Source organism: Hevea brasiliensis, chromosome 3 (genome assembly GCF_030052815.1).
Source record: "Hevea brasiliensis isolate MT/VB/25A 57/8 chromosome 3, ASM3005281v1, whole genome shotgun sequence".
NCBI classification, from domain to species: Eukaryota; Viridiplantae; Streptophyta; class Magnoliopsida; order Malpighiales; family Euphorbiaceae; genus Hevea; species Hevea brasiliensis.
In genome coordinates, this window is record NC_079495.1 from 86,192,239 (window position 1) to 86,264,327 (window position 72,089).

The 72,089-nt window shown below is 33.4% G+C and overlaps 1 protein-coding gene across 2 annotated transcripts; it reads left to right on the forward strand.

The window, feature by feature from the left end:
• Positions 1-21,565: 21,565 nt before the first annotated feature.
• Positions 21,566-44,336, forward strand: LOC110636579 (uncharacterized). Of its 2 annotated transcripts, none has more exons than XM_021786349.2 (19): positions 21,566-21,736; positions 22,372-22,530; positions 23,122-23,194; positions 24,759-24,802; positions 26,737-26,779; positions 26,930-27,151; positions 27,265-27,381; positions 28,296-28,367; positions 32,340-32,384; positions 32,473-32,552; positions 32,696-32,760; positions 32,844-32,910; positions 33,028-33,141; positions 33,842-33,915; positions 41,257-41,354; positions 41,437-41,493; positions 41,590-41,658; positions 41,750-41,803; positions 43,930-44,336. In XM_021786349.2, the coding sequence occupies exons 2-19, from the start codon at positions 22,412-22,414 to the stop codon at positions 43,999-44,001; spliced, it is 1,485 nt and encodes a 494-aa protein (XP_021642041.1). In that variant the 5' UTR covers positions 21,566-21,736; positions 22,372-22,411; the 3' UTR covers positions 44,002-44,336. The 2 variants fall into 2 exon arrangements, with proteins under 2 accessions (XP_021642041.1, XP_021642042.1); XM_021786350.2 differs by having other exon boundaries at positions 22,377-22,530.
• The last annotated feature ends 27,753 nt before the right edge of the window (positions 44,337-72,089 follow it).

Here is a 72,089-nt window from a genome sequence, read left to right on the forward strand (position 1 = left end):
AAGTCATTCGACACCAATGGCCTATACCCACTCATTCTATCATCATTGACCGTGCATTTATTTCTCCCTTATCACATTAGAGCATTCAGCATCTTTCTCAACCATCCTTCATCACCTCAATAAGCAATCACCTATACGACGCTCACCTCTACCCAACCTAACTCTATTCTTATGAAGACTCAACCTCACTCGCCATTAATATCCCCTCTCAATAACTTAACCAGACCCACCTTGACAGGCCCAAAATAAGACCTATTAATTTATCAATTATGGTTTATTTTATATTAAATTGAGTCTAATTAGTTTTAATTTAGGGGATTAGATGTAATACCCCTCTCCTTGGTCTAGTTAGAAGAAGAGTGTGAAAACACCTAAGGATGGTATAAATGGAGTAACACGAACTCACTAGACTTAAATAACTTAAATTAGGGAACAAATTGAACTTTCAGCTACCTAATTTTTTAACTTTGCCATTGAATGATTGAGAACCTATATAAAGAAGGAAAGCGAGGTTAGTTGGGAGATTTTTTTCCAAACCACCCATTCTAAAGCCTTCTTCCCTTTCTTCCCTTTTCTCTCCCTCTCCCTCCACCCAACTTAACCATCCTAAAACACTTTCCTCTTTCCTTCTTATTCTCACTACCCATTTTATGAACCCACTTAATAGTAATAACCATAACACTAACAAAGGATGATATAATAATAATAATAATAATAATAATAATAATAATAATAATAATAATAATAATAATAATAATAATAATAATAATAATAATAATAATAATAATAATAATAATAAGGAGATGTTAGGAAATCCAATGGTTTCAAGATTTTACAGCAAGCAAGTATCCATTCTCTAAGCTCATAAATCTATTAGAGTATATAATATATAGTTTGGGTAAAGTAATACATAAACTTGTAAAATGAGAGATAAGATAGGAAAAGTGATAAATTTGGCAATTGATTAAATACTAGAAACACATAAGCATGGTTATGCTAGGAATAAACTTAGATTTTAGAGTAATATGACACATCATAAAAGGGTTTAGGGAGCCAAAATTATTAAATTATAATAAGACATATGTTTAGGGCTGTAGACCACTATTTTTGGTACACTGAATGACTTACATATTTGAGGCAGTGCGGAAAGCAATGATGAAAGCTTTGAAAGGATTCAATGACTTTGAAGATACTAGAAAAATGAAATGAGATATTCTACTTGTAAAAGGAAAATTAAAATAGATTAATAGAAGATAAAATAGAAAAAAAGAAAAGAATTAAAAAAATAAAAATATATTAGAGATTATAGTAAACTTTTAAGCAAGGCATGGATCTCTTATGCTTTAGTTGGAACCAATCTAAACCATCACTGGACTAAGCTAGACTAGAGAGGGCTCCAAGGAAAAGTCAACTAAAGCAAGGCCCATTAGAACCTTGCTTAAGGCCCAATACAGTCAAGGGAGGTAGATTAAGGGTGCACATAGACTTAACCTTGTACCAAAGGATAAAATAAACATCTTTAAGAAGAAATAAATAAAAAAAATAAAATAAGAAACAAATATTCTCCTAACCAAATGGGAAATAGAGAATAAGGAAAAGAATTGCACTAAATAGGAAGTCAATAATACTAGTTAGGAAGCTTGGTCAAAAGTCAAGCTTTTCCCTAATTAGTAAAGAATTGATCTTCCTAATTAGTGAAAACCTCCATAACTACCTCTCTAAAAGCCCTAAAGAGGACAACAAAGATTTACTACAATCAAGAGACACCAACCCTAGCCTCCCACATGCCACTCTCTCTTACACACTTAAGCCACACGCCACTTTTTCTTTTTCTCCTTTTTCTCTTTTATTCTTTTTCTTTTAGTTTTCAAAGGTAAGAATAGATAGAAGACATGAAATAAACATGCAAAACATCTCATTCACATCTCTTTTATGTGCTTATAAGTTTCTTTAAGTCATATATGTCATTAACATTGAACATAATTTGAGGGCAAACTCAAAAACTTTGTGTAAGATTCTAAGATGAATTACTACTGCCTGGCTTAAAAGTCATAGTTAGGAAACTTTTCTCATCGTAAAAATAATTTTTCTAGATTTTACAGGAAAAACCACGGAACTTTCATATTTGGCTCACCTTGATCTGATTTAAAGTTTGTGGGTTATGATTTTTCAAACTTTTAGATCTATTGTACATGATTCTACTCATAACTGAATTTTGCAAGGGTATAAGTCAATGAAGATTTTACCTTTTTAGGTGATTCTTGCACTTAAAATTGAGTTAAAGATGTCCTTTATCTTTTCTATTTTTTGAGTTTCTCCTAATTCTATATGTTTTAGTATTCAAATATTTTACAAAATAAGTGAATAGTATCTAGATACATTTGACAAACATTTACTTTAAAATTCAATTTTATTATTTTAGTTGTTCTTTATGTTTAGTGCTTTTTTATAAATTGTTATATGATGTTTTAGGAATGCTCCCATAAAATTTTATCATTTTTATGCATGTGTACTACTTTTTGTGTATTTTTTTTATTGCTACCACTGTATAAAGAAAAGGTAAACTTTAAAAAGGAATGAAAAGTAACCACTTCACTCAATTCACTTCCAATCAACCAAAACTACTACAGTTGTTGTCGAACATGTGATGTGTGTCACCCATGCTCTTCATGCTCTTCACTTTATGAAGATCTCTCTGTACAAAACTATCTAGATGGAATCTCATGTTCCCAAAAAAAGACCCAACTATGATGGATTACATATTATCAAGGGTCTCTTGATTGTCTATCTACCACAATTCACTTTTAAGACCAACCAAATGAAAACCCAACTAAAATTAGCCACAATGAATATTCAAGCTATCTTCGCGTCAAAAAATAAAAGGGGGCAAGCAATTTCACACTTTATCGATCAAAATATCAAAACCCTTAAGGAGAGAGAGAGAGAGAGAGAGAGAGAGAGAGAGAGAGAGAGAGATAGAGAGACATGCCATGTTACTTTTGCTTTTTGAAAAACCCATCATCCAAACACTCCAAATCCAGCTTTTTGTTACTTCAATTTGATATGGGTTTATGTAGTTTTTGATGCCTCATGGTGGAGATCTACATTGGCTTTCTTTCGATAGATTCATTTCATATACTTCGTTATTGACAACGTAATTGAGGTAATAACATATTTAAGTATTGTCGATGTGTTTCGTTCAAAATTCTTCAATCTAACACTAGGAAAAAGTTTAGACTCGAGATTTTGTATCAAATCTACCACTATTAAAGGACATGGATTGCAAGTATATTTCTAGTTCATCATTACCATATTATAATAAGTTACATAAGTCCATTGATTTAGTCAATAAATTCAATAAATCCACTGATTTAGTTATATAAGTCCATTGACTCGGTTAATAAACATTTTCTATTGATTTTGTTAATAGACCATTCTTATTCAACTTTGGATTTTTTTTTTTTTTTTGCTTCCCCTAATCCTTAGCTGTCCATTATGCATAATTATTATAATAATCATTTTAAAAAGTAACCATTTATATAAATAACTAATTAAATATAAAATATATTTTTATAATAATATTTGTAAGGTTTTTTATTATATTTCAAATAAATAGAACTTAAATATTTTTTAGAATTATCAAATTGTTAAAATATAAATTATTAATGAAAAACATATTTTATATATATTATTAATTAAAATATATAAAAATAAATAAATTTGACTATTATTCAAATACTGCTAATCAAGTTTGGGATGAATTTAGGTAATTTATGATAAATTTTAATTGAGTTTAGATTTGAATATTGTTTTCCCATCATAATTGTTTCCTTATTTGCATTTCATATCTGATAGAATGTCTCCTTTCAAGTAAGGATACTAGAGACTTTGTTTTATTTTTAGATAGGACTCAAGATATTAGGGACATAAATTTGCAGAGTTGTCTCCTTACCTTGTTCCTTTATGTAGAATTATATTTTATACTAATTATTGTTTGTGAACTAAATTGTAATTTTTAAATTTTAGGTTGAGACCTAATAATAAGATAACATTTATATGTTAACTAATTTATCAAATATTGCACATAATTTTAAATTAGAAATTTAGTCTCTTATTTTTTAGTTTTATAGAAATAGATACAACAAGTTATTTTGTCTCTTATTATACTTAATATTATTTATTTAAGATTGATAATTGAAGTTGCCCCCAACTCCTAAGAATTTAAGTAATGTATGATTGTAAACTTAACTTATTAAGGATGGTTTAAATATTTGTTCCTGATTTTTTTAATTTTATAATTTTACAGATAATAATTTTTTACTCCTTAAATTTTTAGTGTTAAAGATAATTTTTCTTAATTATTCATACTAATTAAATGAAACTTACACTATAACTACAAACCTTATAAAATATTTGTTTTGGATTGTACCACTCAACAATTAGATTGAGTGCTTACTTGAATGCTCATGAGAACGTATAAAAATATAAACTCATGTATATTTCTTTCTTACCAATTTTATTTTCTTTTTTATTAATTACTATCCTTTATATATAAAAAAAAGCTAGTGACTCAAATTCTACATATAAAAAAGCTAGTGACTTAAATTCTACATGTGGTTAAATTTTAGTTTAAAAATTGTTAGGAAACGAAAATATGTATATATCCCTAATTAGCTAAAATTTTAATATCGTGGACCATAATATTTTTTTAGCTAATTTATTAAATATTACTTATCCTTTTAAATTAGAAATTTGGTCCCTATTTTAAAGTTTTGTAGAAATAGAGATAATAATATATTTTGTTTCCCAATATATTTAATAGGGACAACAAAAAAAATTGTCCTCTATGGTTAGTTTTTATAGCGTTTAGGATTGACATGTACATTGGTCCCTTTTCTATATTAGATTTATACTATTGGGGACAAATTTTAAGTGGTCCTCTTTTATTGTTCCCATAAAAATTTTTGGGTACCATATAGTTTTTGTTGTCCTTAAATATTATTAATAGTTGTCCCCATTTATTTAAGAAAAAATTTTTTTGGGGACCATAAGTTTTAACTTGTCTCCTAATATGGTCCCCTATCCTAACAAATTTTGTAATGGTGAAAGCTGGCTCTTGTTCTGAGGTAAGTCTAGGCAGAAAGGGTGCCTAATGCTTTCCTTTATCAGTATTCACTATCTTGAATCTAGGCCATTGAGCTTATGAAAATAAAAGGGTAGTGGACCTCTATGAAGGATAAATTCGTTGCCTACGTCCCTTTTGATTTTTGTGTTGGTTATCATCTTTGCCTTTTAGGCATTAATATCCAAGATCTATGGTAGTGTTATAGAAATATGGAGCTAAACCAGTTTAAGGAGAAAAATCTGGTAGCCCATAAGGGCATTTGGCAAGAATGCAGGATTGACGACTGAAGGGATAACTTCGGTAGCCAACTAATAAAGAAAGCCACAATAGAGGGAGGCTTGCTTGCTTCAGCTACCAAACATTTAATATTTGGCCGTGCAAAGAAGGTGCTGGCCCATAAGCTAAAATTTTATTAAATGTCCAAAGTACCTATGCTCTTCTTTTAGGCTAAGATAATGAACTAAGGGGAGAAGGAAGGTCAAGGGAATACCAAATTAAAAGTAAGTTTCAAGTAGAAAAATTAGCAACAGTCAAGATGAGTAGTAATTACAAAATGTTTTCTTAAATTTTGTTTTACTTTGCATATGCACTCATGCATTATTTAACTATTTTGATTAGATATATTGCATATAGGATTTGCATATATACTTATATAGTGTTTGAACTTACAAAAATGTTGCATATTATTTACTTGTGTTGTGTTGGTAGCTATGGATAACCCAATGGTTTCCAATGGGAAAGATAAAGAAAAGTAAAGGAAACAGTATGCATGCATTATGAGATCACATGTGAAAGAAAGGAAAGAATGTTCAAGTAAGATAATTCTATGTCTTTGGCATACAAGGTAACCGAGTAAAGTAATTTTATGTCTTTGGACCCACTATTTGAAGTGATATGTTGAGAGGAAGTCTTAATGAGCTCTTACAATGAGTCAGACACTTTGGATGTATGATATGAAAGTAAAGGAATGGGGGAACTTTTTATGATATAGTTACCTTGTTATAACTTATTTGTGTTATGGAATCATTTATTTGAATGGTGCATTTATGTGCTTAAAATGTATTTATTTAATATATTCTCCTTCCTTATGTTATTCCCTACTCATTGACCCCTTCTTTTGTCTACCCCCTTCAGGGACATGATTAAAGGCAATGGTCAGCAAATTTTGGATAATTAAGCTTTAAGGCTCGATATAATTAAGTTTATGTATATTGTACCACTTTGTGAAGTTACTTTTTGACATTTATAATTTTGGTTTTATTTTAGCACTGTGCTTGTTACTATATATTTTTTGTAATAAAAAGTATATGTTATCTAAGGTAGCCAATAAAGGTATAAAAGAATGTAAAGTCCCATTTGCACATATTCCAACTTTAAAAAGAAAGAATGCAAAAATGAAAGTGATGATAAGTCATCCCTAGTCCCTATGTAATTTTCCTTAGAATGAAAGTGGAATGTGGGACTTACCCAAAATATTTATAAAGTTATAATAGAAAAAAATTAAAAGAAAGGTCAAAGTCAAGCTTGCTACTAAATTGGCTAATGATAAAGGAAAAGTTGTTTTTATAAATATAGTATATTGGGACTCACCCAAAATATTTATAAAGTTATAATATAAAATAGTGGAATGAAAGGTCAAAGTCAGGCTTACTACAAGCTCTATTGGCCTTATGCATTTCAACAGGCTTATGCATTCTACTACTCTATCGTCTTTGGTTTGTTGCATTAGAAGTGCTAACCTGACACTTCTATTAGCATTTAACAAAATAATTAATAATGAGGTTCAATTATAATTAATTTCAAAGTTCAGGGTATATTTGCTAAAAATAAATTAGGTATAATTGTAAAAAAGGTAAAAATTGGGATTTTTTTGGACATTTTCTGTAACTATCATCTAATAATATATGTACACATCTGCCAATATGTTGATTATCTATATTTATATTATATATAAATGTATGAAGGGGAGGGGGGAGACATTAGCTTTGCCCAAATTACCATTTATTTTTAAAACTAATTAAATTAATAAATAAAAATAAAAAAATATTATTAATCTATCTATTATTTACAAAAATATAAAAAAAACATTTATAGTAATAGATAAATAATTCATCGCCAATAATGCATATTAAAGATGATAACATGCAATTAATTCATATAAATTTGCCATTAAAACTATTTAGCAATAACACGATACATCGCTAATAATTTTAGCAATTAGTACATTTCAAATATTATCATGACTATTCTTTTAGCAATAGAAAATTTGTCGTTAAATCATTTATGATACTAATTCTACAGCACACTATATTGTCACTAGCAACTTTCAGTAATGAAATATTTGTCACTAAATACCTAATCATTTCATTTTCTAATATTATAATAATAAATATAAATTGAAAATTTAACATTATTTTAATAATAATTGTGGAAAAAAATTAATTATAATTTTTAATATAATAATTCTATAATTATAATCCTATAAGTATCATTAATTAATTAAAAATTTATAAATATAGATGAAAAGGAGGGGAATAATAGGAGGAATAAAAATATCCTTCACATTATTATAAATTTATTATTATAAAATTATCTATTTAATTTACATAATTACAAAAAAATGATTAAAAAATAAAATATCAAATTAAATAAAAATTTAGCGTTAGCTACATATTAAAATCAAGAATTTAAATTTTTAATCTTGTTCAAGCAGATGAACCATATTATGGGTCATAAATTTATCGTTTTTTTTTAATTATTTATATTGATAAAAGTATAGCTTTAATCAAACTTAAAATTTATTTTTATATAAATAAATTTATTTATTTCATTTTTATTAAAAATAAAAATAAATAATTTTATATTCTTAGATTATTGTTCAATATAATAAATTAATTTATTGAAAATTTTAATGAATTATTATAATTGCATTTCAATTTTGACTAATTTACGTAAATAGAATAAAACTAACACTAATTTTATAATTTTAATAAAATCAACTAAAATTTTAAATAATATTAAAAAAGTTCTTAGAATTTTTTTTTCATTACTACTATTTTCAAATTAATTTTATTCTTTACATTAATAAAATATTATAATTTATAAATATATTAAATTTTTTAAAAAAATACTATTCATAAAATTATTTAGATTTTATTTGGATAAAATAAAAATTAATTTTAATTTTATATTAAAATATAATAAAAAATCATAATATGAAATTTAGATTCTTATTCATTTCAATTTTTATTTTATATTATTGTTTAATAACTAAATGACTAAAAAAATAAAAATCCTTATAAATTTTTTAAATTTTAGCAAAATTTTTAATGTTATCAATTTAATATTAAATTTTGACATTAGTTTTAATTTTAGCAATTAACATAATTGGATTATTTAATTGATAAAAATAATTAAAATATTTGCATACATTATTAATATTAGTCAATATTTTTATTTTTATATCAATTTTAGTAGCTATTCTTAAATTGATAAAAAAATATTATTTTAATTAATATATCTATCATTTTAAAATTTGAATTACATTTATTTTGATTTTACTATTTGTTCAAATTTTATTTTTAAATATTTAATTTTTTTTCTTCTTTTTTTTTTTGCCTTAAATTTGAAATAAAAATATAGGAATGATGTTAATTAAAAGTGTAAATAGAAAGAAAGAGAGAAAAAAATTATATAATAATATTATATAAATTATTTTTTTATCAATATGAAGTTTGTTAAAATTAATAAAATGACTAAATTTATTAAATATATTAATAAAACTAAAAGGAGAAGCTAAAATTGATGATAAATGAAAAAATTTGAATTATTTTTGTTAACTGATGAGTTAATTATTTTTAATTAAATTTATTATTAAAGTTAAAAAATATTTAGAAAAATTTATAATTAAATTGATATAATTAAAAATTTTTACTAAAATTGATAATTGATATAAATGTTTTGATTTTTTTATTATCTTTTAACCTTATTTAATTATATAAGTATATGATTATTTAGAGTTATATTACAGAATAAAATTAATATATGATATATAATTTGAATAATATATTTTTAAACTACATAATTTAACTTTTTAACAATATATTTACCATATATATTTTTTCTTTCAAATACTTTAATTTTTTTAATTTTTAATTTACATTACATAGAATTATATATAGAAATTAATAAATAATAAAAATTCATTCAATCATTAACCTAATTTTTTATTTTTAGTGTTGTATTCTTTTCTAATAATTAATTATTAAATATAAATATATAAATGAAAGAATTTACGAAATGATCAAATTCTTTTATAATTTTTTAATTTATAATAAATAATAATTATATATTAAAATCTTAATTTTATTATAAATCTTATTTAAAAATATTTATATGAATAAAAATCCTAACTCATAAATAATTTTATTAACAGTAAATGATAATATGTAATTTAAAAGCTTAATATTAATTTTTTAAAAATTTTTATAATTATAGCTAATTTTTTTAATAATTTTAGCATGATTTTTAAAATTTTTTTAATTAATAGTTGAAATTTGATTATATCAGTTAATATAATGTAATTTTACTTGTTAATTTCTCTTTTAGTCATGTCAATTTATTTTAATTTTTAGTACTTATTAAAAATAATAAATATTTAAAATCAAACTAAAATTTTTAAAAATTAAAAAACTGACTATAATTACAAAAAGTTGAAAAAAAATCTAAAAAGTGCGAAAGAGAGAATATTAGGATTTCCAAAAACAATATTCATTATTTTTATCATTTATAAAATACAAAAAATATTTTATAAAAAATTGTTAGTTTTGATATTCTTATTGCAACGAGATAGAGTTAAGCAATAAAATACATATTTTTTTTATCTTATAATCTCTATTTTAAATTGATTATAATAAATTTATTAAAAAAATATTTTAAAAATAACTTTTAGTAAATAATAAATTTAATTTGTAAAATTAAAATATTCATATTCTCATACTACATTTACAATATATTATTTATAATATTTTAATCACTAAAGTAATATATGTTAAAAATTTTATTTCATATATTTTATTTATAATATTTTAATTGACTAAAATAATATAACTTATTAATTTTATTTTTTTTATACTCAACTCAACTGAACTAAGTCTTTATCCCAAAAATTTGGGGTCGGCTATATGGATTCGCTTTCTCCACTCTAAACGATTTTGAGTTAAATCCTTAGAAATGTGTAATGCTTTTAGGTCATGTTGTACTACCCTCCTCCCAGTCAATTTAGGTCTACCCTTTTTTTTTCTTTCTATCCTCTAACATAATGTGCTCTATTTGTCTAACTGGAGCTTCCATATGTCTACGCTTCACATGACCAAACCACCTCAATCTCCCTTCTCTCAACTTATTCTCAATTGGCACCACTTCTACTTTTTCTCTAATACTCCCATTAAGGACTTTATCTAGTCTAGTATGGCCACTCATCCACCTTAACATTCTCATCTCTACAACTCTTATCTTAGACTCATATGACTCTTTCAGTACTCAATACTCACTACAATATAACATAGTCGGTCGTATGACTATGCGGTAAAATTTTTCTTTCAACTTATTTGGAATCTTACGATCACATAAAACTCCCGTGGCACGTGTCCACTTCAACCATCCGGTTTTAATCCTATTACTAACATCCTCCTCACATCCCCCATCGACTTGAAGGACTGAGCCGAGATATTTAAAATGATTACTTTGAGACAATACCACTCCATCCATGTAACACTCTTCCTGTAACAACTCCGTACATTCTACTGTTCTGGTGACCAGTGTTGGTCCGGACAGCTAGAACATCTGGAAAAATATTTAAACTAAAGTGAAGAACCATAATTAACTAAAATATTAATAAGAAAAATTTAGGAAAAATTTTAGAAATAAAATACAACCAAGTTAAATGAGCCGGTGCTCTAGCGATGGGTAATCCAGTGGGAAGTTGCGGTCCTCGCAACTAGAAGCCCTAAACCCGGGAGAAAATTCATAAAATAATTTTTGGGACTCCAGAGAAGAGTCATTGAGGATTCTATGGCATTAGAATGCCAAGAAAAGACTTAGAAAAAATTTTCAATCGGTACACACAATTTTAGCTCGTTAAGCCAAACGGAGGGCATTTTGGTCATTTCGTCTTCAGAGATAATTTTTGACTAACTTGTCCATTTAATTAAGTAAATTACATGACATAAAATATGAACTAATATTGATGAGAAATTATTTAAAAATGAATAGGAAAAGAAAGAAAAGAAATTGTAAATAAATGAGATTTATTACTTCATGCTTATGTAAGCATGAGGTAATTAAAAAGCTTGGCCAATCAAAAATCACTAAACATATTAAAATACATTAAAAATAGGAAGGAGAAGTCAAATTTGCCAAAAAGCCATCTGCCCTTATCTCCTTCTCCAAGCCGAACCAGCTCCCATAGCTTTCCCCCATTGTTGTTCACCCAAAAGCTTCATTTCCTCTTCAACTCCACCATAAAACCCCTTAGTGATCCCATTAAAAACTGGTTTTACACCTTGGGCAAGCTAAAGATAACAAAAAGAAGAAGAAAGGAGGAGCTCTTGCAAGGTTGAAATTCACTCCATTAGAGGTTAATGACTAAACTTGATCTTTCTCTTTCCATTCATGTTGGAGGAGTGAAAATGAGTGTAAATTTACAAAGAAACTTAATAAACATCATGTGTATGCCCATCCCAAATTTTCGGTAGCCTTGAACTTGATAGGGTTTTAAAGATTTCTTAGAATTAAAATGATATTGTGGCTGCCTTTAATACCAATATACTGCTTAGGATAATGGAAGGTAAGTGAATGCATGATTGGAGATAGTAAGGGTTAGGGTTGGGCATGAATTTGAGACCTTGATCATGTAATGTTGAAAATAAATTTTAATGGTCAATTAATGACCATTTGGTTATATGTGAATAACAAATGAAGTGGTTTGTTTAGTGGGAATTGAAGTTAGTGTGGCTGCCCATGGTGACCTGCAGGACTAGGCATGAGTCCAGTAGGTTTGGGCAGTAATAACTAGAGCTGTAGAGGTTCAATTAGTGCAAGGCTAATTGAACATGAAATTAGACACAAAATGGCACAACTTTGGTGAAGAAACCATGCCTAGAAAACCAAACCAAGTTGACCTAAAGATTGCCCTAATCCGGGTGACCGGCATTCTGTCTAGGCAAAATGACTAAATAAACAGTGTTTATTCATTTAGTCATAACTCAGTGTAGAAAGGTCTAATTGACCTGAAATTTTACCAAAAAATATCTGAAACATAGACCTACAACTTTCATGAAGAAACCTAACCCAAATTTTGACCATAACATATTCAAAAGGTGACCTGCATTCACTGTACAAAACACTGTAGATTTGGTCAATCCAAAAAATCTGGAAAGGTAGCAATCTGGCCAGTTATGGTATTTAGGCCATAACTTGAGCTATAAAACTCTAAATGGAGTGATTCGAAAAAAAAAAATGTAACTAGACACAATAAGGAATAACTTTCATGTTGACAACTTTGCCAAATTCCCACTGCAAAAATGATTATAGAACAGTAAATACAATGTTTAAAATCTGAAAAATTTTGAACAACTAACATTAAGCTTAGAAATGGTATTGGCAACCAATACCAACAATTTTAGAATGCAAAATGTGGTATGTTGGGAGTATTAAAACCAATGTACCTATTTCCTATGCAAAAGTCAATATTTTTATTGACTAATGAAATGAATAATAACACCTAAACTTAAATTTCAAGAATTGTACAATTTAAGAGTGTAACATACCCTAGTACACCTAGCAAGATTGGTTTGGATAGGTTGGCATGTCAATAGGGTTCTGTTAGCAGTACTGCATATGGCTTCATGCCATTCTGTGTTTTATGGCCTCACGTGCCATTCTGTGTTATAATAGCCCTTGGCAATGTTGATTGAGTTGTTATACTTGGGTTTTATCCCTGATAATTATTACAGCTTATTAGCTGTTCTGTTGCACACCGGGAGACACAATGTGACAAATGGTGTGATGGTCCGAGGTACTTAGTACTCAGTGCCAATTTACCCGTTTATCTAGTCCAGTTGACTAGTATAGGTTACTTGGGTAGTCAAATAAATCTTACCAAATCTTAATCGATTAATACTGCAATAAATGCCAAATTGAGTCTACATAAAATGTAAACATACATTCTGCATATTTATTTTATTTTAGTTATTTATTTTATATTGTCACCACGAAGCAGAATTGCTTAGCGCGTCGTTTTTGCCATGCGCAGGTACTGAAGACATAGTTGGGGAGTCCAGCAGACCTTAGACCGGGTGAGCTTTCAGATCTGCATACAGAGTCCAGAGTCACCTCATATTTGCAGTGCATTGGTAGGACATTAGGCTACTTTTGATATTTTGTATTTTGTAAACTTTTGTAATGTATATTATAAACTCATGTAATTATACTTTTGATGTAATTATCTATGAACCATGTTGGGTAATAAATTTGAGCACTTTTTATTGAATTGAGTATGATTTGAAACAAATTGAATTTTGAGATATTGAAGTCATTTGAGAAATTATTTAAAATATATTGGTGGTTGACTGAGATTGAAATTATGATTATATAGGAAGTGTTTTTAACATATTCAGAAGAACTGTTTTTCCAATTTACAGCTGGCACTTTGTCGGATTTTCTATAAAAATTACGGAAAATTCAGATTAATAAAAAATTGTAAATATATGAAATAAAAAATTGTAAATAGATGAAATAAAAAAAAAGGGTAAATTATAATGGAAATATGATTTAGTGCTCCGGCACACTGTGTGGCATATCTTGCTTGGCTACATTATAGACGGGTAAGGGGTGTCACATTTAGCCAACTTCTCAAATTTTTTGGACTGACCAAATCTACAGTGTTTTGTGCCCCTGCGCAAGGATGACACGCACAAATTGAGAAATGGTCCAAATTTAAAAAAAAAAACTCTTCCCCTCTAATTTAAATTTCGTCCTCGAAATTTACCTGATGCAAACAGTTGAGGGAACTGTTGCCTCATCGTCTCTTCACTTTTCCAAGTTGCCTCCTAGGTATTATGGTGCCTCCAAAGTACTTTTACCAGTGGAATTTGTTTATTTCTCAGTTCCTTCACTTCCCAAACCAGGATCAGCATAGGTTCTTCTGTATATGTCAAATTCGGTTGGATTTCAATCTCTTCCATGGAGATGACATGTGAAGGGTTTGAGCGGTATCTTCTTAGCATAGACACATGGAATACATTATGGATTTTATCCAGTTCTAGTCTGATAGGCCACTGGTCCCACACGGAACCTAGGACTTAACTTACCATTTCTTCCAAACCTCAATACTTTCTTCCACGGTAAGACTTTGAGAAATACTTTATCGCCAACTGCATACTCTATCTCTTTTCTCTTCAAGTTGGCATAAGATTTCTTTCTATCTGAGGCAACCTTCAAATTTGCTTTGATTATTTTCACTTTCTCCTCAGTCTGTTTCACTAGGTCTGGTCCCATCAGCTTATCTTTGCTCAATTCAGTCCAACATACTGGGGTTTTACACTTTCTCCCATACAGTGCTTCATACGGGGCCATTTGAATGCTAGCTTGGTAGCTATTATTATATGCAAATTATGCCAATGGGAGGTATCTATCCCAACTCCCCTCAAACTCAATAACACAACTCCTTAGCATATCCTCCAGGATCTATTACATAATTCACATTGTTACTATCATTTCAATTTATTAATTGTGAAAATTCAATTAGTTTTTAGGTTTACCTGGATTACTAGTTCCGACTGTCCATCCGTCTGAGGATGAAAAGTCGTGCTAAAGCGGAGTTGTGTGCCCAAGGCTTCTTACAACTTTTTCCAGAATCTCGATGTAAACCTTAGGTCTCGATCAGATATGATGGAAAGTGGGATTCCATGCAATCTAACAATCTCACTGATATACAATTCTGTTAGTTTCTCCAGTGAGTAGTCGGTCATAACTGGCAGAAAATGTGCTGACTTCATCAATCTATCCACTATCACCTATACTGCATCATGCTTCTTCTGGGTGAGAGGTAGACCACTAACAAAATCCATAGTGACCTGGTCCCATTTCCATTCAGGTATGCTTATAGGCTGTAGCAATCCTGATGGAACTTGATGTTCTGCTTTAACTTGCTGACATGTCAAGCACTTAGTAATATAGTCAGCTATATCCTTCTTCATACCAGGCCACCAATAATGAGGCTTTAAATCATTATACATTTTTGTGCTTCCCGGGTGCATAGCATAAACACTAGTGTGTGCTTGTTTCAGAATACTAGTCTTCAGTTCCCCATCATTTGGTACACACACTCTTCCTCTGTAGTATAGACACTCATCTGCTTTCACCTCATAATCAGTTTCCTTTCCCTCTGGATTTTTACCCATAATAGCCATTAATTTTTCATCTACCTTCTGCCCATCTTGTATCTGCTGTAGCAGGCATGGCCTCACTTATAACTCAGCCAAAATAGCTCCATCTTGAGCTAAGGACAGACGGGCATTTAGTAATCTTAAAGCTGTGATGGACTTCCTGCTCAAGGCATTAGCAACTACATTTGCCTTCCCAGGATGGTAATCTATCACACAATCATAGCCCTTTAGGAATTCAATCCATCACCTCTGTCTAAGATTGAGCTCCTTTTGAGTTGGCAGATATTTTAGACTTTTGTGGTCTGTATAGATATAGCATTTTTCACCATACAAATAATGCCTCCATATTTTTAATGCGAAGATAATTGCTGCTAACTCCAAGTCATGAGTAGAGTAGTTCTGTTCATGTGGCCTTAACTGCCTGGAAGCATAGGCGACCACTTTCCCCTCTTGCATCTATACATACCTTAACCCATTATGCGAGGCATCACTGTAGATCACAAAGTCCTTTCCTGATACTGGCTGTGTTAACACTGATGCTTCTGTTAACATAGCCTTCAGCCTCTCAAAACTAGCTTGGCACTTGTCGTTTCAACCAAATTTCACATTCTTGTGTAACAACTTGGTCATTGGAGCAGCTATAAGAGAAAACCCATTCACAAATCTTCTGTAATACCCAGCTAGTCCCAAAAAACTTCTGACCTCAGTTGTATTTCTGGGAGGCTTATATTCCATCACTGCTTCTATCTTTTTGGGATCCACTCTAATCCCCTTTGCTGATACTATGTGTCTAAGAAAGGAGGTTTCACTCATCCAGAAGTCACACTTGGATAGTTTAGCATACAGCTTCTTTTCTTGCAGGGCTTGCAGAACAATCCTCAAATGTTCATCATGTTCTTCCCTGGTTTTGGAATACACCAGAATATCATCAATAAAGACCACTACAAACCGATCTAAATATGGATAGAAGATACGGTTCATAAGGTCCATAAATACTGCTGGTGCATTTGTTAACCTGAACAGCATCACCAGGAATTCATAATGCCCATACCGAGTTCTGAATACAGTTTTTGACACATCTGCATCTTTTACCCTTAACTGATGATACCCTGATCTGATATCAATTTTTTTGAAAATATACAGGCTCCCTTTAACTGATCAAACAGATTGTCAATTCTGGGCAACGGATATTTATTCTTCACTGTTACTTTGTTTTAAATGTGACACCCCTTACCCGTTTACAGTTTAGCCAAGCAAGATATGCCACACAGTGTGCCGGAGCACCAAATCATATTTCCATTATAATTTATCCTTTTTTTTATTTCATCTACTTACAATTTTTTATTAATCTGAATTTTCGGCAAATTTTATAAAAAATCCGACAGAATGCCAGCTGTAAATTGGAAAAACAATTCTTCTAAATCTGTTAAAAACACTTCCTATATAATTATAATTTCAATCTCAGTCAATCACCAACATATTTTCAACAATTTCTCAAATGACTTTAATATCTCAAAATTCAATTCGTTTCAAATCATACTCAATTCAATAAGAAGTGCTCAAATTTATTACCGAATATGGTTCATAGATAATTACATCAAAAGCATAATTACATGAGTTTATAATATACATTACAAAAGTTTACAAAATACAAAATATCAAAAGTAGCCTAATGTCCTACCAATGCATTGCAATGTGAGGTGACTCTAGACTGTGTGTGCAGATCTAAAATCTCACCTGGTCTGAGGTCTGCTGGACTCCTCAGCTATGTCTCCAGTACCTGCGCGTGGCAAAAGCGACACGCTAAGCAATTCTGCTTAGTGGTGACAATATAAAATAAAATAACTAAAATAAAATAAATATGCAGAATGTATGTTTACATTTTATGTAGACTCAATTTGGCATTTATTGTAGTATTATTGGATTAAGATTTGGTAAGATTTATTTGACTGCCCGAGTAACCTATACTAGTCAAATGGATTGGATAAATGGGTAAACTGACACTGGGCACCAAGTACCTTGGACCATCACACCATCGGTCACATTGTGTCTCTAGATGTACAACAGAGCAGCTAATAAGCTGTAATAATTATCAGGGATAAAACCCAAGTATAACAACTCAATCAACATAGCCAAGGGCTATTATAACACAGAATGGCACGTGAGGCCATAAAACACAGAATGACATAAAACTGTATGCAGTACTGCTAACAAAACCCTATTGGCATGCCAACCTATCCAAACTAATCTTGCTAGGTGTACTAGGGTATGTTATACTCTTAAATTGTACAATTCTTGAAATTTAAGTTTAGGTGTTACTATTCATTTTATTAGTCAACAAAAATAATGACTTTTGTATAGGGAATAGGTACATTGGTTTTAATACTCCCAACATACCACATTTTGCATTCTAAAATTGTTGGTATTGGTTGCCAATACCATTTCTAAGCTTAATGTTAGTTGTTTAAAATTTTCAGATTTCAAGCCTTGTATTTACTGTTCCATTAGTCATTTTTGCAATGGGAATTTAGCAAAGTTGTCAACATGAAAGTTGTTCCTTATTGTGTCTAGTTACATTTCTTTTTTTGAATCACTTCATTTGAAGTTTTATAGCTCAAGTTATGGCCTAAATACCATAACTGGCTGGATTGCCAACTTCCCAAATTTTTTGAACTGACCAAATCTATAGTGTTTTGTGCAGTGACTACAGGTCACCTTTTGAATATGTTATGGTTAAAATTTGGGTTAGGTTTCTTCATGAAAGTTGTAGGTCTATGTTTCAGCTATTTGCTGGTAAAATTTTAGGTCAATTAGACCTTTCTACACTGAGTTAAGACCAAATGAATAAATACTGTTCATTTAGTCATTTTGCCCAGGTAGAATGCAGGTCACCCGGATTAGGACAATCTTGAGGTCAACTTGGTTTGGTTTTCTGGGCATAGTTTCTTCACCAAAGTTGTGACATTTTGTGTCTAGTTTCATGTCCAATTGGCCTTGCACCAATTGAACCTCTACAGCTCCAGTTATTGCTGCCCAAACCTACTGGACTCATACTCAGTCCTGCAGGTCACCAAGAGCAGCCATACTAACTTCAATTCCCACGAAACAAACCACTTCATTTGTTATTCAGACATAACCAAATGGTCATTAATTAACCATTAAAACTTATTTTCACCATTACATGATCAAGGTCTCAAATTCATGCCCAACCCTTACCCTACTATCTCCAATCATGCATTCACTTACCTTCCATTATCCTAAGCAATATATTGATGTTAAAGGCAGCCACAATATCATTTTAATTTTAAGAAGTCTTCAAAACCCTATCAAGTTTAAGGCTGCCGAAAATTTGGGATGGGCATACACATGATGTTTATTAAGTTTCTTTGTAAATTTACACTCATTTTCACTCCTCCAACATGAATGAAAAGAGAAAGATCAAGCTTAGTCACTAACCTCTAATGGAGTGAATTTCAACCTTGCAAGAGCTCCTCCTTTCTTCTTCTTTTTGTTATCTTTAGCTTGCCCAAGGTGTAAAACTAGTTTTTAATGGGATCACTAAGGGGTTTTATGGTGGAGTTGAAGAGGAAATGAAGCTTTTGGGTGAACAACAATGGGGGAAAGCTATGGGAGCTGGTTCGGCTTGGAGAAGGAGATAAGGGCAGATGGCTTTTTGCCAAATTTGACTTCTCCTTCCTCTTTTTAATGTGTTTTAATATGTTTAGTAATTTTTGATTGGCCAAGCTTTTTAATTACCTCATGCTTACATAAGCATGAAGTAATAAATCTCATTTATTTACAATTTCTTTTCTTTCTTTTCCTATTCATTTTTAAATAATTTCTCATCAATATTTGTTCATATTTTATGTCATATAATTCACTTACATAAATGGACAAATTGGTAAAAAATCATCTATGAAGACGAAATGACCAAGATACCCTCCGTTTGGCTTAACGAGCTAAAATTGTGTGTACCGATTGAAAAATTTTTCTAAGTCTTTTTTTGGCATTCTAATGCCATAGAATCCTCAATGACTCTTCTCTGGAGTCCTAAAAATTATTTTATGAAATTTTTCTCTGGTTTAGGATTTCTAGTTGCGAGGACCGCAACTTCTCACTTAGTTACCCATCGCTAGGACACCGGCTCATTTAACTTGGTTGTATTTTATTTCTAAAATTTTTCCTAAATTTTTCTTATTAATATTTGAGTTAATTATGGTTCCTCACTTTAGTTTAAATATTTTTTCGAACATTCTAGCTGTTCGAACCGACACTGGTCACCGAAACAGTAGAATGTACGGAGTTGTTACAGGGAGAGTGTTACAATCCAAACTAACTCCTTCTCTATCACCAGTTTGGCCTTCACTGAACTTGCAATGTATGTATTCTGTCTTCATTCTACTTAACTTAAAGCTCTTTGACTCTAGAGTACTTATTCAAAGCTCTAGCTTTCTATTGACTCTTCTCGTGTCTCATCTATCAGAACAATATCATCCACAAACATCATGCACCAAGGAATATTCTCTTCTATATGTTTCGTCAAATCATCTAAAACTAATGTAAAAATGTAAGGGCTTATAGCTGATCCTCAGTGTAATGCAATTGAGATTGGAAAATCTCGTGTCCCCTCCCACTGTGCGCACAATAGTACTTACTCCTTCATACATATCTTTCAACACTTGTATGTACCTAATAGATACCCTCTTTTGTTCTAACACACTCCATAAGACATTTCTTGGAACACTATCATAAGCTTTCTCCAAATCAATAAAAACCATGTGTAGATCTTTATTCACATCTCTATATTTCTCCATCAAGCTTCTAATGAGAAAGATCGCTTCTATAGTTGAACGACCGAGCATAAAGCCAAATTGATTGAGAGAGACAGAAGTATCATGACATAGTCGATGTTCCACAACTCTCTCCCACAACTCTCTCCCACAACTTCATAGTGTGACTCATGAGTTTAATTCCCCTATAGTTTAAACAAGTCTGTATGTCTCCCTTATTTTTAAAAATATTTACTAAAATACTCCTCCTCCATTCATCAGGCATTTTCTTTGAGTTTAGAATTTTATTAAATAATTTAGTTAATCATGCCACTCCCATATCTATCCAACACTTCCGCACTTCAATTGGTATTCAATTGGGTTCACAAGCTTTACCCACTTTCATTCTCTTAAGTGATTTCTTTACTTCTAAAGATCTAATCCTTCTAGTATAATTCACATTCTTTTCTATTGTTCTATAGTCTATATTTACGCTATTACCATTTTGATTATTATTAAAAAGATCATTAAAATAATTTCTCCATCTTTCTTTAATGTCCTCATCTTTCACCAATACTTTTCCTTCTTTATACTTAATGCACCTAACTTGATTGAGATCTTGACATTTCCTTTCTCTCCTTCTTGCTAATCTATAAATATCTTTCTTCCCTTTTTTAGTTTCAAGTTTCTCATATAACTTTTCAAAGGCCTATGCTCTTACTTGACTGACTATCTTTTTTGCCTCTTTCTTTACTATTTTATACTGTTCATATGCCTCATTATTATCACATTTAGTTAATTTCTTATATCATTTCCTTTTTCTCTTCACTGCCTTTTATACTTCCTCATTCCAAGTGACCCATGTCCTTTAGACTCTCCAAATACTTTTCTAACTACTTATTCACTTCACTTGCTTTATAACTTTTTTAAATTAATTTTAATTAAAATTAAAATATAATCATATTAATGGATAATTAAATTTAATTATTATTAAAAATAATATATAAAAATAATATTATATATTAAAAATTAAAAAATATATAAAAAATTTTAAATTATAAATTTATATCATAAATAAATCAACTTGCAAGATACATTAAGATAAAAATTAGTTATTATGTATGTGTTAAAATGCTAATTTTAAATGTTTTTAAACATTTGATAAAAAAAATCCAAAATCATCAATTATTATTAAAAAAAAAAACCGTCCAATGAGCTTCGCACCGTCGTTCCATCAAATGGAAAACATGTTTTAACGATTTTCTCCTACAAAACCTAACACGCTACTGTGAAGCCACTGCCGCCGTTTCCCTTAACCATTTCCTTTCTCCATTTTGAAGCCATGATCGTCGTTGTCGCCATCGCTTACGGGCTGTGATATTATTAATTTCTAGGTATGTATTATCTTGTCAAATTGTCCTCGAGTTTCTTTGCCGGTGAAAAAGGTAAACGATTTAGGAAGAAATTTTGCTTGCCTTTGCCCTTCTTGCTCTTTATAATTTCTATAAGTTCCTATAAATTTCTGCAATTTCTATAAATTCCTTGCGTATCTCTTCAATTTGAGAATTAAAGGCCGATGTTGGGGGCATTGTTAGACAACGTGCAGTTCTTCCTCCCAATGGTTAGATCAATTAAAGGCTCTCATATTCTTTATCTGCAGAACATAATAGCCTTGAATTTTCATTTGATTTTGTAGTTTTATTTATTTATTTACAGTTTGTTTGGGAGGAAGGTTTTTTAATGGAGGTAAGGTTTTCGAAGGTTTTAAAACCTCCGAAACCCTCACCTTTTTTGGGTTGGAAGGTTTTGTTACCTTACCTTCTATTTCTTTACCTTACTTTATAAAACCCTCCCTCAGTCGGTCCAAACACACTGTTATTGGTTGTGGATGGAATTAAAAAAAAAAAAAATAGAAGGTCCTTAATTGAATTGCAAGCCCAACTTAACTTTGCTCAATTGCTCTATCTAAAAATGTATCCCATATGTATTTATTTTTAATTTTAATCTTTTTATAAAACAACAAACGCAGTTCAGTTCATACTTCAATCTTGCACGGCTGTTGTAAGTAAATGTCAAGAGAGATGCATCAAGTGGTAGAAGAGGAAGATGAGGAACGTCGTCGTCAAAGGAAGATGGAAGAGGTTCTTGAAGTCAAATCCCTTCGACGTATTATCAGTGCCTATCTCAAGTATCCTTCTCTCTCTCTCTCTCTCTCTCTCTCTCTCTCTCTCTCTCTCTCTCTGGTGTCTATTTATTGTTCAATTTCTTTTTGGGCAGAGAAATGTAGTTGGATGATGTAACTTGGTTCAACTTCTTCTGGTGTCTATTTATTTGTTGTTGGGGCTTCATTTGACATTGGATGGAGAAAAAAAATGCCAATCAAGAAAGCTATATATATATATATATATTTTTTTTTTGGGAGACTTTCAATCTCAATGGTGAAGTTTTTTCATTTATTCATATATGTAGTTTTCTTCCCCCTATCTGGCAAAGCTAAAGAAGATGTTAGGTTTGTTGAAAAATGGTAACTTATTCTTATGGCGCTAAAGGTTTGAGAGTGTTAATCCAAATATATTTCATTTCCTTCAAAATTGTGTGTTTATTAATATTTTGGTTAAAGATCCTGTGATACTTCATTTGGTTTTGTGCCTTTCAAACATATATCTCATGTCCTGATTTCTTGTTTCCCTTATTTTCATCATTTACGGTTGTTTTCATGTCAACTCTTACCTTAAGAATGTACTTCTTATCTTGTTGACTTTTTCCCTTCTTTATTCAGCTATCCAGATGCTGCAGAAGAGGATGTAAAAAGATATGAAAGATCTTTCAAAAAGCTTCCGCCTGCACACAAGGTATTTTCACTGCTTGACTAATTGATTTATCTACAAGTGGAAACTTAATTTGTGATATTAGAATCACAATACCATGATGTTTGAAGCTCAATATATCATGGGTGCCAAGTCATTACTTGGTAGATAACTTGTGATATTAGAAATTGATATCAAAGTCAACATAGTCTTTGCAGTTTGAAGCAGTAGATTACTCAGGGCATTACAAACTAGTATAAAACTCAACCAGACCTAGGAGTAGGACAACCATTTGGGTGCTTTTCTTGAAGTGTTCAAGCTTGTCTCTTAAGGTGGATTTGGAGTGTGTTTTGCTTAAATCTCAAGGGTGCATGCATTTGCATTATATATTTAGTGGATCTGACCAAAGACCAAATTGTGATGGGTTGCCTTGCATCAACAAAGTGGCAACATTCTTATCCCAATCCCACATACATATAGACCAAGCTGGCTTTGTAACATGCGCCTTTGTAGCCCACTGCTAATAATCTAGAGTTAACTTTTGGTCCTTGTGGATTGATAAAATTAAGCACTTCTTGGATTGGTGGCTCTGTTTTTTTATCAGCTAGCAGTTGAATGTTCAGTTGCCAACAGCTGCAAATCTGAGCTTTTCCAATGTCTTAAACATATGTTGTAACTAATTTTGAGGCACATATATTGCATTTGAGATTTGGTGATTAAAAAATTGTAAAGAAAACCTGTATCATTTATTTTAAATAAATATGCAATAAAAGGTATTTATATTATGTAAAATACTTATTTTTGTCTATAATGTGAAATTTCAAAATAATAATGATATGTATGTAAGTATCATTCAAGTGACTATAGTCACTATACAAATAACAATATCTCTCTATTACTAGTACATTTCAAACAAATATTTTGATGCAAATGCTACACATTGCACATGATTACTTCGTGTCATTATCAATTGATTAAACACCTATTGAAAAATACTTTTTAATAATTATTATAAATAAATGTATACTTTCTCTTATATAAAATGTGAACTTACATTTATTTGTAACCCAAAACTTATATGCCATTATTGTGTGAATGCATTAAAAAGCAATACAAGTATTAAAATCATGATTTCACATTTGGCATTAATGATTGATTCAAGAGAATGAATAATTTGTAGGAAAAAGTTTTCTACTATTTCTAAGCAGCAGACCGATCATATTAAGTTTACTCCATGCTTCATGTTGTTAGAAGTGTAGTAAATGCATTGTGGGTAATGAGGATGTTGATGTTTTTGAGTTTCAGCTCAATGTTATTGGAGTCGTTTTCAGGGTTGTCAGGTCTCGAGTTCGAGCCCGAAGTTGGAGCCATTTGTATGTATATATATACATACATACCATTCGTGTCTGAAGTATTTCCTTTTGTATCCTGTTTGGTGTTTTGATGTTTTACAGTCACCATGCATGAAAATGTACTACTGGCTGCCTTACAACATATCTGTGATTGGGAATGTGAATTTTTTTTTTTCTCTGAAGTATTAATTTCTATTCTTTAAGTTCCATTCCTTTTTGTCATTGTTTGTGCTTAATTCATTTGCTATGTTTTTCAGGCTTTACTATCCCACTATCCTTCGAAGTTTCAGAGACTGAGAAGGTAATATTCCCTCTTAGTTTTTTTAGTTGAATAGTTATGATTGTTGGAGTGGGCAAAACATAGCCTGATTTGATGAACCTGGCAAAGTAAATGGCTTTTAGGAAGCCAAGTTTTGATGTTGACCTGACAATAACATTTGAAAATGGTCCAAATTGACCTGACTTAAACCATACACAATATGTTTAAACATTAAAGGAATAGGGTATTCTGAATTGGATTTGCTTGATATAAGTGAGTGTAGGTCTGTACTTTGTTGTCCCAATGAAAGCTGACACCCTAATCCAGCACATATCATAAATGAGTTGGGTTTGGTACAAGGGAGATTTTTAGTCGAGTAGAATTTGGCTTGCCTCAATTTGGGACACTTGCTTCCTCTGTTAATAATTGTTTCTGGTACTGACCTTGATGCAGAATCTTCTTCTTCTTCTTCCTTTTTTCTTTTTTGTTTCTTTTTTCCGGTTAACTATAATTCAGATTCGACTAAAAAAAAAAAAAAACAAGTTGCTGAGAATAACTAGGATATGATTTAGTTTTTTTCAGAATGCTCTTCTTTGTTTTTTTTTTTTTTTTTTTCTATTTCTTTTTTTTTTTTTTTTTAAAATTTTTTTTTGCTCTTATTCTCAATTGCTTCTTATTTCTTAATTAAGCTTTAGGTGTGGAATTAAGGTATAGTGTGGTTTCTCTGGTGTTGTCAGAGATGGTACCTGTAATCTGTCAGAGCAGTAGTATGGTAGAAAAAAATGGTTGAAATGATGTTTCATTTTTTCCAGTTTTCTATTCGTGCGGAATTCCCCCTCCTCTCTTCTCTGAAAACAGCCCAAGGTTTCCACAATTTGACAGCCCTAGCTTTTTGACTCTTTTCTTTGTGCAGATTATTGAACAGCAATACCAACTTATCATATTTAGAACTTTAGCATATAGACTTAGTATTTCTGTGAAGATATAATCCAAATAAACCAACATTTGGTAGATTATTTACTTTTGGGTCTTGCCTGAAAATTAGTTGATGTTCAGTTAATATTGATTTTCCAAATTCATGTTTTTAATGGATATTATTATTATTATTATTATTATTATTATTATTATTATTTAAGTTTTATTTTGATGAAGCATGGAAATTGGCTGCAAAATATAGGAATTGGTTTTTGTAACTTTAGACTGGTGATAGTGGAAGGCATGGTATTAAAGTGATCTTAGAGGACATTGTAAATAAATTATATAATGTGAGGCCAAGGGACCAATAGCGTAAATTATGCCTTATTTATTATGTGTAATAATATTTAGCAAACTGGGGTTATTAACTAGTCCCCCTTTTCCTCCTCACTCTCTATACTCTATTGGGGTTGTTATCAGACAGCCCTTTTATTTTAATATATAAATTTGGATTTCCTTTTTTTTCCCCCACTCAGTGGAAAGACTATTAGCTATCTTTTTGCTCTGAATTTCTCTCTCTTGTAGTGCAATTTCTTGCTTGGTGGAAAATTACACTCCTTTTCCCAAAAACTTATCCATGTCCTAGATTTGAGTCATATCTCTTGTGCTATGTGATCTTCTTCAGTTAGTGGTATCAAAACCTTTCATGATTGGCTGGCTACTAATGTTTCCAAATCTGGATAACATGGATTCAATGAATTCTGTCGTGGTTATATGCTGATGCCATCAGGGGACCTAGTGACTTATACACTCATCTCTCCCTCTCTGAGGAGATTGAGATCCATATTACATAGAACATCATCTAACATCGTGCTTTCTGGTCACGTTGACTGCATGTAGCTTCCTAAGAGGCTGCTACACCAGGCTTGTCCGAATGCATATGCACAAGAGCCTGGACACAATTGCAACTTTTAGAAACAAAGCCTTGAAGCATGCATGAAGAATGAATTCTTGGTTACCATTTTGGAAGACCTATAAATATTTATGCTTTTAATGTGCAGGTGTATTTCTATGAATTCTCACTTTATATATAACATGCTTGAGGTGAGTTTGAGTTTGATTTCTCCTTTGGCAATTGTCTCTTGGATGCTCTTCCCCTCTTCTTCATCCTTTGTTTCTATAATTTTTTTTTCTAATTATTATTTTTACAAGAAGTTATATTTGATAACATTCCAATTGGTAAATACTTTTTAGGCATTTGAACCTCCCCTGGATATGAGCCAAGACATGGATGGTTGTGAGGACTCACACCATGAACATGCCCTGAATGATCATCTCTTCTCTAGTGAGGGGAATTGCTGCCCCAGTCAGTCTGCCTCAACGACTGGAATGTGTTGTTCCAAACCTGGTGGAGCCTGTTGTGGACAAGGGAACAATACAATATGCAGGTCATCAGATAGGGTGACTACCGATGAGGTCTCTGAGATAGTGATGTAGAATTTTACAAAATGGCTACAGAGCTGCAATTTCTGGTTGATTCCATTTATGTCCTTTTCATTTAGAAGTTTGACTTCTGTAGATAACAACAGGAGGTGCAAATTGAAGGTTGCTGTGAGCCTGCTACTGGGAGCCATCTGGCAAACTTGCAAAATAGCCAATCAACAGTTGAACTTGCCAAAATATGTTGCTCTGATTCCAATGGAAATGTAATGTTGTTTAATTTATTGCTTCTTTTTATTTTATTGAAAAGATAAATGTAAGTTTACAGGTGGAGATTTAGTGAATGGTTAATAAGTGCTGTAATTGACTCATTAAATGCTGCAGGTTAGCAAGTGTGGCAATTGATTCATCAGACACTGCATTTCTGTATTTTAAATTTTTCATAAATCTCTCTCTCATTCTCTATCAATTGATGCACAAACCCCAAAATCAATGATTCTTCGGTTCTGTATGCTTTGGGAGATAAATGAAGTAATTGCTGAGGGTTAAGCTAAGGATACTCTAGACATTCCCAGCATGAATGGATCGGAAATTATGAATTGTGTTTGTTGTTTGTGGAAATAACCATTATGCATTGTGTTTACTGATAACTAGCCAGTATCTCATGTCACCTCTACCTGATTTGAAACTAAAATCTCAATTCCAGTTGGATTTGAGAGAGAGAGAGAGAGAGAGAGAGAGGGGGGGGGGGGGGGGGTGGTGCTAGTTGTGTTACATATTTTATGAACATGATATCCATGCATCAATTCCTTGGTCATTTTTATACATTTTTCCCTTTGTAATGGGCAAATTAATGCCAAAAGTTGAAACAATAAATAGAGAATGAAGGGTGGGTTTAAACTACTGTCTGGCTTGGTCAGAAAATCAGTTCTGTCTATTTACTTCTGCAGTGTTTCCAGTAAGGATGTGGACCTAATTTGTAAAGAGTTTCAAATGCAAAATACTTCCATTTTTTTTCCTGGTTTGTTTTACTGTGATTATTAGTTTTCAAATATAGGTGAATATTGTGTTCTATCTTCATTCTCAATTTTGTTCAGGAATCAAGCATCAAAATTATGGTGCAATGCCTGACGCAATATGTATTGAACTAATTCTTCCACATGCTGCCATGTACATACAGGTTGCCTTGTCGCATCATGATTGCCTGGATCCATTAGTCCGGTTTAATGTTCCCTTGGTTGATGTTGATAAGGTATATTGTTTATCTTGCCATTGAAACTAATTTTACAAGGTTTTATACTTGTTATTTGGTGCAATTATGAATAATCTTTATAATTTGCTACTCTTGATTTAGAGTTGTTTTTACCAGGGTCAGATATGATTGACATGGCTGCTCAACCTGATGTTATTATGTTTTGGTGCCATACTTGCAAATTTGGGTTCAGAAAAATTGACAAAAATAGGGGAGAAATGTGCATTTGGCTGATGAAGATATTTAACAAAAAATACTAATGCATTGCCATTATTTTTGTATGCTAACATGGAGCCATCAACAAAACTAAGCCTTTAAGGCTTAAGCCCAACATTTCATAGCAGCAATAGTCTTAATATTAATACACTTTATTACAGCATTTCTGTGTTCTGTCCCAACTCATAACATTTGACCATCATTTATGATATTAATGCCCCTATTATGATTTATGTCTAGTGATGTACCATGTTCCTGTTCCATGTGCCAGGATAATATGTTGAATGCTCAAACTTAGGCTTTTTAGGAAATTCACCCATCTCAGGAAGAGGAAAAGAGATCCTTAATTGGACATTTTGCTCACTTATGTTGTTAATTAGTCAACAGCTCTAGGTAATCACATTTAGGAGGGTTGGTTCAAGCTTCAAACTATACAAACAAAAAGTACCATGGAGTTGCAAGCCATTGGATATGCTAGCTTTCTTGTCATGTGTGTTCCACATGTATTTTTTGTGACTTTATAACTCATGAATATATAAATTTTTATAATAAAATAATTTTTTGTATTTAGATTATACTTATTAATGTAAAATGTAGATATATAAATAGTAGAATTATCAATTATAGGGTCAGAAGAAATTTTATAATGAAAACATTAAATACAAATCAAATTTATAAGATTTATCAAGTTTATGGTCTAACATGAATCATTATTTTGATTATATAACTTTCTCAATAAATTAGATTAATTTATTAACAAAACAAAATTTAAGAAATTAATATTGATAATGCTCTTAACTGAAGAAGTAAAAAACTATAAAGAAAAATAATCTACAAAGGTTTCACAAGGGAAAAAAAGGCCAAAACTGAAATCACAAAATAAATGAGTCATATATTTAGTTATAATTTATCACTTTGTTGGTGTTAAAATAAATTTCTTTGTACAAAAGTTGTATAATGTATCACTTTTCAATTTAGAAAAATGATAACATTATCATTTTCAAAGAAATTGGATGTTGTATGATAGTTCAGTACATGTTTTAAAAAATGAAAGTAAACAATGAGCAATAATAGCTATATAAAAATATCAATTTTTTTAAAAATTAATAATGGTAATGTATCTGGCAGGTTTCGGGTATCAATTTTTTAAAATAAACTTTTAGAGTTTCTGTGAACCTATTATTTTGTAATCAACAAACAACAAAAATTATATTAATTGTTATCAAATTATGCAGTATAAAATATTTAATTTAATAGTTTTTTCTCAATCAATTATACTCTATGTTTATGGTGTAACGTAAATAAAAGAGTCAGAACATTCAATCTATATGTTAAATTTGAGATGTTAATTCAAATTATGATATCAAATAAGACATGATTAAATGAAATTAATTATATATATATATATATATATATATATATATGACCATTGATTTTTTATCTTCATATTTTAAAGAACATGTCAAGTGTGAAGTGGCGAAGTTATAGGCTATGAAATTCCATACGTTCAACCAAGGCGGTAGCATGCTTATGGCCACATTTGATACTAGATAATGTTAAACTTAAGGACAAAATAAATTTTAAATTATACGAAGTAGAATTTGAAAAATTCATATAATTTAAAAAATTCATGACTGCCTTGTACTAAAAGATAATTGTAATTTAAATATTGATATACATATAAAATATTGATATATGTCCATGTGTGAATTCAATTTGTTCTCTGTGAAAGTCTCTAGAATCTTATCATAATAACTTATATAAGATATACATGAATGTCTTATAGACAAATTAAAGATCTATAAGCTTTCGTTAATTTATAACAGTTAACAGAAACTGTTCTTCTAAATATTATACTCAACTCAACTAAGCCTTTATCTCAAAATTTATTAGGGTCGGCTATATGGATTCTCTTTCTCTACTCTAAATGATTTTGGGCTAAATCCTCGAAAATGTGTAATACTTCTAGATCATGTTGTATTACTCTCCTCCAAGTCAGTTCAGGTCTACCCCGTTTTTTCTTTTTATCCTCTAACCCAATGTACTCTACTTGTCTAACTGGAACCTCCGTATGTCTATGCTTCATATGACCAAACCACCTTAATCTCCCTTCTCTCAACTTATCCTCAATTGGTACCACTCCTACATTTTCTCTAATACTCTCATTACGGACTTTATGTAGTCTAGTATGTTCACTCATCCACCTTAACATTCTCATCTTCGCAACTCTCATCTTACAAACATACGGCTCCTTCATTGTCCAACACTCACTACCATATAACATGGCCAGTCGTATGGCTGTACAGTAAAATTTTTCTTTCAACATATGGGAATCTTGCGATCACGTAAAACTCCCGTGGCACTTCTCCACTTCAATCATCCGACTTTAATCTTATGACTAACATCCTCTTTACATTCCCCATCTACTTAAAGGATTGAGCTGAGATATTTAAAGTAATTACTTTGGGGTAATACCACTCCATCCAAACTAACTCCTTCTCTATCACCAGTTCCGGCCTTCATTGAATTTGCAATGCGTATATTCTGTCTTTGTTCTACTTAACTTTGTCTTCACTTCTAAATATTATAATCTTTCAAAATTTGCATCACAATATATTGTTTGAAACTGATAGCTGGCAATTGCAAGTCCCTGATTTTTCAATTAAAAAGGACCACAAAATAAACAACGTTGCAATTTTGCCACCAAAGTTTGAATAGTTTGAACTTATTAAACTTTCATGAACAAAATTGTTATACACATTGTTGGAATTGGTGTTCACGTTATCCAAATGGCTTTCGTTGGATGAGTCTCTTGGTTATTGTAATCTCAATAAGAGAGACAAAAAGTGAAAACTTGACATACACGAAAGCATCGATTATTTTGGCTTTGGTTTTGTGTTGGAGGAAATTAATGGTGAGAGTTTTTCTTAATTTAATAAAATCTTAATGGGTTAGGACTAATAATTTAAATCAATAGAATTTAGTAGTTATTAGGATTTACATAATTTGGGATTATAATTATTAAAAGTATTTTCTTTCAATAAGAGATTAGTAATGAGTCCTTTGTTGCTCATATTATAATTTTATCATGCATTTTTTATCCATTTGCATGTTGCCCTGCTATCTTTACTTTTATACTCAACTCAACTCAACTAAACCTTTATCCCAAAAAAATTTTTTTGGTCGGCTATATGGATTCTCTTTCTCCACTCTAAACGATTTTGGGTTAAATCCTTGGAAATTTGTAATGCTTCTAGGTCATGATCTGTCCGATTAACTAACTTCTTTACTCACACCCGTCTTTGATGTGGGAATCCTTGCTCATTTAACACCACACCAGGCGCCGGCATGGCGCGTCGTTTTCGGTGAACGTCTTACACCCTTGTATATTTCTCATTACACCCGGGTTCCGATGTAGCGCGTTGTAAGTAGATGATGCCTCAATGTTTATATCATAAGAGTCCATATCATGAGGTGTGACGAAATTTTTACACTGGTTGTCACCTACCGTAACCCTCCTCTTTTATCCGGGTTTGGGACCGGCTAAGCACAAACTACTTAGGCGGAGTTTTATCTTGACTTTTATATATATTATAAAAGAACTTCTCATTTATTAGGCCTATATAATTTATACAAGTAACACTAGTTGTATACCCTTCCTTTCCCTCACCCCTCAATCTCTCTCTCTTTTTATAAAGATACCATAGATGGATTCTCTGTAATATATACAATTATGGATTAATTTTTCCTTTACAGGTCCGATGTATAATAAGGAATATAGTAAGAGACTGGGCAGATGAGGTAATGATGCTTTGCTTCTTGTAGCTTTCTAGTATGTTGTCTGTGCGATCTGAGATATATGTGCACTTACTGTTATGAATTGATCCAGGGACAAAAAGAACGTGATCAATGTTACAAGCCTATTCTTGATGAGCTTGATTCTTTATTTCCTAATCGCAGCAAGGATAGGTACATGATTTTTGTTTTGTTCTGTTTCTTATTTTGGGATAGATTTTTCTCTGTATAAATGTAACATTAAGACTTCTAATTCATCTCCTCATTGGAATTGTTATCTACCATTCTATTGTCTAACTGTAAATTCTATTGAACAGTCCTCCTACATGTTTAGTTCCTGGTGCTGGTCTTGGGCGTTTGGCCTTGGAGATTTCTTGTTTGGGTATGTATTAGATGCTAAGTAATCATAATTCTACTTTGATTCGACTCCGATCTGAACTTAACTGTTCTTCTATCATGAAACAGGTTTTGTATGCCAGGGAAATGAATTTTCATACTATATGATGATATGCTCAAGTTTTATTCTTAATCAGTAAGAACTTTAAAACAATCGTTTTATGATCATGCTTGCTTATGCATTTTTTTTACACAATAGTTAATCTATGAAAGAGTTAACCTCTCTCTAATAATGGGTGTTTTGTGTTATTAGTGCTCAGACTACTGAAGAGTGGATTATATATCCTTGGATCCACAGCAATTGCAATTCACTTTCAGACAGTGACCAACTTCGTCCTGTTTCAATACCTGATATTCATCCAGCAAGGTATTTATACTGTTTTTTTGTGTTTCTTTATCAGTGAAAGCTTTGCATGTTATCTGGTTAAGCCAAGTTTTTGCTTTACCCTTGCATATCCATGTTGGACAAGGGTACTAGAAAATTTACATGGCACTTGACACTTAAAATTAGTGAGAAAATCTATGTGACTTTTGAAAGATACTCTCTTTTGACAGACTCCCAGTTCTGGGTTTTTATGAATTCTTCCTTTTGAGTTTCTTGATTATTTTCTGGGAAGTGGGATGGTATTTTTCTAACTGTAACGTTAAACTGAACCTGCTAAATGGTGTTGTGGGAATCTTAAAATAATAGTAAATGTCTTTCATTTATCATTATGCTTGTCAAGAAGTTTTATTCACCTTGTATTGTCATTTATTTATGATTAAATGATGATATGGGCCATCATATTTTTCTTTCAATTATTCAGCTTTTGAAGCTTTAATAGATTAATAAATATTTTGGATCTAGAAGCAATAAAAGCACTATTGTAATAAATAAATTTATTATTTTACTTTTGTATGATTTATTAGATTTTCAAGAATCTCTATGGTTGTTGCATTACCTTGAAGAATGAAAAAAAGTGTTTAGCTACAAGATAATTTATTGTTGCAATTGCCTTGTATTTTTCACGGCTATCCTTTATTATTATTTAAAAAAAAAAATCTTTGTTGAATTTTCTTGGATGCAGTGCTGGAATTACTGAAGGTTTCTCCATGTGCGGTGGAGACTTTGTTGAAGTGTACAGTGATCCAACTCAAGTAGGTAGGAGAATTAAAATGATTACTTTTTTGATTTTTTTTTTAATAAATGTACCAGTGGTAATACTTATAAAAACTTAAGGTACAGTATTTGGAGGTCATAATCTTATAATTTTTGTGGCATGCAAAAGCATAGCTGTTCTAGCATCTAAGATGATATCGTCTTTCTTCATAAATTATTTTTTTGACTAATGATGATTTGTTATAGAGGTTGCGTATTAGTTTAGGTTTAGGGTGTTTAAGGCTTTGGAAATACTAGTTATATATTTTATAGGCAAGTTAATGAAATTAGAAGAATGCTAGTTGCCTTCACCTTTTTACAATCTATGTATACTTTTGGCATATTGCACTTCTTTTATGCAAAAGCAAGACAACTGACTTAGTAGGTTAGCTGTTTCACTTTGCCTTCTTGGCCTCTCTCCCCTATTCTCTTGCTCTCCCCCCTTACCAAACATCTTTTGCTCCATGAACTACACTCTCCAATCAAAACTTCATTGCTGATGTGAACCCGATTGAAGGATGAAGATTGGTTTACTTACATGTCGCCAACATTGAATTGCCAAAAACAAAGATGTGATTTTACACCCATTTCTTACTGCTCTTTATCAATAGTGGCTAAACCATTCCCAAAACTGATTGATTCTTTTCTTGCCACCACAGCTCATGCATCATCTCTGGCCCCTCTTACTACTTACTCTTGATTAAAAAAAAAAAAAAACCTTTAAGAATCTCATGCTGCTGGTTTTCTTTGTGCATATGTTGAAATTTTCTTGAGTTCTTGAAAGAAGTAACTGGAGCATTATGTGAAGTTTTGCAATTTGTGGCGCACTTGAACAAATACTAGGTTCTTAAAATCCTGAACCACCGTAATTCTAAATGAAAATTTGTGATTACTAACTCAGCTTGAAGCTCACAAAAGAACACACTACACACACAGTGAAAATTGAATGAAAATTCTCTGCAGGATTTTACTAATTGAAATCTGAAACTGAAATACATAGGATTATGGCCTATTTATAGAGATTTTAATGTCCTAGTCCTTATAGGAAAATTAATCTACTAACTAGGAAGTTAGATAAAATAAATTACAACAGGAATCTGGATTAAATAGGAAAAACTAAATCCTAATAGAGATACGAAACTAAATGAGTCCCAACTGAAACAGGAGACAATAGGGGAAACTAAATCTCATGTGGAATCTTGCCCAAATAGGAAGTAAAAGAGAAATGGGACAGTTTTGTAGGTGTTTAGGACTGAAAAAAAAATGTATTCTCGCCACTGGAGCAGAAGGTCACAGACCCTTTGGGCGTGTGGTTCTTCCTATCACACACTCTAGGGTGTGTGATGCTCTGCAGCCTCCACTCTTTACCTGCTGATTGATACATACCCTAGAGAGTGTGTTGGCTGCTGGCACACGCCCATGGGCGTGTTTTGCTGATTCTAAGGTCACCCCACCTGGCCAAAAACACTTGACCCCAAGTCATAATTCTTCTATACCATTCTCCCTTACTTGAAATAAATCTGTCCCTGAATTTTGAAGTGAAAGACAATGAAAATTTTCTTTGATGAGATCATGAGCAATGGTGAATTGAGCAAGATTGAATTTGAGTACCTTCACCTTTGTCTCTGTCTCCACAAGAACACTTGGACAAATAAAATCAATAGAAATAATAGAAGATAAAGAGTTAGAAAGATCTTCAATCTCCATCATGTCCTAGACTTGATTTATTGTCGAATATTGTCTCCATGGATTGTTTTCCTACAACTTCTATTGAAATCCCGTGGCATGATAATTTTCATTCCCTTAGACACATTCCTCAAGTTCTTCATCTTCAATCATGGCCAAGGCATATACGCTCAAAGCTTCTAGTTCCGAGTCTTTGGCATTGGTGTCCTCAACTTCAAGTTGAGTTTCAGATTCAAGTTGCTTTTATTTCATCCCTTTCCACTAATAGTTGCTCCTCTGAATCTTCATCGTGGACATATTACTGACGTACAGGAATTGGTCGATATGCACCTCTTCGTCTATATCTTTCATTATGTGGATGTCTATGGAACCTGTTTGGTTCATAGTCATCTTCCTCTTATGAGTCATCCTTGTAAACATATTGTCTAGATGTAGGAAAAGGTCTGTGATTGGGTCACCGTGAACTACATTTATCCTTGGCCTTCTATCATCATATCAATTCCTATTTGTTTTAGTTCCTAAAGCATCAAGACAGTTTGCAGTTTCTCTGAAGTTTTTCTTGATATGCTTGAATCTAAGATTCATCTATTGCTCAAAATGTTGCTCCCATTGTTGCAACATTTAATCTCTATGGTTAAGGGCGGATAAATTTTAACAACTGTCCTTGAACTTATATGGTTGTAGCATTACAGTTCTTCAACTTTAAAATATAACATAAAATCCCTTAAACTTTTAAATTTTTTTTACAGTAAAATCCCTCTAACTTTCAACTATTGATTTTTCAGTTAGAAATTGATGTGAACAGCTTTCACATGATGTTTTGTCAACATTTCTCTCTCCTCTCTTATGCAAAGTGTAAAATTATTCTCTCTACACGTAAAAAGTTATTTTGTTTATGGACCAGAGAATGATTCAATTTACACATGGCTTGAGGTGGTTTGGTCATGTGAAGCGTAGACATACGGAGGGTCCAGTTAGACAAGTAGAGCACATTAGGTTAGAGGAAGAAAGAAAAGAAGGGGCAGACCTTAACTGATTTGGAGGAGAGTAGTACAACATGACCTAGAAGCACTACACATTTCCGATGATTTAACCCAAAATCGTTTAGAGTTGAGAAAGAGAATCCATATAGCCGACCCCAAATTTTTGAGATAAAGGCTTAGTTGAGTTGAGAGAGAAAAGAGAAATACTGACTAAGCTCCATGCTAGAGTTGTCCAGGTCAGCGTCTAACTGAAAAACCGGTAATTAGGGGTTAGAGTGATTTTACTGTGCGCAATGTGAAAGTTGATGGGATTTTATGTTACATTTTCAAGTTGAGGGATTATAATGTTACAACTAGATAAGTTCAGGGACGATTGTTAAAATTTATCCGATCAAGGGCCCTAGTTCCCTAATCATCATCTTTAGAACCATTGTTATCGCTACCTCCATCAAGATAAGCCCATCTCAATTGGGGTGATTTCCTCACTCTGATACCACCTAACATAGTGTGAAGCTCACAAAAGAACGCACTCCACACGGTGAAAATTGAAAGAAAATAACTCTATTGTAATTTTTATTGAATGAATACTAAAGTTGAAATACATTAGTTTTGAGGGTTTATACAGAGTTTTTAGGCTCCCAAACCTGATAGAAAAATAACTTTACTAAGTAGGAAGTTTTGGATAAACCTAAATACATTCTACTCAACTCAACTAAGCCTTTATCCCAAAAATTTGGAGTCGGCTTTATGGATTCGCTTTCTTCACTCTAAACGATTTTAGGTTAAATCCTCAGAAATGTGTAACATAAACCTAAATACATTGTGAAAGCTAAATAAAATAGGAATAAAAATAATCCTAATTGAAGTATAAAATTAAAATAAGTTCTAATTAGAGTAGAAAACATTAAAAAAACTAAATTTGGAGTTTTATCTTGCTTAAATGGGAAGTTTATCTAAAATAGAATTGCTAGGAGGGATTTTTGGACTGGAAAACATAAAATTCTCATAGCTGGACAGAGGGTCACACGGCCTTCAGCTTGTGGATCTTCTTTTCACACACTTTAGAGTGTGTGACTAGCAAACTGGTGCACCTGCTTGTGACACACCTCCAAGTGTGTGGTGGGCTGAGGGGACACACCCTTGGGCGTGTTATACTTTGTTTTCTAAGGAATTTCCTGCACTTTTATCCCTCTTTTCTTCCTTTCATGCTTTCCTTGTTTCTTAAGAACAAGCCTTGTGTCATGCTCCCCCACTTGGGGAAAAAAAAACTCGCCTTTGAGTTAGAATGGCTTGTCACGATCGAAAAACATTGCCATAACAATTCCCGCACCATGCTCCTCACTTAGAATAAACTTTTCCATTTCGAAGTGGAGGAGAATTAGGAACTAGGTTAAGAGAGCACATCCCATGGAGTTCTTTATTGATACAAACAAAGATGACGAGCAAAATTAAGTTTCACCTTTGTTTTGACAAGAATACTTGGACAAATAAAATCAATAGAAACAACAGAGGGTAAAGAGTTAGAAAGATCTTCAATTTCCACCATCTCCTTGATTTTCTCCAATGTCCAATGTTTTCTTTGAGTTGTTTTCCCTCAACTTGCATCAAAATCTGCATGGCATGATAATTTTTTGTTCCTTAGGACACATTCCTCAAGCTCTTCATCTTCAATTATAGCAAAGGGAAATAAGCTTAAAACTTCTAGTTCCAAGTCCTCGATGCTGGTCTCCTCAACTTCAAGTTGCTCCTTCTTCCCTTTCTACTAATAGATGCTTGGATTGGATGCTCTTGTATTTGGCTATAAATTCGGATGGAACTTGAGTTATAGTTGAAAAAAACCTTCTTATCATACCCATATGCACCTCTTCTCCGGTAGTCAATTCCTTTGATGCCTATTGAAATTGATTTGTTCAAAGTCGTCCTCATCGTTTTCGTCGTGGACATACTACTGACGTATTGGAATTGGTCAATACACACTTCTTCATGTATATCTTTCGTTACGTGGTTTCTATGGAACTTGTTTGGTTTATGATCTTTCTCCTCCTTATAGACATATTGCCTGCCTGTAGGAAAAAGTTTTGTTGATAGGTTGACCACGAGCTACATTTACCCTTGGCCTTTTATTATCATACTGATTCTTGATTGTTTTGGCCTTTTATTATCATATTGATTCCTGATTGTTTTAGTTCTCAAAGCACCAAGATGGTTTGTAATTTCTTCGAAACATCACTCGATACGCTCAAATCTAAGATCCATATGTTGCTCCAAACGTCCAATTGTCGCAACTTTTGTCTCTATAGTTAAGGGACTGTCATGAGAATCACTATAATTGCCACCACCATCAAGATAAGCCATCTCAATTTGAGCAATTTTCCCACTCTAATTCCACTTGACGCAGTGTGGAGCACACTCTAGACAGTGAAATTGAAAGAAAATTCTTTGCAGGATGTAAAAGAACTCCTCTTTGATGTAGAAGACCTCCCATTTATTCTTATTTTGGCCCTTTTTTTGAACCCTAGCTGTCCCTTTTTCAGAAAAGAAAGGCTATTGAATTTTTGACATCACCTTAGCAAGGGTATGGTGCAATGCTTGGTGCCATAGGGAGGGTGGAATCTTCTCTGTAATTTTATTTCTTCAAAATTTGACCACACCATGCATGTGGTATGTTGTTGGGACCATGATCAAGTTGTGGTTTCTTCTATGAGAGCCTGCAAGGCTTCTAACTTCAACCATGGCTTGCCTGTGGTTTGCTAGACCCAGCCATGGACTCCTTTGTCCAAACTTGAAGTGCACCATTCTTCTACCGCAACCCGCTTGTGGTAAACCTTTTGTCACCATACCAGGGCGTGGATTTCTTTGTGAAGTCTAGGTCTCTTTTTCGTTGTTTCATGAGAGTCCAACCATGACTTGGGTGTGGTGTTCACTGCCAAGAGTTACTTTCATTGGTTAGAGGCCATTATTCACGTTCATGGACCAAAAATTCTATTTAGACATAATCTTGTCAAAATGAATGAGTAAATCATCACAGTTAACTTGAACTTAAATAAACTAAATAAAAGCATAAAGCTAATTAAATCCTAAACAAATTAATAGCAAAACATATGCAAAATACGCTATAATTGTATGCATTTTTCACGCATAACAATATTCCAACTTCCTAACTAGTGTTCCTATCACATTTTCTCCCAAAATGTCACCCAAATTTCTCCTCCTGTCTATGGTAATCTCTCTCTTCTTCTTTTTTAAGCTAAAGTGATGATAAATATTTCTATTCTCCACAACAACTTGCAAAAAGGTGAGTATTATTTGTTGTTTTTGCTTTTTTTTTTTTCTTTGGCATATTTGTTGAAGAAAATTAGGTCTGATGTTAGATTTGTGGTTAAATTTATAGTAGAAAACACTAGTTTGCTTGATCTATAGGTTTATGTGCATTTTTTCCCTAATTTGAACAATTTTTGAAAATAATTTTGCTAAAATACATTATTAATTACAAAATAACATCTAATTTGATGTATTTATGCTTATCATATAGTTGTGTATCTTAGTTTTACTTGCATCTAATAATATCTACTCAATTCATAAACTATGCAAATTTTTCAAAAAAATTTGTGTAGCATCAAGCTGTTACCATTACGTTACGGCCGTTACAAGCCTATTTCCATTACCTGTGATTGTGGCCACAATATAAAACCATGTTTGATAGTGTGATAAAAGAATTTCAGGTGTTTTGCCTCTTTCCCTAAAATTTTAAGTGTCAACTCAAACTGTATATGAACTTCTTTTTTTTTTTTTTTTTCTGAATAAAGTATTTTTAGCTTCTGCCTTTATGCCAAAAAATGGTGGCAGCCTTTTAACATGCTTTGACTTGAAGAGATTTGAATTCACTTCTTGTTAATGTTGTTCCTACTTGCTCAAGGTTTCATACTATCATTGATGTTTGAGTGTGGTAGCCTTGCATGTAGGGGTGAGCAATCGGTTCAAACCGAACCGAACCGAACGATTTAAAAAAAAAAAAATCGTCAATTTTTTTTACCGAACCGAAACCGAACCCCGAAAAATTGAAAAAAAAATCGAAACTGAACGCTTTTTTATTTTTTTTTTTTTTTTTTAAAAAATTTTTTTTTTTTTTTTTTTTTTTTTTTTTTTTTTTTTTTTTTTTTTTTTTTTTTTTTAATTTTTTTTTTTTTGGTTTGAATAACCAAAAATCAATATAATTAAAATATTAAATATATATAAATATAAATATAAAATATTAATTTAAATTTAAAAAAAAAAAAAAAAAAAAAAAAAATTATTTGACTATTTGATATATATAAATATTTTGGTTTTTTCGGTTTTTTTTTTTTTTTTTTTCTCAAACCCGAAAAAATAAATAAAATAAAAAATTAAAAAAAAAATAAAAAAATAAAAAAAAAAAAAAAAAAAACGATTGAAAACCGAATTGACTCTTTTTTTTTTTTTTTTTTTTTTTTCAATTCTGCTCAGCCCTACTTGCATGCTTTAGGTGGACGAGTGCATATGTAATTTTCACCATGCTGAAAAGGATTGTCTCCAAAAGATTTTCCCCCCAAATTTTTTAACCTTTTAATCTTTTGCCTTTCAGTATTCATGCTGTCTCATACAAATATTAGCATATTTATTAAAACCTTATGAAGGTACTTTTTGTTGCATGCAGGAGTATGGGATGCAGTTGTGACTTGTTTTTTTATTGATACGGCACACAACATTATTGAATACATTGAAATCATATCAAGGATTTTGAAAGATGGAGGAGTAAGTTCTTGTTTCGATCACTTTATCTGGAATTCCTTTCTTTAGCTCTTCAATTAACTTGGGCAATTCTAATCAATGACAGATTTGGATAAATTTGGGACCCCTACTATATCATTTTGCAGATATGTACGGGCAAGATGTAAGCTTTATTTCCTTGATTTGCATATTTATCCTCAAGATTTGTAGTGGATTTGTTGTTGGCTTCTCTTGTTTTATCTTTATTTTCCCCCTTTAGGAGATGTCCATTGAATTGAGTTTGGAAGATGTGAAGAGAGTTGCTCTACATTATGGGTTTCAGTTGGAGGTAAGCTCATTTCGATATATTTTCTGTTGGCTTTGCATGCTTGATGTTTCGTGCAACTGCCTCTGAAGAAATTGTTATTAATGGATTGCAGAAGGAAAGCAGAATTGAGACAACTTACACAACAAATCCATTATCAATGATGCAAGTAAGCCTCTTATACTGTGGCATAGTAAATTCTCCTATTAAAATTTTCTGGATCTTAGTGAATGTGATGGAGAGGGAAAATCCAAGCCTGTAGTGGCTCCTTGAAATGTCATCTGCTTGAGTTTACAATTAGGGCTGATTCAAGAGGGTAGAGAACAGTTTAATTCAAGACTGAGGAGCCTTGTAGGGTGTGCTATTGGTTGTTTTGGAACCAAACTGAATTAACTGAACCAGATGACTGCAGAAACACCAAACTGAACTTTTTAATTTTGTTTTGATCTGGTCGGTTTTCTATTCTTTAAAAAAAAAAAAGATCCTAATCTCTCTCTGCACAGAATATTCAAATTGCAAAATACATAATTATTAAAACTGGAACAAAATTATTAAGATACATAGCTTTTCCTGTTTCTAAATGTATATATAGCTTTTCCTGTTTCTAAATTTATAATTCTTTCCCAAAGTTCAAAATACATAATTATTCCAAGTTAAATTTCTACCCAAAAAAAAAGTTATATCATGCAACAGAATTCCAAATAAACACAATAAATATACAATAATGCATACTGCCTGCACAAATTACTGGAGGATTGCCTTGATCAATGAAAGTGAAAAGATTTATGTTGCTTTTGCAATACCACTTTCTCCAAAATCCACAAGTCACAACTACACATTTTTTTCACATGATACAAACCCTGGAAAAAAAATATAATGAGATGAGCACTCAAGAAGCAAATGCACTGTTGGGTTTTTTCTAAAGTAAATGTTAAAAAATGTTATGAAAAATTTTGCAACTGATAAAAATGTGGGAGGTTGATCCAGAAATTGTGAATAAATGAGAGATTTATTATTATTATTATCATTATTATTGATAGACGAAGCATCAACAGATCAATTAGAAAGAAATCCCCTCTACCCTTTTTGCACCCACAGAAAGAAAAGAATTTAGATCCATGTTTCACCAAGAAATAAACTGAAAAATCAACATGAATGGCAATAGAGGACTGATCTGTAGCTGAGTTTGAGGTTGTGGTCAAGGACTGAGTGACCAAGGAGTGAGGAGTGAACTATGAGGACTTCAGTTGAGAACAAGATGCAGCTGGTCAGGTGCAGGCAGAGCCGCAGTGGCATGAGGCATGTGGAAGCAGATGAGACAAGATGCAAGAATGAGAAATATAGCCTAGCAATTAGGATTCTCTTTCTAATCCTAGGCCAAAATGACTCTGCATCATTCAAATATTATATTTTCTATATATAGTAAAAAGTCTATTTGGTTTGATTATTTCAGTTTAACTATAAAAATTGAACCAAACTGATTAAACCGAAATTCTAATAAATATAAACCAAAACAAACCTTTAAAAACTGAATAGAAAAACTGAAATTTGTCAGTTTGGTTTAGTTATTTCAGTTGAACCCCCAATAATGCACATACTTAGATGCTTATGGCAATATGTAGATTTATGTTTATATTCTCATGCGTATCAGAGACTCGGGCTGCACAGTTATAGGCAGTTAAAAACAAACCAAACAGATATGGTTAAGTTCTGAAAAATGGGTTTTGGTTGCCCATTGTTTTGGAAGAATTTTTCATGAGACTCGATGGAAAGGAGGTTGCAAGAAGGTTGTCAATCTTGAGAAGACTTTGATAGAGCAAGGGGATTTGTTTCCTGACCTGTCTTTGCCCCCCTTTCTCTATTCTGTGTACTTTCGGTAGGAGAAATAACTAGGGTTTTGCAGATTATATATTGCTGCATAGAACAGCAGCTTCGTTAAGATATGGTTGGCTCCGTTTTGGCGGATTGAGAATATATTAATCTGCTACCAAACCAATTAATTGGTTTGGAGAAAGTTTGCAACCAAGAGTGACCAATTTGTGTTAGAAACCAACAATTTTGGGTTGATTTGGATTGGATATATCGGTTTATATGATTCTGGTTGGTTCTTATGTGCCCTAGCCTGTCCAGTTTTTTGTGCATGTACTCATCGCATTAGGCTGAGTTAGCCTGATAAGACGCCTCAAGAACCCTGTTAGGCTTGCTAATTAAATTTGCTTTTATAGTACCAGCTGTTTTACTTTCAGCTTTGTTTACTTAATATTTGCTTATTTTTAATTTTAATACTCTTTGCAGAACCGGTACTTCACTGCATTTTGGACAATGAGAAAGATGTCCATGGCAACACAGAAGGATTCTACACAATAATTACTTGCTCAGTTATCATATGATATAAAAATTATTCCTTCCCAAAGTATGCAAATAGATGAGGGTTTAGTTTCGGACACTTGTATGTACGGGTCTATACATTGAATTATCTGCGGTTGTAGGCGCCTTCATTTCTTGGTGAAGTCATTCGCGTTGTGAGTAATAATTAATTTGTATTTGTACTGGGCTCTGAAGATTTGCATTGTGCGAGTTTATCATTGTTTTGCCATAGATTATGGATTTGTATCAAGAAGACCGTACGAGTCTAGGAAGGCGAGAACTATTTGTGCTAATTTTTCTTTAGTCTTTAATGAAAGGCAAAAATCTATCTCAAATCCCTTATATAATTTTGTCTATTGGGTTCCTATTACGGGATAATGTTAATCTTGATAAATTTTATGAAGGTGAATTATTGTTTAATAAGCCGAAAGTCTTAATTAAGGCCTCCAACTCTATGGGGCCAGTCTTCTAAATTAACTCGATTAACCCCTTTGAACTCTAAATTAGAGCATGTGCAACACTTAAAAGCAATCGAATTTAAGTTTGGTATGATAGTCGTCTGGAGCATGTGTAAAAGGTGCGTCAAATAAAACTCTTCAAATTAGTGTTCATATTTAAAATTTAAAAAGTTTTGTTTCCTCTCTCTCTCTCTCTCTCTCTCTCTCTCTCTCTCTCTCTCTATATATATATATATATATATATATATATAGAAGGATTTCATTTATTAAATTTGAATAATATTAGTAGACCAGGAGTAGATTGTCGTAACGTAACCAAGTTTGTTGATAAAATCCTATCTAAAATAACTGGACCACGGGTAAAACAAACAAGTTTGATTTTCAAAGTGACTAAATAGCTCTTTGGATCTTTTGTACTAAATTTGAAAATCCAGGAATTGGCTGAATGAATGAACATAAAAAGGTAAAATCCACAAATTCGACTGGAGGATTAGCCTTACTAGTAGACTCTGAAGGCTTGGGAAAGAAGCCAAATTTTTAGCATAGTAGTTGCACAAGGAAGAAGTTATGAGGGCTGTGAAGAGGAAATTTGGAAAGAGATGGACTTTCGAGGGCCATCTTCATCGTCTACTGTCAGATGACTTTGATAGATGCGTGGTTGGTGTCAAATCAAAGCTTGAAGAACATTGATGAATATTCTAGTGTCTAATCATCTAGACTGGCCACCATTTGGTGGGAAAATGCCTCCGAAAGGCGGTGAGGATCTCGTTGTCAATCTCCTTATTCTGGCATCCACTTTTATTACCACTGGTCAGGAAAGAGAGCCCACGCCGCCAAGAATTGAATATTGGTGCTCTTACTTTGAACCGATGTCTAGATCATTGGAAATATCTCAGGAACTTTTTGGCACCTTTTTCTCTCTCTCTTTATGTGATCTTTGATTGCCAATCGTCATTTTCACTGTTATTGGTGCTTCTGTAGTTGCTGGCCATTCCTTGGCCGCCAAGGGAAGCTCGATAGCTGGTGGTCGGAAGAATGGAAGGGAGTGAATAGAGTAGCAAGGGAAAGAAAGAAAGAAGGGAAGCACTAAATTTTTTTAGTATAATTTTAAATTTTCAGGGGTTATTCACTTAGGATCTAAAACTTTTCACTTAGGTCCAAAAACAATTTAATTAATTTGTATTAACTTCCAAAGTAAAACAAGATTAATAAAACTGAAAATGCTCATTTAAATTAAAATTTCAAAAAAAGAATTAATTAAATAAATAGATAAATAAATAAATTTTAAATATATAAATTTAACTTAAATATTAAAACAATATCATTAAAATTTTATTAAAGTAATAAAACTTACAATTTATCTATATTTTTGAAAATTTACGGCGTTACAATGGCATTTTAATATAAAATTAATTTTTTTGTAATATAATTTAAATATTATTAATTTTTTTAAATATTTTTATAATTTTACTTGAAACTAAATAAATAAAATAATTATATTTTAAATAGAATATTATAAATTTAAAAAGTTACAGGTTAAACCATAACAAAGTAGTGATTATAAAATTCCCACTTCCTATATTTAATAGCCTGGGTCTTACTCTCTTATTAAATTTTAGGTGAATAACTTTCAAATTCTTGGGCATTACCATTATTTTTTCGTTAGTCTTTCTATTTTGAGAAATTCATTAATATATCCCGAACTTTTGATTATGTTTACTATTTAGTGATTTCATATAATTTTAGAGCTTTTTACTGTTAGTATGTTATGAAATTACTAAATTATCCTTATTCAAATCCCTTTACTTTGCCTGTCTTGGTTCCTCCCCCCCTCTCCTACCTCATTTGCCTTCTCTCTTTTTCTCCTCCCTCAATTAATTGCACAACAGCAATCCCCACGAATGCCAAATCTCACAACGCATCAAATATCTATATAAATATAATAAAGCTGTGCATTTAAATAGACCCATAGATTGTGCCATGTGGCCTCTTATTATTGTAAAATTGAATCTTTATATTAGTGTCACTTGGCATAATACTGGAGCTAAACCAAAGATTTAACAACAAAACGCTAATAATTTTTGAGATAAAATGTTCTTCAACCCTTGGTATTCTCTATTTTCTTGACTCTTTGTCTCCCTCATTCATTTACTTAAATTTAATTGTTTCTCCTCTTTTTTTAATAGTCTTTTAAATATTAACCCCCCCTCCCTCCCTCTAGATTCTAGTGTTACAAAATATATAATAGAAAAAGCTGATAAGACTAGGAAAAAAAGATATTGAGTTATGGAATGTTATTTTATTAAAAAGTGCATACGAAGCATTTGTGTGTAATTGTGTATTGCTTAGTTTCTTTGATATGTTTTAGAAGTTAATTAGGACTAAAATCAATAACAAATAGCCTGAGGATATGTGCAATATCAGTAAAAAGCGTGCAACATACACTTCCTAGTAAAGAAATTAAAACAATGTTCAAATCAAATTTTCATTAATCTTTTTTTCTTCAAATAGTTGTGAATCAATCCTTTCATTATAGCAATTTATATATATTAATCAAAGTAATGAAAATTAAGTCTCACCTAACAATCGTAGTATTATATCTACTAACTTAAGGTGCACCAAAATTCACCCTTCTCCTTGGATACCTTGGAAAGGAGAAGGGTGAATATTGCTTGCATTCAGGAGACTAAATGGATAGGAGAGAAAAGCAAGGAAGTGGATAATTCAGGGTACAAACTGTGGTTTACCGGAAAGGAGAGAAACAAGAACGGAGTGGGTATAATAATAAATAGGATATTGAAAGACGTTGTAATAGCTGTGAAAAGAGTAGGAGATAGAATTATACTAATAAAAATAGTACTAGAAGGAAAAACAATAAATGTAGTTAATGCTTATGCCCCACAAATAGGACTAGATAGTGAGAGTAAACAAAGGTTTTAGGAAGATATGGATGATTTAATGCAAAGCATACCGAATGAAGAGAATGTTTTCATTGGTGGAGATTTGAATGGACATGTAGGAAGTGATAGGCAAGGTTATGAGAATGTTCATGGAGGTTTTGGTTTTGGCAGTCGAAGTGAGGAGGGAAAAAATATCCTAGATTTTGCTATGACATACGACCTAATACTAGCAAATACATACTTTATAAAAAGAGAGTCACATTTAGTGACTTTCAAAAGTGGGCAATATAGAAGCCAAATCGACTTACTCTTAACCAGGAAGACAAATAGAGCTCTATGCAAGGATTGCAAGGTCATTCTAGGAGAGGCTTTAACAAGTCAACATCGGTTAGTGGTATTGGATGTCAAGTTTAGGAACAATTCAAGTAAGGTTAAAAGAAATAGTGTAGCTCGAACAAAGTGGTGGGAGTTCAAAGGAGTAAAGCAAGTGAAGTTCAACAATGAGTTTCTCGAGTCCGAAGCATAGAAGCTGGATATGGAGGCCAATGATATGTGGATACAGATAGCATCAAAGATTAGAGAAGTAGCTAGAAAAGTACTCGGAGATTCTAAAGGACATGGATCACCCTCAAAAGAGAGATGGTGGTGGAATGAGGAAGTACAAAAGGCAGTGAAGAGAAAAAGGGAATGGTATAAGAAATTACCTAAATGTGATAATAATGAGGTATATGAACAATACAAGATAGCAAAGAAATAGGCAAAAAAGGCAGTTAGTCAAGCAAGAGCACATGCCTTTAAAAAGTTATATGAGAAACTTGGAACTAAAGAAGGGAAGAAAGATATTTATAGATTAGCAAGGAGAAGAGAAAGGAAATGTCAAGATCTCAATCAAGTTAGGTGCATTAAGGATAAAGAAGGAAAAGTATTGGTGAAAGATGGGGACATTAAAGAAAGATGTAGAAATTATTTTAATAATCTCTTTAATAATAGTCAAAATGGTAATCGCATGAATATAGACTATAGAACAATAGAAAAGAATGTGAATTGTACTAGAAGGATTAGATCTTTAGAAGTAAAGGAAGCACTTAAGAGAATGAAAGTGGGTAAAGCCTGTGGACTCGATGGAATACCAATTAAAGTGTGGAAGTGTTTGGGAGATATGGGAGTGGCATGGTTAACTAAATTATTTAATAAAATTCTAAACTCAAAGAAAATGCCTGATGAATGGAGGAGGAGTATTTTAATACCTATTTTTAAAAATAAGGGAGACATACAGAGTTGCTCAAACTATAGGAGAATTAAACTCATGAGCCATAATATGAAGTTGTGGAAGAGAGTTGTGGAGCATCGACTACATCATGATACTTCTATCTCTCTCAATCAATTTGGCTTCATGCCCGGTCGTTCAACTATGGAAGCGATCTTTCTCATTAGAAGCTTGATGGAGAAATATAGAGATGTGAAGAAAGATCTACACATAGTTTTTATTGATTTAGAGAAGGCTTATGACAGTGTTCCAAGAGATGTCTTATGGAGTGTGTTAGAATAAAAGAGGGTATTTATTAGGTACATACAAGTATTGAAAGATATGTATGAAGGAGCAACTACTATTATGCGCACAGTGGGAGGGGACACAAGAGATTTTCCGATCTTAATTGGATTACACCAACGATTAGCTATAAGCCCTTACCTTTTTATATTAGTTTTAGATGAATTGACGAAATATATATAAGAGAGTATTCTTTGGTGCATGATGTTTGCGGATGATATTGTTCTGATAGATGAGACGTGAGAAGGAGTCAATAGAAAGTTAAAACTTTGGAGAAGTACTCTAGAGTCAAAGGGCTTTAAGTTAAGTAGAACGAAGACAGAATACATGCATTGCAAGTTCAGTGAAGGCCAAACCAGTGATAGAGAAGGAGCTAGTTTGGATGGAGTGATACTATCCCAAAGTAATCACTTTAAATATCTCGGTCAGTCCTTCAAGTAGATGGGGGATGTGAGGAGGATGTTAGTCATAGGATTAAAACCGGATGGTTGAAGTGGAGACGTGCTATGGGAGTTTTATGTGATCGCAAGATTCCCAATAAGTTAAAAGGAAAATTTTACAATACAGCTATACTACCGGCTATGTTATATGGTAGTGAGTGTTGGGCACTGAAGGAGTCGTATGTATCTAAGATAAGAGTTGCGGAGATGAAAATGTTAAGGTAGATGAGTGGCCATACTAGACTAGATAAAGTCCGTAATGAGAGTATTAGAGAAAAGGTAGGAGTGGTGCCAATTGAGGATAAGTTGAGAGAAGGAAGATTAAGGTGGTTTGGTCATGTGAAGCGTAGACATACAGAGGTTCCAGTTAGACAAGTAGAGCACATTAGGTTAGAGGATAGAAAGAAAAAAAGGGGTAGACCTAAATTGACTTGGAGGAGACTAATACAACATGACCTAGAAGCATTACTCATTTCTAAGGATTTAACCTAAAATCGTTTAGAGTGGAAAAAGCGAATCCATATAGCCGACCCCAAATTTTGGGATAAAGGCTTAGTTGAGTTGAGTTGAGTTAGATTTCATGTCATCACATTCTCATCTCCATTTCAAGAAACCAGTAAGAACTTGCTATGAAATTTTAGTAATATGATCTCACAACCATAATTTTTTTTTTATTCCAAATACATAGCCCACAAATAAAAGAACAAAATTGTTTTTATACTAATTTCTTTTAGTATCATATAAATTTTATTTTTTATATGTCATAATTGCTAATAAAATTTAAAAATGTAGAACCAATATGGATAAAAAATTTGAAAAAAGTAATCAAATAATAAAGTGATATCTTACAATTTTGTACAATAATGTTTAAAAATAAAAAAGCCATGCAACGATCGGGCTAATGTCTAGTATTCAAATAATACGTATTAGTAAATTTGACATTTAATCACTTGTAGTTTGCTCCTCCTTTAGTGGCATTTATACTACTCGTACTCTAGCTTTCTCTTTGCAACAATGTGGAATGCCAAAACCAAGTTGAACCTTCTTCCAAGCTACAATGGCCTCGAAACCCAACCCCACTTCACCACCATTCCTCCTCCTAGGTCCCATCCTTTATGGCGATATGGAATGGGAGCATTGGTGCGACTGTTGGTGATGATGCTGTAATTGAAGGAGTGGAAGCATGAATAAAGGGCATTAGAACCTTGAATTTTAAAAATTATTTCTAAGGTTACATGCACCATACCAAGTATTTTATTATCCTAATCAATTTTCAATGCCCAGTTGCATACTAAAACATATTTTAGCATGCATTAAGATTTCATTTGCCATTAAAGATTGTGAATTAATATTTAATTCAATTAAACCCTGACTAAAAGAGGGATTTTTAGGTGCTAACCTCTTGATGTACAATTTAAGCCTCTTAGGATGTTCTTAGGACCCCAAATGTTGTCCCTCTAGTTTGTCCACCACAAGCATATATCAAAGATGCAGTGACAGCCCCTAGATTGGTTTCTCAAGCCTTGTCAACCAATTTTGAGATGGGGTTTATGCTTTGTGAATGTTGTATGAATGTATTGGGTGTTAGAAATATTTTCTAATAATTTTAATTCAAGAGAAAATCATAGTTTTTCCCTTGAATCAATTGAGAAATTGAAGAGGAGAGGGAGAGACAAAGTTGCCATCCAACTTGAGAGAAAAGAGAGAGGAGTGTGTTTTTTCTTTATAACTTTTCTTTATATACTTAGGTCAAACCCTAACTTACTCCCTTGCCACATGTCATCACAAGATCTCACCTTGTTATTATTTGATTTAATCTTATGAAGCCAAGTGTCAAGCTCCATTTAAATCATAACATATGGTCATCCATCATAGGAAGACAAGTGTTAAGATCATATGGTGTCATGTGTCACCATCTCATGGTGCCACATGTCACAATCTCATGGTGTCACATGTCACCATGTGAAAAGACCAATTTGCCTTTACTTTTTAATTTGAGTTTTCAACCCAAAATTATAATTTCTCCTCTTTAAATCAATTTATATCAAATATAAATTAATTAATTAATTAATCTCTTTTAATTAATTTCTCATAATTAAATTCATATTTAATCAAATTAAATATAAATTTAATTTATACTATACATCCAATAACCTAGATTTGGTTTCAAGTCATGCTAGAGACTTTGCAATCTTATTGCAAACCAAACCTCTTTAATTAATTAATTAAACTATTTAATTAATCAATTGCATCACATTTTAAATAGTGATTAGCTTGTGTAGATGTATGACTTACTAGGCCCATTACTTATTGGCAATGAGAAATGATATTAACTCTTAATATCATTAGAACTCTTTCTTACCGTAAATAATTTCTCTAAATCATTTCAGACATCTCATAGACCATGGTTGACACCTAGCATGGTATGCCATGGCCACCCAATCAGTAATAAGGAATACCTTAAATGAACATTTAATCATATGTTACTATGCACTAGAATCTCTCCGTTACAAAATCCCAATTCGAGTTGGAGTCATGATTAATGTCAAACCCCATTTGCTATAAACATTATGTTTTATTTTAATTTCAGTTCTTAATTAATTAGATTTTCTTGTTAGAAACTCTTTTCTGACTAAATCTGTCTGTCCTGGCCAGAAACTTGAAACATCAAGAACAATTAAATAAACATAGGACTTTATCCCTATTTACTTAGGGTAATAGATTCCATCTTGATCAACACCTGCCTCTATATATAACTAGTAGGAGCTAACACATGCCCATATACTCATACACAGTACAAGTATGAAAGCAGTATTAAACTCAAACCACCTATATACAAGATAACTGTGTTATCTCAGGTCTAAATATTATATGCACTGACATGATATATGACAATGTATTGACAAGAGTAAACTCCATGTGCTTGTCATATGCATCACTGGTTCAGCCTACTTATCATGTATAAGTGCCTATCATGTTTGTTATATGGCATGAGACTCACCAGTCCATCTTATTTATATCTCATATGAATAACTCGAGAACAAACATGATTACAATCTTTCTGGATAAGTCATGTCCTTTGTGAAGTATCCTCGATTATGAACCAATTTATGATACTTTGTGCTAGAAATACTGTCACTCATATTCTTAACAACTTAAGAATAAAATTTCTAACAAAACATCAATGGACCTTTTCTATTACACATAAATATAATTTGCAAACGGAAAAGTGAAATTGCCTTTTATTAATAAGATATGTACAAGATACATACAAAATGATATGCTCTAGGGTATACTACTAACAATATCCCACTAGCACTAGAGCCATTCATTACAATATCTTAGACCCATCTTCTCAAGATGTTGGTCTAACTGAGTTTGTGACATAGGCTTTGTGAATGGATTAGCTGGATTTTCGGCTGATGTTATTTTCTGCACGGCTACATCGCCTCGCCCAACTATCTCTCTGATAATGTGGTAGCGCCTTTCTATGTGTTTGAATTTCTAGTGAGACCAGGGTTCCTTAGCCTGTATGACCGCTCTATTGTTGTCACAGTAGAAAGGAACTGCCGACTCAATGGAAGGAACTACTGCAAGTTCTGTCACGAACTTCTTCATCCAAACAGCCTCTTTTGCAGCATCTGATGCAGCAATGTACTTGGCCTCTGTAGTGAAATCAGCAGTCGTACTCTGTTTGAAACTCTTCCAACTGACTGCACCTCTATTACAAATGAACACAAACCCAGAGGTAGACTTTCTATTATCGATATCTGATTGAAAATCAGAATCAGTATAACCATCCAATTATAAGTCACCACCTCCATAAATCAAGAATAAATCCTTAGTTCTTCTCAAGTACTTAAGGGTATTCTTGACAGCTATCCAGTGTTCCAAACCTGGATTGGATTGAAGCATGCTAGTTAAACTAACAGCATATACGATATCCGGCCTAGTACACAATATTGCATACATTAAACTTTCAATAGCCGAAGCATATGAAATCTTGGCCATTTTATTTCTTTCTTCTGGTGTCTTTGGAGACATCTCTTTAGAAAGGTGGATACCATGTCTTACTAGTAACAATCCTCTCTTGGAATCAAGTATGTTAAACCTCTTTAACACCTTTTCCAAGCATAGACTTTGGGATAAACCAATTATTTCTTTTACTCTATCTCTATAGATGCGAATTCCAAGAATATAGGTTGCCTCCCCTAAGTCTTTCATGGAGAATATATTTGACAACCATACCTTGACAGTTGTCAACATACCTATGTCATTACCTATTAATAAAATGCTATCTACATATAAAACAAGGAAAGTGACAGCACTCTCACTAACCTTCTTATATACACATGGCTCATCTATATTTTTGATAAAACCAAATGATTTAATTGAAGGAGCGGAAGCATGTAAATTGTTAGATTAGAGCATTGAATTTCAAAATTTTTTTCTAGGGTTTCATGCATCATGCCACATCCATTATTTGCCTAATTAATTTCAATGCTCAATTGCATATTAAAACACTTTTAATTTGTGTTAGGATCTATGTTTGCCATTTGAGATTTTTGAATTAACAAATTAATTCAATTGAACCTAGTTTGAAAGAAGAAAATGTATACTGACCTTTTGATGCACTGGTGATGTGATTGGCACCTTTAGGAAGCACCTAGGACCTCAAATATTGTCCCTCTATCTTGTCCAGACCAAGATCACCAATGGGCAACCCCCAATCTAGCTTCTCAAGCCTTGCCAACTAATTATAAATTGAGTTTTTGCCTTTAGAGAGGTTGTAGATGTGTATAGGACACTAGAAATAATTTCTAGCAATTTTAATTCAAAGAAATTTGGGTAATTCTCTTTGAATTGATTAGAAAAGATGAAGAGGAAAGTGGCGGCACCTTTGAGACAAAGAAGAAGAGTGTTTTATTTTTCTTTCTTTTCCTTTTTATAATTAGGTCATCACTTAAACCCTTGCCACATGTCATCACCACATTGCATCTTATTTTTAATTGACTTAATCACATTAAGCCAAGTGTAAAGCTAGACTTAATTTTGACTTTGATCATCTTACATAATAGGAAGACAAATGGCAAGCTTATATGATGCCATGTGTCACCATCTCATGATGCCATATGTCACCCTGTGAAATGACCAAATTACCCTTATGTTGTAATTTTGAGTTCTTAACCCAAAATCATTATTTCTCCTCTTCTAATCAATTTATATCAAATATAAATTAATTAATTAATCTCCATTAATTAATTTCTCACAATTAAATTCATATTTAAACACTTTAAATATAAATTTAATTTATACTATATATCAAATAACCTAGATTTAGTTTCAAGCCATGCTAGGGACCTTGCAATCTTATTGCAAATCAAACCTATTTAATCAATCAATTAAACTCTTTAATTAATCAATTAAATCACATTTTACTTGGTGATTAACTTGTGTATGTGTGTGACTTACTAGGCTCATCACTAATTGGCAATGAGATATGACATTAACTCTTAATATCATCAGAACTCTTTCTTAACATAAATGATTTCTCTAAATCATTTTAGGCATCTCATAGACCATGGTTAACACCTAGCATATCATGCCATGGCCACTCAATCAGTAACAAGGAATACCTTAAATGAACCTTTAATCATATGTTACCATGCACTAGAATCTCTCTATTACAAAATCCCAATTCGAGCTGGAGTCATGGTTTATGTCAAACCCCATTTATTATGAATATTATGTTCTCTTTTAATTCCAGTTCTTGATTAATTAGATTTTCTTGTCAGAAACTCTTTTCTGACTAAATCTGTTTGTCATAGCCAGGAACTTGAAACATCAAGAACAATTAAATGAACATAGGACTTTATCCCTATTTACTTAAGGTAATAGATTCCATCTTGATCAACAACTACCTCCATATATAACTAGTAGGAGCCAACACATACCCATATATCCATACAAAGTACAAGTATGAAAGCAGTATCAAACTCAAATCACCTATATACAAGATAACTGTGTTATCTCAGGTCTAAATATTATATGTACTGATATGATATATGACAATACATTGACAAGAGTAAACTCCATGTGTTTGTCATATGAGTCACTGGTTTGGCCTACTTATCATGTATAAGTGCCTATCATGTTTGTTATATGGCATGAGACTCATCATTCTATCTTATTTCATGATTACAATTTTTCTGGATAAGTCATATTCTTATTGTGAAGTATCCTCGATTGTGAACCAATTTATGATACTTTGTGCTAGAAATATTGTCACTCATATTCTTAACAACTTAAAAATAGAATTTTTAACAAAATATCAATGGACATTTTGTATTACACATAAATATATTATGTAAACGGAAAAGTGAAATTGCCTTTTATTAATAAAATATGTACAAGATACATACTAAATGATATGCTCAAGGGCATACTACTAATATTAATGACTTCGTCAAAATGGATGTTCCAACTCCTTGAAGCTTGTTTCAACCTATAAATGGATCGTTTTAGCTTGCATACCTTGGAACCATCTTGGGATTCAAAACCCCTAGGTTACTCAACTCAACTAAACTCAACTAAGCCTTTATCCCAAAAATTTGGGGTCGGCTATATGGATTCGCTTTCTCCACTTTAAACGATTTTGGGTTAAGTCCTCAGAAATGTGTAATGCTTCTAGGTCATGTTGTACTACTCTCCTCTAAGTCAATTTAGGCCTACCCCTTTTTTTCTTTCTATCCTCTAACCTAATGTGCTCTACTTGTCTAACTGGAGCCGCTGTATTTCTACGCTTCACATGACCAAACCACCTCAATCTCCCTTCTCTCAACTTATCTTCAATTGGGACCACTCCTACCTTTTCTCTAATACTCTCATTATGGACTTTATCTAGTCTAGTATGGTCACTCATCCACCTTAACATTCTCATATCTGTAACTCTTATCTTAGACGCATACGACTCTTTTAGTGCCCAATACTCACTACCATATAACATAGCCGGTCGAATGGCTGTACGGTAAAATTTTCCTTTCAACTTATTGGAAATCTTACGATCACATAAAACTCCCGTGGCACGTCTCCACTTCAACCATCCGGCTTTAATCCTATGACTAACATCTTCCTCACATCCCCCATCTACTTGAAAGACTGAGCCTAGATATTTAAAGTGATTACTTTGGGCCAGTACCACTCCATTCAAACTAAATCCTTCCCTATCACCAGTTTGGCCTTCATTGAACTTGCAATGCATGTATTCTGTCTTCGTTCTACTTAACTTAAAACCCTTTGACTCTAGAGCACTTCTCCAAAGCTCTAGCCTTTCTATTGACTCCTTCTCTTGTCTCATCTATCAGAACAATATCATCCGCAAACATCATGCACCAAGGAATACTCTCTTGTATATGTTTCGTCAATTCATCTAAAACTAATGTAAAAAGGTAAGGGCTTATGCTGATCCTTGGTGTAATCCAATTGAGATCGGAAAATCTCTTGTGTCCCCTCCCACCGTGCGTATAATAGTAGTTGCTCCTTTATACATATCTTTCAACACTTGTATGTACCTAATAGATACCCTCTTTTGTTCTAACACATTCCATAAGACATCTCTTAGAACACTATCATAAGCCTTCTCCAAATCAATAAAAACCATGTTCAGATCTTTCTTCACATCTCTATATTTCTCCATCAAGTTTCTAATGAGAAAAATTGCTTCCATAGTTGAACGACCGGGCATGAAACCAAATTGATTGAGAGAGATAGAAGTATCATGACGTAGTCGATGCTCCACAACTCTCTCCCACAACTTCATATTATGGCTCATGAGTTTAATTCCCCTATAGTTTGAGCAACTCTGTATGTCTCCCTTATTTTTAAAAATAGGTAAAGGTACTTCTCCTCCATTCATCAAGCGTTTTCTTTGAGTTTAGAATTTTATTAAATAATTTAGTTAACCATGCCACTCCCATATATCCCAAACACTTCCACACTTCAATTGGTATTTCATCGGGTCCATAGGCTTTACCCATTTTTATTCTCTAACTGCTTCCTTTACTTCCAAAGATCTAATCCTTCTAGTATAATTCACATTCTTTTCTATTGTTCTATAATCTATATTCACGCTATTACCATTTTGACTATATTAAATAGATCATTAAAATAATTTATCCATCTTTCTTTAATGTCCTCATCTTTCACCAACACTTTTCCTTCTTTATCCTTAATGCACCTAACTTGATTGAGATCTTGACATTTCCTTTCTCTCCTCCTTGCTAATCTATAAATATCTTTCTCCCCTTCTTTAGTTCTAAGTTTCTCATATAACTTTTCAAAGACATGTGCTCTTGCTTGACTAACTGCCTTTTTTTCCTCTTTCTTTTCTATCTTGTACTGTTCATATGCCTCATTATTATCACATTTAGGTAATTTCTTATACCATTCTCTTTTTCTCTTCACTGCCTTTTATACTTTCTCATTCCACCACCATCTCTCTTTTGAGGGTGGTCCATGTCCTTTAGACTCTCCAAGTACTTTTCTAGCTACTTCTCTAATCTTTGATGCCATCTGTATCCACATATCATTAGCCTCCATATCCATCTTCCATACTTCAGACTCAAGAAGCTCATTTTTGAACTTCACTTGCAATACTCCTTTGAACTCCCACCACTTTGTTCGAGCTACACTATTTCTTTTGACCTTACTTGAATTGTTCCTAAACTTGACATCCAAGACCACCAACCGATGTTGACTTGTTAAAGCCTCTCTTGGAATGACCTTGCAATCCTTGCATAGAGCTCTATTTGTCTTCTTGGTTAAGAGGAAGTCGATTTGGCTTCTATGTTGCCCACTTTTGAAAGTCACTAAATGTGACTCTCTTTTTATAAAGTAGGTATTTGCTAGCATTAGGTCGTATGCCATAGCAAAATCCAGGATGCTTTTTCCCTCCTCATTTTGACTTCCAAAATCAAAACCTCCATGAACATTCTCATAACCTTGTCTATCACTTCCTCTATCACTTCCTACATGTCCATTCAAATCTCCACCAATGAAAATATTCTCTTCATTCGGTATACTTTGCATTAAATCATCCATATCTTCCCAAAACCTTTGTTTACTCTCACTGTCTAGTCCTATTTATGGGGCATAAGCACTAACTTATTTATTGTTTCTCCTTCTAGTACTAGCTTTACTAGTATAATTCTATCTCCTACTCTTTTCACAGCTATTACTGCGTCTTTCAATGTCTTGTCTATGATTATGCCTACTCCGTTCTTATTTCTCTCCTTTCCGGTAAACTATAGTTTATACCTTGAATTACCCACTTCCTTACTTTTCTCTCCTACCCATTTAGTCTCCTGAATGCAAGCAATATTCACCCTTCTCCTTTCCAAGGTATCCACAAGCTCCATTAATTTTCCTGTAAGTGATCCAACATTCCAAGTACCAACCCTGATCCTCCTCATAACCTGTTCCTTCCTAATTGGTCTCTTTCTATGATATCTTCTATTGTTTTCTATGTCTATCTTGTGTTCTGTTCCGCTATCTGTTCTACCATCTATCCTATGGACTAACTTCTTTCCCACACCCGTTCATAATGTGGGAACCCTTGCTCACTTAACACCACACCTGGGCACCGGCATGGTGCGTCGCTTTCGGTGAACGCCCAATGCCCTACACCTTACGCCCTACACCTGTTGCCATGCTTAAAGCTGTTTTGACATCCATTTGCTAAATCTCATAATCATAGTATGTAGCTATTGCTAATAAAATCCTAATTGATTTAAGCATGGCAACAGGTGAGAAAGTCTCCTCATAGTCGATTCATTGCCTTTCGCGAAATCCTTTCGTAACTAGTCTTGCTTTATAGATCTCTACCTTTCCATCAGAACCAATTTGCTTCTTGAAAACCCATTTATTCCCTATAGGTATAATACCTTCAGGTGGGCCAATAAGGTCCCAAACTTAGTTCTTATGCATGGAATCAATTTTGGATTTCATAGCTTCAATCCATTTTGAAGAGTCTATATCTGATATAGCTTCTTCATAGGTAAGAGGATCATCTCCATGATCTATTTCTTCATGAATAAACAACTCTTGTTCATCTTCATGAAGAAAATCATATCTCTCTAGTGGGTGAAATATCTTGGTCGATCTACGATGAATTACAGTAGATGTTTCATCAATAGGTGTAGGTTGACTAGATGGATCTATATCCATTTGATCTATTGATTAGTCAGAATTCTCCAATTCTAACTCTATTTGCCTTCCTTTGTCACCTTATTGAATAAACTATTGTTCAAGAAATATGACATCTCTGCTTACAATAACCTTTTGTCATGTAGGCAAATAAAAATAATATCAAAAAATTTCTTTTGCATATCCAACAAATCGATCTTTTTCTGATCTGGTTTCTAATTTATCAGTGTTCAACTTTTTAATATAAGTTGGACAACCCTAAATCTTAACATGCTTAAGACTCTATTTTCTTCCATGCCATATCTCATAAGGTGTGGAAGAGACTAATTTTGATGAAATCCTATTTAGAAAATGCAAAGCTGATTCTAATGTAAATCCCCAAAAGGAGACTGGCATATCAGTATAGTTCATCATACTGCGTACCATATCTAATAGGGTACGATTTCTCCTTTTAGATACACCATTCACTTGTGGCGTTCCTGGAGGAGTCAGTTGGGAGACAATGCCATGCTCTTTCAAGTATTCATCAAATTCAGTACTTAAGTATTCACCTCCAAGATCTGATCGAAGAGTTTTAATACTTTTTCCTATTTGATTTTCTACTTCACATTTAAACTCTTTGAACTTTTCAAAGGATTCATGTTTGCATTTCATCAAATACAAATAACCAACCTTGATTTATCATCAGTAAAGGTAATAAAGTAATGAAAATCGCTTCTAACCATTTCCTTAAATGGACCACATACATCACTATGTATAAGTTCCAAAATATTTTCAGCTCTTAACCCTTGCCCAACAAAAGGTGATCTAGTTATTTTGCCTTCAAGGTAAGATTCACAAGTTGGAGTAGGTTCAAAACCTAATGATGTAACACCCCTATTTGTATAGTCTGGTATATTTCACTGTTCCAGTGACCGGAGTCAGTCCGGACAAATAAGGGGATTAGAACCATACTTAAGACAACTAGATAAACCATAAACACAAATAATTAGTAATGTCCAATTAGTTAAGTATAAATAAGAAAAATAGAACATAAGAAGTTAAACGAGCCGAGAGTCACAGCAATGGGTGACCTTCTCGGGAACGACTGCGAAGTCATTTTAAACTCAAATTTCGAACCGTAAAATGTGACGCTGCAGTCCTTAGGACCCTTATGAACACAGTGGAAAAGAGAAAATCATGAAAAAGAACTATTAAGCCAGTCAAATAATTAGGTCAGGGAGCCGGAAGAAATATTAAATTATTTGTAAACCGGGATGAACCGGCAAGGGGCAATTTGGTCAATTGACCCCGAGAGCTGACTCCTGACCTAATTGTCAAATAAAATTGGAGAAAAGAAAATTTCAGAATCGAGAATTAAATTAAAGAACTAATAGAAAAAAAAAAGAAGAGAATGGAAAAGTTAAAAGGTGATGACATCATGCATGACCTCATGCATGATGCCATAAAGAATATAATTTATTTATTTATTTATGTAGATTTTTGGTCTTCCTAAAGAGATAAAAGACAAAAGAAAAGAAAAGAAAAAAAAAAAAGGTAAAAAGCCTCATCTTCCTCACCATTTACGTTTCTCTCTCCCTCACCATTGCAAACCTCCATTAAAGCTTGCTTCAAGCTTTGAAACCACCATTAAACCCCAAATCCTCCCATACTTGCTTTACAAAAACTTGATTTAATCACTTAAGAGGAAGATTGGTCATCAAAGAATTGAAGAAAATTGAGAGGAAGTGAAAGTTCAAAGACACCTAACAAGGTAAGTAATGCAAACTTCAAGTTTTTAGTTTAATTAGTGTATGTATAGCATCAAAAGCATAGAAATAAACTTAAAATAAAAAAAAATATGTGTGAGGGACTAAACTAAAATTCATCCAGCAGGGAGGGGAGAGTGATTTGCATGAGTTTGATTGAGTTAAACATGTTAAGATGCTTGAATGAGTTGAAAGATTGTGTTTATATGCTTTGAATTAGTTAATTGCAATGGATTAGAGTGGTTAGGGTTTGAGACCTAGGGTTTTGAGGCAAAAATTTGAAGAAATTTGTAAATGGTGTCTTTGACCTAATGTGAAGTGAAAAATGGTCATTTGTGACCAAATGAGGTGTGTTAGAAGTGTTGGAATTAAAAGCCAATTCGGATTGGATAAGGTCATGTGCTGGCAGCATGACCAAAATTCCCTTTGAGGGACAAAAATGAAATTTTACAAGTCCAATGGATATGGGACCAATTGGGGATGAAAATAGACACTAAATGACACAATTTTCATCGAGGAAGCATGCCCAAAAAGTGACCAAAACCTAGTGAACAAATTGATCAAAGTTAAAAAATTGCAGGCTGCCTCTGCACAACCTGACCAAATGAATAGTATTTGTTCATTTGGTCATAACTCGAGCTAGGCAAGTCAAAATGACCTGATATTTTACCAGTGGTTAGATTAGATATAGATCGAAAACTTTCATGAAGAACACAAACCCAAATTATGCCATTAACCAAATCAAATTAATGAGCAAATTTGGGTCACTGAATCTGTAGACTGCAGATTTGCTATTTGAACAGTAAAGTTTCAATGGCTATAACTCTCTCTAAAAAACTCCGATTTAGGTGATTCTTGAACCGATGGAAACCTAAGACATAGTATAATATTTCATATGAAGAAAATTAGATCAAATTATGGACTTAACTTGATCATATTGCTAAACAAAGTTGGAGTAACAAATCTGTAGAACTAAATTCTGCAGCATAAACAGTAAATGTAATTTGCTTATAACTTGAGCTACAAAACTCCAATTGGGGTGATTCAAAAAGGAGAATAAACTTAAGACAATAGGGAACATTTTCTATGAAGAAAGTTTTGCCAAATTCCAACAGTAAACTGACCAATGAAGCAATACAATTAGGGACACCAAAACTGAAAATTTGGCCATTTTGCCTAAAAGACCTAAGTTTTGAGAAAATGACCAAAACCAACAAGTTTGTGACCAAAATGTGGTATGTGGGTAAAGTTGAAATTTCCATACCTATTAAGCCTTAGAAAGTCAATAATTTGACTTAAATAGTGTAGTGAATAGTAACCCGAAACACAAAATTTCAAGAACGTCGAGTTTAGCACGTTAGAGTTAGGTAAAAGTGAAGTTAAATTTATTTTTGGATTTATGCTAAGTTATGGTACTGAGACACTGTGAAATTGTGTGTTTCAGTTGAAAAGAACACCGGGAAAGAACCCGAAGAACCGAGTCAAGGCCAAGAGGCGACTCGCTTGAGGTTTGTGCATAACGTATACTTTTTATAATCATCTTTTGCATACTGTTTTGAATAATGTGAAATATTGGATTATGGCATTCTTATGATGTTTGATCTAAATTGTTGAAAGTTATTATGTATATTTGAAATGACAATGTTTAGCAAATTGTTAAGATAAGTTTTGAAACCACAGTGTCATGACCATATATTTGAACACCTTACTAGCATGACTAATGGAGCTAATTAGTTTCGAATTTTGATTCCTTCTTTGGAGAAGTATTGAGGTGTGCCAGTAGAAGAGGATGTGAATGGATATCCATATATTTGAGCTAGCTAGCCTTGTGATGTGATTTCTCTTTAGCTCTAGCTATTGAGATTCTATTTATTTCGAATGGCATGATCTAACTGTGGGTTTTATGAAATGTGTTTGATACTTTGAAATGAACTTGGTTTGCATTAAAATCTCATAATTCATGTTTTGTGTTTAATGCTCATGTTTAGTCAAAATTTTGAATAAATGTGATTTAAGTTTTGCATAAAGATTATTTTAGTATGTTGTGCACCACTGAGTCCTAGTACTCAGCGATAGCTTCTATTGTTGTCTCAGATACAGAGACTAGAGGAGCAGCAGACTGAGCTGCTGAGGTGTGAGGAGCTATCAGCTTAAAGTCGTTGGGTATAATTTATACCGTAATTGTAAATATTTCTTTTGATGTATGTATTGCATATAAAAGTATGGACATGTAAATGGGTCTTGAGCAGCTTGTACAAAGTTTGTATGAAGTTTGTAATAAAAAAATTTAGTTCGAATTTCCTTTGATGTAAATTTTGTAATGATATATATATATATATATATATATATATATATATATATATATATATATATATATATATATATATAAATTGTTTTGTCTCTAATAAAATATGAGTGGAATTATTTTATTTATTGTTAGTAGTTTGAGGATTATTGAATTTTGAACTTGAGAAATTGATTGAAATGATTGTGGAGTTGTTGAAATGGATTGAGTTTGATTGTGAAATTGAAGTGGTTGTTGAGAAAACATTTTTAGAAGTGCTTTTTACAGGTATTTGAAGAAATGGTTTCTCAAAATACAGACAGAACTCTGTCAAAATTTTTATAAAATTTGCGGAAAACTAAAATGGACCAAAAATATTAACTAGTTTTAAATTTTAACTAAATGTTTAAATACTTATTAGAAAATGCTCACCACTTATCAAAAATAAGAAAATTGTTTTAAAATCCCTTGTAGAGTACTTAATGAGTTATCGGTAGGTGAAGTTCGGTAGTTCATTAGGTATTCTACGGGATCATGTTATGCCTTATAGAGGGGTAAGGTGTGACATGTTTTAGTGGTATCAGAGCAAAATTTTTGAAGTGTATTTTAACTTGAGAATTTGTGTCTTTCTTGTTAAGTACAACTGCTCAATGTCCATATTTGTTACATACAGTGCATTACATCATGAATATGAACTAACGGAGGGAAATCTCCATGTGTTACTGTCGACACCATATTTTGGCCAATCCCCGAAATCAATAAACTTTGAAACCAATCCCTTGCACTGAGTCTCCCTTTGCTAGTCAATTACATTTTCGATCTCTCCTCAAAAGGAATCGAATCAATACTAAGTCCCCATATCATTTAAAGCCTCACCGATCTCTCAAACCAATTATCAAGTCTCCTGACTAGTCAATTACATTTCCGATCTCTCTTGTCAAACGAAATTGAACCAACACTAAACCTTCATGTCACCAGTCTTATTGCCGATCTCCCTTTTAAAAGTTTGGGGATAATCGTCTGATAAAGTTAAGGTTCCAATCCGTTTAATGATGATTCCGATCTTAAGTGTTCAAATCAAGTTCCCAATTTTAATCAAGTCCCGTTTAGCGTTTGTTCTCAGCCGATCTCATGCTTACAATGTTTTTCGACCTCTTACACTTGGATTAATAATCACTTTTAGTTGTTGTAATATGTTCAGACAATCAAGTGCTTATGCAATTCAGATACTTTTCGATCCCATCCATTCATTGAACAAAAAGGGAATTTCATTTCATTTCAAATCGAAACATATACAAATCATCACCTCCAGCCTGTTCTACATTTTGTTCACCCCCCCTATCACCTTCAGCCTCCTCCTCGCTATCCTCTTCGTCCTAGGGAGCCAGATCCACCATCCAGGAGAAGTCCTCCTCGGGATACCGCTTCCTGAGCTCGGCCAAGAGATCCCCATGAGCGTTCACATAAGCACCGGCCTCCCTTATCACTGCCTCTTCTTCTTTTGTTTTGAGCTCCTTAGTGAGGCGAGCGACTTCAGCAGCTCGGAGCGCCCGAACATCTTCAAGAACATGAGCCTTCTCGGCCAGCTTATCCTCGTAGAATTTCATCTACCCCTCAATTTCAGATATGTAGTTTTGGGAGGATGAAAGTTGAGATCAGAGGGAAGCAGCTTCCTGACCCACCTTCTCGACATCCTGCCTCAAGCGGTGAGCCTTCTCCCGGATAATATATTGGTTCACCAGACTCTCCATGCTCAGGCTCATAGTTTGTGTCAGGATATCGTCGAGGCTGTTCGGGGTTAGCCTATCCTGATCCTCCCGAAGGCAGATGGAAGACCCCAAGACCTTAGCAAAACCTGGGTTCTCTCGAACCGTGCGGTTCTTCTCCAGCGAGTGGATCAGGATTTGGGCGCTGCGGGAAAGGGTCCTCACAGGTGGTTGGGAAGGACCCCCTTCCGCACTCGAAGCAACTGGAGGGGGTGGTGGCGGCTCTTCTTGACAAGGGGGGGACCGGACCACTTCTATGTCAGGGATCGGCGGTCCCGAGGGTTGAGACGAGCCTCTTTGCATTTCCCCGGGATCATGCTTAGGCGTCTGAAGGGCCTCGGGCCACTTCATCTCCCGCACTTTCCGGGAGACCTCTCTCTTCCGCTTCCGGCTCTCCTTAGAAGCCTCGCCGCTTGCCATACCTGCACAGAGAAAAGGTTAGTGAGATCGCTAAGGCCCAAAGATCAGAGATATATAAAGTACCGAAGCCGAGGTCAGAGAGCTGAAGCCCGCGTTCTTGGCCGGTGACCAACTGCATAGTCCAATGATGTAGTTCGGCTGTCACTGCATCTAAACAAGAGAATTTCTGTCTGGCCGCCTGATCTTTCAGTTCCATCACCATTAGGCCCTCTTCCCTATTCAGGGTGATGCGCTTCGGAAGTAAGGGGCCCTGGTTTAGCCAGCTACGTGGGAAACCCTCAAAGCAGTTTGGAATTTTGCTCCTCAGAATAAAGAAGTGATTCTTCCAATTCTTCAGGGAGGAGGGTAGATCGATAAAGAGCCCGTAATGTAGCTTCGCTTGGAAGAACCAATACTCATCGTCCTTTCGACGAGTTAGCCTATGCAGTTCGGCGAACACTTTAGCTGTAGAACTGAGTCCTTTGGCTCGGCAAAGGCCTCTGAAGGCTACTAGGATCCGCCATGAGTTCGGGTGAACTTGGGCTATGCACACTTGGTGAAATTTTAAAACTTCCTTGAAGAAGTTGTCAAGAGGGAACCGCAGCCCGGCTTTTAATTGCTCTTCGTATACCATGATCATGTCATTCTCCTCGAAGAAGTGATCGGCTCGAAGATCACCGTGACACTTAATGAGTTCGTATGAATCGAGCTAACTGTGATACTCTTGGCTGAATGACTGCAGGTCGATTTCTTGAAGGATTGATGGCAGCTCGTCCATGGGAAGGTTTTCTCTCCCTGAAGAATGTGTTTGCCTCGAGGATGCTACTTGACCACGGGCTGAAATGGAGGTCCTAGGGGGTTCAGATCGCCCGCTTGTTCCGACTACCTCTACCTCATCTGATGACCACGAGACCTGAACAGAAGGGGGGCTTGCCGCTCTCTGACCCTTGGCGCCGCTCATTTTCAAAGAAAAGAGGAAATTTAAACTAAAAGAAAGATCAAAACCCTTACCGGAGTGTGATCGGTGTCTGAAGAACTTGAAAAAATGAAAGGATTTTGGAATCGCTCGCGAGAGGCTGAAAATGAAATAAGGAAGCAACTGGCTGACCCGTCCCCTATTTATACCCATCTGAGCATTAAATGCTCACGGTGTCCCAAGCGGCGCATCGGTTAGCGGGATTCGCCAGCCTTTTCTGACACGTCTCACGAATATTTCGGAGATTCCATAAGGAGATCGGCTAGTTAGAGATCGGCAGATTGAGATAGATATTTTGAATCACAAATCGGTTAAGGGTCATTCAAATTAAGAGTCGGATTGGGTAAACACTTCAGAGATCGAAAAATAACCAATACAATAATAATAAAATGATAATTGACAAAATAAAAATTTTATTTCCAAAAGGTCGGATTACATCATTTGGGCGATCTCTAGAGATCGGATTACATTGAAGGTCAGATTACATCATTTGGGCGATCTCTAGAGATCGGCAGTACACCCTATCTAGTGAAGGCCTATGTCAAAGCCTAGTCTCGTAGCTGAATCAAAAGATATGTCTGATCAGGAGACCGACCATCGATATCGGATAGATGTACAGCTCAGATGGGGTGACATGACTCTCATGAGGATGAGGAAGATCGTCATCAATGTTATCGCTCGGAACCGAGCCGCTGTCGGAACACCCATTGTGATGAGAAGCCAAAAGAGCTTCGAGGGGCGGTCACCAGTGATAGGAGGGAAATTAGCAGTCTTCTCGCCCGAAATCGTTTCGCCGATTATATCGGTCAACCGATTCAAGGTTAACACGATCGACATTCTCGATCTTGGTTGGTAAATTAGTCCAGTTCTCTCACTGTCATCAAAGGTAGCCATAGTGATCTTTCGATCACCCGGATTGAAAATTTTCAGTTGGTGAATAAGGCGAACAGCCGGAAAAAGATCAAAAGCCACCATCATGACCGGAATTATTGCCGGAATGGAAAAGTGAGAGAGAAAGAAGAAAAATGAAATGCGGGAGGATTTCCTGTCTGGGGTATATATATAGAGAAGGTTTGATGCATTTATTGCTAGCAGAAAATGAAGCGGATGCCTCGGAAATCGAAGGAATAAATGCTTTGACTGAATTGGACCAAATAAAGGAGAAGATCGGAGTAGGAGAGGTCGGAAGAGGGGAGCCCAGCATGAGAGATCGAAAAAGGATCGTGTTAGAAAGATTGGAAGGGAGGGGAGGTCGGAAAACAAAGAGAATAAGACAACTTCCGCTAACTGTCGTCATAATCAGAGCCGAGGTAGTTAAAGCATTGCAGGCGAAATCTCCACCGCACGCTTGAATCGCCACATTATCGACAAAGTGCGAGTATGTCATGACAAAGGTCTTTGTACATCCCAATCTCCACTGTTGATCCTACTTGTAAGGACAAGTCTAGAGCCCTTGGATCAAAGAATAAGACGACAAGACCGGCGCTCTTTTTTCTCAGCCTTCGGATCGCCCTTGACAAGAAAATTTTGAGCTGTCAGATTAGAAAGGAGAAAGGACAAATATGCAGAAAAGGATCTTGGTCGTTCGTTTTGATTCTCTTTAATTCCCAACCATCAGATCGTGTCCTTTAAAATCCAAACCTTCCATTTCCCTCAAAGGGAATCCTGACCCTTCATTAGGGACATCCGTTCCCTATAAATACCTGCATGAAAACTGTTGAGGGAAAATGAAGAAAAGTGTGGTAATTATAGTGGAAAGGCTCTGAAATTAATTCAGTTTTTCTACTCTGCTATTTTTAAGCTAGAAAGACTTTAGAAACCAGTTTTCTCAAGTATTTTCTTTGAAGAAGTGTTGGACACCGAACTCCGATTTTCGCTTGTTCATTGCTCTGTGATACCCTTTCTTAAGTTTCAATTCTGTTTTCACCACCTTTATATCCACTTTTATTTTCTGAGTTCAATCTCATTCATTATCATTCCGGTTCGATTATATGCTAACTAGGCATTCGTCATTTCAAGGCAAGCATTAGTCCCCAGACTATTAGCCCGAAACTCTGCAACATTCGTGACTCCATAGTTAGTTCAATAGGTTCAACTTCCTGCAGGTGAGTGTTTGAACCGTTGCCTTATCCAGTGTTCGTCTTTATTTTCTTTTTATTTATGCTCGTAATTTTCGTTAAAGTTTGTCTTGTGTCAGAAGGTCCCACGTAGGTGGTTATTCTCATGAGTTTATCTTTTGATACAACAGTTCATGTTATTTATTTATTCTTGGTCTTTATTTATCTCCCAACGCGGGTGTTCGGGTTACGGGTAACGTATAGGTAGTTTGATAAAGTGTTGGTAGCAGTATCTTAACCTAAGAGTTTTTTTTTTAAATAAACGTTAGGATAATAAATCAGAGAATCATGAAGTCGAACCACTAGACTAGCTCCAGAGGATGACTGGGTAAGGTGGAGAGTCGGAGTAAAATTGAATTTCAGACTAGCAAATAAAAGAGAGCGGATGCTGCTTGTCTAAGGGTACTGGTAGGCCGATCACATAAGAGATCGGCAAAAATTCAGTCTGGCATTCCCTATCTAGTCACAAGGTACCGATGAGTTTAAAAAAAAAAGGCCTAATCCGGGTCCCCAATGTCCTCGGATGCCAAAACCCTTAGCTTAAGGTAGGGTCCTTGCGCGATACGATCGTAATTAAATTTCAAGAGGTCCGGGGAAAGTTCTTATCCGATTCTCAATCTAAAATTTTAAATATTTAAAAGAGATCGGAGGAGAGTTCTTATCCGATTCTCAATCCAAAATTTTAATAAATATTTAAAAGAGATCGGAGGAGAGTTCTTATCCGATTCTCAACCAAAAATTTTAATAAATATTTAAAAGAGATCGGAGGAGAGTTCTTATCCGATTCTCAATCCAAAAATTTTTAATAAATATCTACAAGAGATCGGAGGAGAGTTCTTATCCGATTCTCAATCCAAAAATTCTAATAAATATTTAAAAGAGATCGGAGGAGAGTTCTTATCCGATTCTCAATAAAAAATTCTCATAAATATCTAAAAGAGATCGGAGGAGAGTTCTTATCCGATCTCCAATCGAAATTTTAATCTAAAAGAGATCGGAGGAGAGTTCTTATCCGATTCTCAAATCGAATTCTAACAAATATGCAAAATAACCCCTTAAACAAAACTGATACGCAACAGCAACTCACTAAGGATCGTCTCATTTATTTATGTATCTGGGTAACCCGAATTAGTAAAAAATCAAATATTCCCTTTTATCAAAAGGATCAACATCTCCATTCTAACCCCCTAACTACTGATTTTAATTCATAAAGAGCTTAAAGTTAAATCTGCTTACCCTCATTGAGGGACGAGGTGGGGTGCCTAACACCTTCCCCACCCGTTTACGGACCCCGGACTTAGAATCTCTGTTTTTGAAGTGGTTACATTTTAATTTATTTTCACAAATGGTTTTCTTTAATTTCCCTCAAAATTAAAGTGGCGACTCCTCACTCTTTCCCACTTCGGTGAGTGTTCGTCCAGGTGACCGCAAAACCCCTTGCAACAGCTTGGTGACTCCGCTGGGGAAGTAACCAATAACTTGACCCCGGTTCAGAGGCCCAAAAGCAGATTTAATTTTACGATCCAACCATAGTTAGGTGGGCTTAATTTGTAAAATTCCTTATGTTAATTATTGTTATTTTTGCTAACCGTTTTGCTTGTTTTATTCCCTACAATATTCTTCGTCTAAAAATGAAAAATAAAAAAAACTCCCCCTATATTGGGAAGAGGTAAAGGTGTCCCTTCACACACTGAACACTCACATAATGTTCTCACACACTTTAGCCCTATACCCGGGCTTTCTTACCCTTTTAGGAAAGTAGGAGGGGGTCATGTAGCGATACCCGTGGGTTTTACCCCGTTAGTATCTGTGAAGGCTTCTGCTCAGATTAAAACTCGTTCTATTTACTGTGATACCCGTGGAACTTTCCCGACAGTATCATGGGGGATAGAATGGGGATCTACTATGTAACACCCCTAAGTTCGGTAGTGCGCTCATTGCTCCAGTTGACCATGTCAGTCCTGGACACTAGGATGCCTAGAACCACACTTCAATGAGAGTGAGGAGACATAAAATAATGAAATACAAGAAAAGAAAGTACAAGAAAAACAAAGGAAAAATGATAGCAAAGAAATGTGATCAAGTTAAACGAGTGAAACCTAGCGATGGGTGATCAGACCGGAAGTCACGGCGTGGACCGTTGACTAGCTCTCGATCATGCGGAACCCTGGAAAACATTTTTAGGACTTAAATAGAACCTTGTTGAAGAATAAATCTCATTAGAAAGATCAAAGAAAAATTAAATAATTAGTACAAATAAAAGTGATAAATCGAAAAATATAAAAAAACCTGTATTAACTAAAAATCGTGAATGCCGCCCGAACAGGTGCATAATGGTCATTTGACATCCCGAAGTGTCTTTTGACCTAAATGTCCATTAAAAATAAATAATATTACACTTAGAAAATGAAATGAAAAATTACTTTGGTGGTACCTAAAGTAAATAACTAAAATCAAGGGTTTAATGTGGGATTAAATGAAAGTTTAGCTTAAAATATGATTAAAATTGTGAGTGGACCACTAATGCATAAAATAAACATATAATAGGGCAGCTGTAACTCCACTAAATCAGCTGAACTTCATCTTCCTCAAAGTTATCTCAACATTGCCGTGAATGAAGGTGAGAGGAAACACCATGGCCATTTCTCATGCAAGCTCTCTTAACTCTCCATTTTCAACTCCAATCTCTTAGGTTCCTTCACGAAACTTTGTCTACTCATCACAAGGAAGAGTTTGATACTAAATTTGAGAAGTTTAAGCAAGGTTTAACAAGCTCCAAGCATAAGGTAAGTTCATAATTTTGAAGATAGCTTTGTTAAGTTTTGTGTGCATGATATGGGTGTTGGTTTTGTGAAGGAAAATTTTGAGTTTGAAGAGTTATTGTTGTTTTCATTTTGGACAGCCATGGAGTCACGTTTTTGATGAGATATTTATGCATATAATTGATGAGAAATAATGTTGATCATGGTGATTTAATATCCTAGAGGATTATTTCACATATATATGGTGATTTATGCACTTGGATGGGAATTGGTAAATTGTAGGGCACTTTGATGTTGAAGAACAATTTTCGGCAGCTTGGGAACCCTTGAATAATTGTATGTATTGATGGAAGTGTTGGCAGAATGTTGACATAGAAGAATTGATGAATGTATATGTAAATTAGTAGTGGAGATTATATGTAATGATTAGGTGTATTTATGTACATATATTGCTAAATTTGGACTTTGTGGTTTAGGGTTGTATTT

Excerpts from the sequence above, each read along its gene's own strand:
- LOC110636579 (XM_021786349.2), top strand. The coding sequence starts at position 22,412 with ATGTCAAGAGAGATGCATCAAGTGGTAGAAGAGGAAGATGAGGAACGT. Across the intron at positions 24,803-26,736 it reads AAGTTTCAGAGACTGAGAAG|GTGTATTTCTATGAATTCTC; the intron begins GTAATATTCCCT and ends TTTAATGTGCAG. Across the intron at positions 32,385-32,472 it reads TAAGAGACTGGGCAGATGAG|GGACAAAAAGAACGTGATCA; the intron begins GTAATGATGCTT and ends GAATTGATCCAG.